This window comes from Molossus molossus, unplaced genomic scaffold (genome assembly GCF_014108415.1).
Source record: "Molossus molossus isolate mMolMol1 unplaced genomic scaffold, mMolMol1.p scaffold_m16_p_6, whole genome shotgun sequence".
Classification (NCBI taxonomy): Eukaryota; Metazoa; Chordata; class Mammalia; order Chiroptera; family Molossidae; genus Molossus; species Molossus molossus.
In genome coordinates, this window is record NW_023425399.1 from 48,239,019 (window position 1) to 48,311,107 (window position 72,089).

Consider the following 72,089-nt stretch of genomic DNA (forward strand, 5'->3'; position numbering starts at 1 on the left):
GGTCAGAGGAGGCCTCTCGGAGCAGGAGGCTCTGGAACTGAGACCTCAAAGCAGCTGCCATCATGGAATGATCCCAGGCAGCATGTTCCAGAAGAAAGAACAGCTGCATAGGCCTGTGAGGGACCTCCATCTGTGATGGGCAGGCAGGAAACCAGTGGGCTGACCTGCACATGGGGTTTTGCCCATGAAAATTCAGTGAGTGATAGCACCTAGTGGTCAGGAATGCCAACTCTTCATCTGAAGCTAAAGTGCTGTTTTACTCTAGACCAAAAGATAGCTGTTGTTTAATCCAAGTCCTTGTTGCTCCTGAAAATCTCATCAAATTTTTCACAGATTTGATAGATATACAAACCCAGAGGCAGATGCAAATGCACTGACAGGAAGATGCTGAAGAAATATTAGACTGAGTTATTACCTGAAATCAGTTACAGAGCTTTCCCTAGGGGCCTAGGTGGGCTGCCAGCAAGAAAATAATGCTCAGGAAGACTTAAGGTCAGTGCTCTGCTCTCCAAATCAGGTTTCACCTAACTTTGTTGTTCCCATCTTAGCTAACCATCTGAGTTCCTTAAGCCATGGTTTCTCTGTTGCTCTCTGCCAGGAATGGTTTGTGGTACATGTCTCCTGGGTCCCTCCAGGAGATGCCCATGTTACCTGGACTGCCAAGTAGCCAGTTCTGCATGTGCTTCTGTTACATTTTCCAATTCCAACAACCTGAAACACTTAGATTCCAGAGTTTATCCCAACCTGCAGGGCAGATCAGATTCCAGAAAATTGTTTGTGCATGGACACCTCACCTTTTTCTCCCTATGTGGGACAACTCTAAGACCCTCAGTGGGATGAAACCCCAGTTATCCCATCACCATACCTGAGGATGACAAACCTTCTGTTGGCCTCCTTCTCTTCCCTGTTTCACTTTCCCCTCCCCCTCTGGGTCTTCCTACTATCACTTCCCAAATAAACACCCTGTACTCATATTCGTGGCTCAGAGTCTGCTTTTAGCAAAACCAAATTCCAGGCACTCCTAAAGTTATACCTTCCTGGAATCTTTCCTTGATTTTCTAGGACCCACCTCTTCCCACAACATGTAGGTTTGAGTGAGGAATCTTTACTTTTTTTAATCCTCCGCTGAGGATACTTTTTTATTGATTTTTAGAGAGAGTAGAAGGGAAGAAGGGAGATAGGAAGGAGGAGAGAGAGAGAGAAACATTGATGTGAGAGACACGTCGTTTGATTGCTTCCCGAATGTGTCCCCTCTGGGGCTGGGGATCAAACCTGAAAGCCAGGTATATGCTCTTGACTGTTAATCAAACCCACAACCCTTTGGTATGTGGGGCGATGCTCTACTCACTGAAACACATTGGCAAGGGCAGGAATCTTTTCAATAGTTTCACTCAACACAAAGAAGATGCTCAATGCTGTTCTTTAACAAATTTAAATGATGCATCTCTAGATAAGCAACAAATATAAGGAATGAGACCTGGACCACCCCCAGGTCTCCTGGAGAAACTTCCCTCTAGCTCTAATCTGCCCTTGCCTCACATTTTGATTGGAATGATCCCTCAGCTAGAGGACATATTGATTAGTGCTCTCTGAGGACAGTCCTATTGACAATTTGGCTGTTATCAAAAAAGCACAGCAAAACAACCTTTAATATTTAGGCCAACCTCCATTGCTCAATGTTAGCTATTTTACCTGAAAATGTCTGTTGGGGTGGGGATGTTAAATACCAATAGGAATCATTTCCAAACAGCAGTAGACACGTGGACCCAAGCACACAATGAACAGTGAACTCCAACTATTAATAGTTAAGCCTTGTATTTCAGCATTTGGCCCTGTCCATTATGAATATATTTTCTTTTCCCCAGAGACTTCTACCGGCAAAGCATCCTCCCCAAGTTTAAAGTATCCAAGCAAACAGCGCTAAGTCATATCTATAATTCAAAGAACAAAAGTACTTAAAACGTAACAAAAAAAACTCACACCCGACACCAGAGGAAGCAAAGTGGTTCCTGTATTCACCCATGCTAACCCAGAGGAGGCAGTCTCCAAATTCTGTGCCCCAAGTTGCAGGGCGTGCCTAGCTTTCTAGTAGGCTGGGTGGGACATTATTTTGGTGCAAAAGCGGTAAGCAGCTTACAGAAACAGGAAGCAAAAGGGTCATGTTATCTTCCGGGTACTTGCTTTTTCTAAAATGGCAGCTTACTTCCTCTATCATTTCCCCCCTTTTGATGCTATTAGCCTCTATTGTTGCCAATTGCATCACTAAATAATTGGCTACAATCTGGATCCTGGGACCTCTGTTGGAGTTGATATCTGCACTGATACTGTTGGAGGGCTGACACTTTGGTTGTGGCTCACCTGGTCATGGTGGACTCTAAAGTCAAGGCTATTGTTCGCATTATATATGACCCGAGGCTTATTCCTAGGAGAATGATGGTGAATGGTCCAATTAGTAGGAGTAGCCACTAGAACCAGTCATGGGTGTATATTCCCCAATTCTGATTTTCTAATTCTTTGGCTCTGCATTTTATGTTTTCTCTGAGTTCTCTGACCTTTTATGTTATGGTTCCAAACTGGTTTACAAAATAGCAGCATTCTTCCCCTAAGAACATGCAAGTTCCTCCTTTCTCTGCTGTTAGCAGGTCTATGACCTTGCGGTTCTGTAGGGTTACTTCTGCTAGTGAATTAATCTGTTGTTGAATGGGGGCCAAGGAGTCTGTTACTATAATCATGTCTGCATTAAGTTGGGCAGACAACTTATAGTAGGTAGAGGCAGAGAACCCTTGGCCCCCTACTCCTGTCCCTATCCCAGCTGCAATGCCAATTCCAGCTGCAACTGCTAGGCCTACATCCCTTTTGATTTGGGTAGGTCCCTTTCGGCTCAGTTGGAGTAGGAGTATGGTCAATATTTTCTGGGGGGTTCAGATGCTAAGGCTAGGGGTAAGGAAGACCTCTAGACATCTCTCAGTCCAATTGGCAGGGAGGTACCTATAGGCTTCTTGTCCACACAGGAGGAATAATCTTGTCTTAGTACAGAAGCTGCTGTCATTGGGGACACTGAGGTTACAGGTACAAAGCTCTGGGTTAAGAGACCCTAATGGGTTTCCTTCGGGTGGGGGGGGACTTTTCAGTCTCTAGGCAGGTTACATTTGATTCTCTAGTGTCTAGCAATACATTGGTTGTTATTGGCCCTTGGATTAGGGTCTGATTTAGGCCAGGGGGTGTCCCAGTATGATTCCAGGTACATGGAATGGGAATTCCAAGCAGTCCTTTATTCTGGAATGGTAGGCAAACCCAACATTCCTGAGTGGAGTTGCTAGTATTCTGATAGGTTGAGTATGTTTTGTATTTGTTTTTGAACCTGTACTATGGGGTTGATTTTCTGTAGTGTCTCCCAGAAAATGGTAAGGTTGGCACCCTTATATATCTTTTCCTCCTGCTTCTTTAGCTATCTGGCTATTTCTTTTACAGCTTCTTTTTTTTTTTTTTTTTTTTTAAATTTTTATTTATTTATTTTTTTGTTACAGATATTTTACCTTTTTACCCCATTGGCACCCCCCACCCCACCCCCCCTCCACCCTGTCCCCGGCTTAGTTGTCCATGTCCATTGGTCATGCATACATGCATATAAGTTCTGTGGTTTATCCCTTCCCACCCCCCCACCCCCCATCCCCTCTTCTGAGGGATGTCAGTCTGTGCCCCACTTCCATGTGTCTGGGTCTACTGTATTCCTCAGACTGTTATGTTCATTATATTCCGTATATAAGTGAGATCATGTGGTATTTGTCCTTCTCTGCTTGGCTTCTTTCACTTAGGATAATACTTTCCAGGTCCCTCCATGTCGTCTCAAAGGATAAGAGATCTTTCTTTCTTACCGCTGCATAGTATTCCATTGTGTATATGTACCACAGCTTTTTGATCCATTCGTCTACTGGTGGACACTTGGGCTGTTTCCAGATCTTAGCTATTGTAAATAGTGCTGCTATGAACATGGGGGTACATATATTCTTCCTGATTGGTGTTTCAGGCTTCCTAGGGTATATTCCCAGCAGTGGGATCACTGGGTCAAATGGAAGTTCAATATTTAATTTTTTGAGGTAGCACCATATTGTTTTCCATAGCGGCTGCACCAGTCTGCATTCCCACCAGCAGTGTATTAGAGTCCCCTTTTCTCCACACCCTCGCCAACACTTGTTGTTTGATGATTTGTTGATGGCAGCCATTCTGACAGGTGTGAGGTGATACCTCATTGTTGTTTTAATTTGCATCTCTCTGATGATTAGTGATGTTGAGCATTTCTTCATATGTCTCTTGGCCATTTGTATGTCCTGTTTGGAGAGGTGTCTATTCAGCTCCTCTGCCCATTTTTTAATTGGGTTCTTTGTCTTCCTTTTGTGGAGTTGTATGAGCACTCTGTATATATTGGAAATTAACCCCTTATCTGATACATCATTGGCAATGATGTTCTCCCATACAGTGGGTTGCCTTTCCATTTTGATGATTGTTTCTTTTGCTGTGCAGAAGCTTTTTAGTTTGATGTAGTCCCATGTGTTCATTTTCTCCTTTATTTCTGTTGCCTTAGGTGATGTATCAGTGAAAATTCTGCTCCGTATGATGTCCGAAATTTTGTTGCCTACATTTTCTTCTAGAATTTTTATGGATTCACGGGTCACATTTAAGTCTTTTATCCATTTTGAGTTTATTTTTGTGTATGGTGTAAGTTGATGGTCTAGTTTCATTTTTTTGCATGTAGCTGTCCAGTTTTCCCAACACCATTTATTAAAGAGGCTGTCTTTACTCCACTGTATGCTCTTGCCACCTTTGTCAAATATTAATTGAGCGTATTGCCTTGGGTCCATTTCTGGGCTTTCAGTTCTGTTCCACTGGTCTATATGCCTGTTCTTGTGCCAGTACCAGGCTGTTTTGGTTACAGTCGCTTTGTAGTATAACCTGATATCTGGTATTGTGATCCCTCCAACTTTGTTCTTCTTTTTCAAGATTGCTGTGGCTATTCGGGGTCTTTTTTGGTTCCATATGAACTTTTGAAGTATTTGTTCTAGTTCTATGAAATATGTCGTTGGTATTTTGATGGGTATTGCATTGAATCTATAGATTGCTTTGGGTAGTATGGACATTTTAATTATGTTAATTCTTCCAATCCATGAACAGGGTATGTGCTTCCACTTTTTTATATCTTCCTCTATTTCTTTTTTCAATGACCTGTAGTTTTCTGCAAATAGGTCCTTTACTTCTTTGGTTAAGTTTATTCCTAGGTATCGTAATTTTTTTGGAGCGATTGTAAATGGGATTGTTTTTTCAGTTTCTCTTTCTGTGAGCTCATCATTGATGTACAAGAATGCCGTCGATTTCTTGACGTTAATTTTGTATCCTGCTACTTTGCCAAATTCATTTATTAAGTCTAATAGATTTTTGATGGATTCTTCAGGGTTTTCTATGTATAATATCATGTCATCTGCAAATAATGACAGTTTCACTTCCTCCTTTCCAATTTGGATCCCTTTTATTTTTTCTTCACATCTGATTGCTGTGGCTAAGACTTCCAGTACAATGTTAAATAAGAGTGGCGAAAGTGGACATCCCTGTCTTGTTCCTGTTCTTAATGGAAATGTTTTTAGTTTCTGTCCATTGAGTATGATGTTGGCTGTAGGTCTTTCATATATAGCCTTTATTATGTTGAGATATGATCCCTCTATTCCTACATTGCTGAGCGTTTTTATCAGAAATGGATGCTGGATTTTGTCGAATGCTTTTTCAGCATCTATTGATATGATCATGTGGTTTTTATTCTTCATTTTGTTTATGTGATGTATCACGTTTATTGATTTGCGAATATTGTACCAGCCTTGCATCCCTGGAATGAATCCCACTTGGTCGTGGTGAATAATTTTTTTGATGTATTTCTGGATCCGATTTGCTAGTATTTTGTTCAGGATTTTGGCATCTATGTTCATCAGGGATATTGGCCTGTAGTTTTCTTTCTTCGTAGTGTCTTTTTCTGGTTTTGGAATTAGAATTATGCTGGCCTCATAGAATGTGGTTGGAAGTCTTCCTTCTCCTTGAATTTTTTGAAATAGTTTGAGGAGAATGGGTGTTAGTTCTTTTTTGAATGTTCGGTAAAACTCCCCTGTGAAACCATCTGGGCCTGGGCTTTTGTTTGCTGGGAGAGTCTTGATTACTTCTTCAATTTCCTTAGTTGTTATTGGTCTGTTCAAGTTTTCTATCTCTTCCGGGAATAGTTTTGGGAGACTGTGTGTTTCTAGAAATTTGTCCATTTTGCTGAGATTGTTGAATTTGTTGCCATATAGTTGTTCATAGTAGTTGTTAACGATCTTTTGTATTTCCGTGGTGTTGGTTGTTACTTCTCCTCTTTCATTTCTGATTTTGTGTATTTGGGTTCTCTCCCTTTGTTTCTTGGTGAGTCTAGCTAAGGGTCCATCTATCTTGTTTATCTTTTCGAAAAACCAGCTCTTTGTTTCATTGATCCTTTGAATTGTTTTTTTGGTCTCTATGTCATTTATTTCTGCTCTGATCTTTACTATTTCCTTCCTTCTACTTGCTCTGGGGTTTTCTTTTTGTTTGCTTTCTAATTCTTTAAGTTGTGAGGTTAGACAGTCAATTAGAAATTTTTCTTGTTTTTTGAGGTAGGCCTGTAGTGCTATGAACTTCCCTCTCAGAACTGCTTTCGCTGCATCCCATAGATTTTGTGTTGTTGTGTGTTCATTTTCATTGGTTTCCAGGAAGTTTTTAATTTCTTCCTTGATCTCCTCGGTGACCCATTCATTGTTTAATAACATGCTATTTAGCCTCCATGTGTTGAAATGTCTTTGCATGTTCTTGTTGCAATTGATTTCTAGTTTCATGCCATTGTGATCTGAGAAGATGCTTGATATGATTTCAATCTTCTTGAACTTGTAGAGATTTAGTTTGTGTCCTATCATGTGGTCTATCTTTGAGAATGTTCCATGTGCACTTGAGAAGAATGTGTATTCTGTAGTTTTGGGGTGTAATTCTCTGTAGATATCTATTAAATCCATTTGGTCTAGTGCTTCATTTAGAGTCTCTGTTTCCTTGCTAATTTTTTGCCTAGAGGATCTATCCAGTGCTGTCAACGGGGTGTTGAAGTCCCCTGCTATGATTGTATTGTTGTCGATTTCTCCATGGAAGTCCTCCAGAAGATTTTTAATATATTTCGGTGCTCCTATATTGGGTGCATATATGTTTATCAAGGTTATATCTTCCTGTTGGATAGATCCTTTCAATATTATGTAGTGGCCGTCTTTGTCTCTAGTTATGGTCTTCATTTTGAAATCTATTTTATCAGATATGAGAATTGCTACCCCAGCTTTTTTTTGCTTTCCATTTGCTTGGAAAATTTTTTTCCATCCCTTCACTTTCAACCTATGTGAGTCTTTTGTTGAGAGGTGGGTCTCTTGTAAACAACATATAGATGAGTCATGCTTTCTTATCCAATCAGCTACTCTGTGTCTTTTTATGGGAGCATTCAATCCATTTACGTTTAAGGTGATTATTGATATGTACTTATTTATTGCCATTTTTGTTTAGTGTGGTTCTATTTTTCTTCCCATTTCTACTGCTAATTACAGCAGTCCTTTTAACATTTCTTGCAGTGCTGGTTTGGTGCTAATGTATTCCCTTAGCTTTTTTTTGTCTGGGAAGCTCTTTATTTGATCTTCTATTTTGAATGATAGCCTTGCTGGGTAGAGTAGTCTTGGATTCAGATTCTTGTTTTTCATGACTTGATTACTTCATGCCATTCTCTTCTGGCCTGTAGTGTTTCTTGTGAGAAGTCAGCTGAGAGCCTTATGGGGTTCCCTTTGTAGGTAACCTGTTGCTTATCTCTTGCTGCTTTTAGGATTCTCTCTTTGTCTTTAATTTGTGGCATTTTAATTACTATGTGTCTTGGTGTGGGCCTGTTTGGGTTCTTCTTACTTGGGACTCTCTGTGCTTCTTGAACTTGAATGCCTTCTTCCTTCACCAAATTAGGGAAGTTTTCTCTCACTATTTTTTTGAATATATTCTCTATCCCTTGCTCCTTTTCTTCTTCTTCGGGGACTCCTATGATGCGAATATTATTACGTTTCCAGGTGTCCCATAGTTCTCTTAAGCTGTCTTCCTGTTTTTTAATAGTTTTTTCCTTTTGTTTTTCTGATTGGTTGATTTTTTCTACCCTGTCTTCTAATTCACTGATCCGGTCCTCAGCTTCCCCTACTCTGCTTTTTAAACCTTCCAATGTGTTTTTCATTTCGGATATGTCATTTTTTATCTCTTCTTGTTGGTTTTTAATTTCCATTTGGCTTATTTTCAGTGTCTCTATGTCCTTACTCATGCTGTTCAGCTTCCTCAAGATCATGGCTCTGAATTCTAGCTCTGTTAACATGCCTAATTGCTCCACATTGATCTCATCTTCGGTGGAGGTGTCTTGCTCTTTCATTTGGCTTCTGTTTCTGTGTTTCACCATTTTAGCTATCACTGTGGGCTTTGGAGCCTGTCAAGTTCTCCCTGTGGGTGTTGGTGTTCTGCTGTTTGTGGCTCCCTCTCCTGTGTTTAGATGAGCGAGGGAGGACCCGCGTTGAACACCACTGTCAAGTCTTACTTTCCTGGTTAAAGTTGCCAGCCCAGGAAACGTACTGTTATCCTCTAGCTTTTTGCCTGGTGGCTAGCAGTCTAGGTTAATTGATCAGTTTTGGGTTGTCAGTTGATTGAAAAACTCCCTCTGGTGCTCAGCCAAGGGGCTTTCAGGAGGGTGGGGCAGATGCTGGTTGTTAGTGAGCCTCAATTAGCACTTCAATGGCCCACAGGGTGGGGTTGGATCTCCGAGGGAGGGGCTGCTGCCTCTCTCAGAGCCCTGGGAAGGAGCAATGTGGCCACAGTCCTGAGTGGCTGCACTCAGCCAAAGCTCTGAGCGCCCTCCAAACCCCAAGTGTCCCGACACAGTTCCAGTCCAGTCCGCCCTCCCTCCGCCGGAGCCCAAGGTGAGTGGCTGTGGCTGTTTCAGCCTCTGTCCCGGCTGCGCTGCGGGGCCGCCTGGGAGTGTAACCTGCGGGCGCCGCTTATAGCTAAGGCCGCTGCCGAGCTGCTGACTGTGCGCTCCCAGCCCCGTCTCGCGCCTTCGCAAGCCTACCGGGATGGAGTCAGTGTCCCTCGTTGTATGGTCCTCGCAAGCTGCTTTTCTGTTGGTTTTTCCCGTCGATTTGTCTGTGTTATAGTTGTAATTCCAGTTTGGTTCTGGGAGACGGTCTGTGTAGCTCCGTTCACTCCGCCGCCATTTTTCGGTCTCTACAGCTTCTTTTTTAACTACCTCAATTTCTCCTGGTTTAGGTTGCTCAACTGGCAGTGGGTATTCCAACAAGCCTGTCTGCTCGGGGGTCCATAACCCTGGCAATTTTGACCCTGGTATCCAATAGTCCCTGCTATTACCTCTGTCCAATAAAACTTGTTATTCCAGACACAGTAGGATGTCTGTGGCTGTGTACAGTCCTGGGGCATATCAGTGCTATATGTGAGGGGTGTCACAGGTATTTTATAGCTTACTATTCCTCCTGATATTGGTATCCTTTCTGCAGGCCTGCTAAATTTACATACAGGGACTTGAATTGGTGCAGGGTCTGCTAAGCAAAGCATACTAAATATCAAAGGCACAGACAATCCCAAGATATGTTCCCTCGAGAGCCAGTCACTTCCAGGTGTTCCATTCTGTTGGGGCTACAGTTATCAGTCTAATTCCTAAGATTATAGCAAAACTTCCCACTGCAGTCGGGTACCCTCCTGGACAACTGTCCATTCCTCTGAGCCTCTGTCAATGTCTGGTTTCCTTTTCAGCTTCAGGGTTGGCAATCGTGGTGGCTGGTCCTCTGCGTCTCTGTCTGTCCTCCTGGAATCCGCTGGGTCCATTGTTCTCTTGACTCTGCTGTGATGGATTCAAGGAGTGATTCCTGCAACTTTAAGTGCAGTAGGGGTTGTTGGTATGACAAGGTGGGGCCCGGTCAATGTGGGTTGGAGGGATTCCTTTTTTCAGTCCTTAATCTATATATAATCCCCTGGCTTAAGTGAGTGGGCTGGTCCCCCTTGTGGTAAGGGTTCTTGGACTAATCCGGCCCTATGTATCTGGCTAAGTGTTGCCCCTAGCTTCTGGAGGTACTTAGTCTGCCCTGCTTCCCCTATAATCTGAAGCTCTCCTCTAGGTAGGGGTAGTATGGCTGGCAGCCTCCCATAAACTAAAATGGTGTATACCCTCAAATGGTGGCATTAGGGGTGTTTCATACCCTGAATAATGCTAAGGGTAATAGGTCTGGCCAGGGCAGGTTGGTCTCCTGATGGAACTTTGCAAAGGTTTCTTTTGGAGTCTGGTTATGCGTTCTACCTTTCCTGAACTCTGAGGGAGATAGGTAGTGTGTAGTTTCCAAGTAATTTTTAATTGTGCTGCTAGTTCCTAGAGCACTTTTACAACAAACGCTGGTCTGTTGTTGCTGCCAGTGGTCATAAGCAACTCAAAGAAGGGGATAATTCCCTGAGGAGGGTCTTGACTACCTCTTTGTTCTTTTTTTGTCCTGGTGGGGAATGCTTCTACCCATCCAGAAAAGGTACAGACTAAGACAAGTAAGTATCTATATCTCCAGCTTGGCTTGATCTCAGTTAAATTAATCTGTAGGTCCTCAAAATGCTGTTGCCCCTGCGTTGAATACTGGGAAGCCCTCTCTGGTGACCTGCTGCATTGTTCCTAGCACAGGCCAGGCATTGAGCCACTGATGCTGCACATAGTCCAGACATGTTAGGGAAGTAGTAATACCTCCTGAGTGAGGCCTATAGACATGTGTTCCCTAGGTGTGTGAGGGGATGACATTGCCTAACAAGATTGCTGGCCTGGCCTTGTGGTATGTAGAGCCGTTCATCTGGCAGTTTCCATATGCAGATGGGCGTTCAGAGGCAGTTTTCTTGTATGGACTATTTCTGTTCCTCCGGGGTATAATCTGGCTGGTTGAGGTTCAGTTCTAATAGGGTAACTTCCATGGCTGGGGTATTTGTTGTGGCCCCCCTTTTTTTATAGCTGCTGCTTTTGCTGCCTGATCTGTCATTCTGTTCCCTTGGGCTACTGCTGTCTCCTTCTTGTGGCCCTTGTAATGCATTACTGGGCCCCAAACTGCTTTTAACAGTTAAAGTATTTCTGCCTTGTTTTTTAATTTTTTCCCTTCATTTGTTAAGAGTCCTCTCTCTCAGTAGATTGCCCCATGGATATGTATGGTGGTGAAGGCATACCAAGAATCTGTGTAAGTATTGACCCTTTTTCCTTCTGCTAATTTGAGTGCCCTGATTATTTATCCTCACCCGAGGACATTTTTTTCCATTTTTTGCACAGAGTGGGAGGGAGAGAGAGGAAGAGAGAGAGAGAGAGAAACATTGATGTGAAAGGGGCACATCGAGTGGCTGCCACCCGCACGACCAACCAGGGCCGGGGACAAACTGCAACCGAGGCACATGCCCTTAGCGGGAACCGAACCCGGGTCTCTCCGGACCACAGGTCGACGCTCTAACCGCTGAGCCAAACCGGCCAGGGCTGAGTGCCCTGATTAATGCCCAGAGTTCTGCGCTCTGCGCAGACCAACCAGCCAGCAGGGGCTTTGCTTCAACTATCTTCTCATTGTCCACAACAGCATATCCTGCTATTTGTTTCCCCTCAGTCATGTAACTGCTCCCATCAGTGTAGAGCATCAGGTCTGGCCTGTCTAGGGGCTGGTCCCACAGGCCTGGTCGGCTAGCATGCACCTCCTCAGTTGTCTCAAGGCATTCGTGATCTGGCTCTCCCAGTTCAGCAGAGAGGAACATAGCCAGGTTTATTCGCCTAGACAGTGCTGACTTTCACTTGAGGGTTCTCATGGAGAAATCCCTGGTACTGTGTCAGCTTTGGGTTGGAAAGCCATTTGTGTCCCTGTCCAGCCAGAAGGCTAGATACCACATGGGGAACAAATATGCTGATCTCTTGACCAAGTGTTAGTTTGTCTGCCTCCTGTAAGAGAGTGACAGCTACAGCTATGGCCCTCAGGGAGGGCAGCTAGCCTGCTGCTACATTGTCCAGTTGCTTAGACAGGTATGCAACTGGCCTTTGCCATGATTCCATTGGTTGTATAAGGGTCCCTAACGCTATTTTCTCTTTTTTGTGCATGTAGAGGTCAAAAGGCCGACTGGGGTCTAGCAGCCCTAGGCCCGGCATACGCCCAAGATGATCTTTTATGACCTGGAAGACTTTCCCCTATTCAGTTTCCCATAGAGGGGTGCTATGTCTGGGCCTTTTAGCACTTGGTAAAATGGTTTGACTAATGCTGCATAACCCAGTATCCAGATTCGGTAGAACCCAGCCGCCCCTAGGAACTCTCGAAGTTCCCTCCGTGTGGCTGGGTTTGGTAGGGCTATTATGACCTGCTTCCTTTCTTGGTCCAGGACCCATTTCCCTTGGGAAATGAGGAATCCCAGATAATTTACCTGGGCCTAGCATATCTGTGCTTTCTTCCATGAGGCTTGGTACCCTGCCTTTGTTAACAGTTCAAAAAGCTAGCACGTACCTTCCCAGCACCTGTCCAATGTGGGGGTGGCAAGTAGGAGATCATCTACATATTGTAGCAGCACTAGGTCCGTTTCTGTATCAGTAAATGATGTTAAGTCTCTATCCAGGGCCTCTCCAAAGAGAGTAGGCAAATTCTTAAATCCTTGTGGCAATCTAGTCCAGGTCAGTTGGGTCTTTGCCAAAATGTGGGGGTCTTCCCATTCAAAAGCAAAGAATGGTTGGCTTGCTTTCGCACATCGAAGGCAGAAAAAAGCATCCTTTAAGTCCAAACAGGTAAACCAGGCTGCCTCTGGTGGGAGCTGGCTAAGAAGTGTGTATGGGTTTGGTATCACGGGGTGCTGTGTGATTGTTGCCTCGTTCACTGCTCGCAGGTCCTGTACCAGCCTGTATCTGCTCCCATCTGGCTTCTTCACTGGCAGCAAGGGAGTGTTCCATAGGGACTGGCATGGGACAAGTATACCTTCTCTCAGATGCTTCTGGATTACCTCAGTGATGACTAGCTGGGCCTTCCTGGGGATGGGGTACTGGCAGATCTGTTTCAATCTGGCTCCCGGCTTCAGTTCTACAACTATAGGTGGAAGGTTCCCTACCAATCCTAGTGGATTGTCTTCTGCCCAGACCTTTGTGTATCTCTTTTGAAGGTCAATCCCCCTTCCCTCTGTGGGCTCCCATTGGCCTTCCTCCGCTTCCTTATATAGTCAATATTCTTCTTCCCGAGGAACTAAGACTGCCATGAGGTGTGGGGTGCCAACTTGTAGGTGAGCCTCTCCTGATAGGCAAAAAGAGATCTGGGCTCCTAGCTTAGAAAGCAGGTCGTGTCCCAGGAGCAGAACCGGGCACTCTGGCATGTACAGAAATTCGTGTTTTACCTAGTGGCCCCCGAATTCTACAGTTTGGGTTTGAAAAACTGTTTGGGGCCACTAGGCTGTCCGGTGGCACCAATGTTAGAGATCTTGTGCAACTGCTGTCATTACTACTGAATGTTCTGCCTGAGTATCTGTCATAAAGGGGAGGATTTGGCCCTCTAGTGTTATTTGGACCATGGGCTAATGGGGGCCAAGTTGTAGTGAGCCCAGTCTCCCCTAGTCTGAGTCTAGGCCTGCCAGACTGAGGATGGTGGGTTCCTGGGTCTCAAGTCCCAGTTGCTTACTGGCCTACCTTTTCTTATTTTGGTTGGGACATTCCCTCTTCCAGTGTCCCCTTTCTTTGCAGTATGCTCATTGGTCTGATTCACACTCCGGTGCATAGGCTGTTTTTTCCCTTCTGGCCACTGGACTTTCTTGGATTGCAGGGGCTTCCCTAGTACGGCTCCTAGGAGGGCTGCCTTTTTCTCCATCCTTTTTTGAGCCTCCCACTCAGCCGCTTCTTCTCTGTTATTGTATACCCTTTTGGCAATCTCTATTGCCAACATAAGTTGGCTTATGTTCATTCCAGCAAAGCCCTAGAGATTCTGGAGCTTTTTCCTGATGTCCAAGGCTGATTGGGAGACGAACACCATGTTGCCCATTCTCTGGTTCTCTGACTCTTTAGGGTCAAATGGGGTTTATTTCTGATAGGCCTCACACAGACATTCATAAAAATCTCCAGGGAATTCATCGGGCTGCTGAGTCACATTAGCTACCTTTGACATGTTAGTAGGCCATCGGGCTCCTGCTTGGATTCTGCAGAAAAGGGCATCACTGTATCTCTGTTTTTTGCTTTTTAATCTTCACCCGAGGACATTTTTCCATTTTTTGTTCAGACAGAATGGGAGGGAGAGAGAAGAAGAGAGATAGAGAGTGAAACATTGACGTGAAAGGGACACATCGAGTGGTTGCATCCCGCACGACCCAACCAGGGCCGGGGACAAACTGCAACCGAGATACACGCCCTTAGCGGGAACCACACCCGGGTCTCTCTGGACCGCAGGCTGATGCTCTAACCGCTGAGCCAAACCAGCCAGGGCTATTCCTGTATCTCTGAAGTGCGGCACTTCCTTCTTCTGAGTGGTGGTTCCAGTCAGGTTGGGCCTCAGGTGCTGCTGCACTTGCCCATTGGATTGGGCCTAAAGTGCCCATGGGTGCCGTGGTTTCTAGACAGTGGTGGGCTTCCTGGAGAATTCACTCCTCAGTGTAGAACAGCATGAGGAGTAGCTGTCAGCAGTCATACCAGGTGGGATGGTGTGTCTACGTGATGGACTCCATACGGTCAATCAGGGCCTGGGATTTCTTCGAGTAGGATGGAGTATGGTGCTTCCAGTTTAGGAGGTCAGTGGTGGTAAAGGGCTGGTAATAAATATAAATGATGGTCCATCCTGGCTGCTCTGTACAATCTGGCCCAATTTGTGGTGGAGGCTGGGTCTCCCTGAGGGCATCTGGAGTGGCTGCCATTGCTGGCACCTTGTTGAGACCAGGGAGGCCAGGGGCACTTCTGGAGCAAGTGCTGGTGAGACAAATGGTGGTGGAGTTTTGATTTTGGGAGCCCAGGGGACCATCACAGGTGCATATGGGGGGAGTAAGTTGATGGGCAGTTCTTCCTCTGGTCATCTTTGAGAATGGGGGGTCAGTGTACTTCCTTAAATTGAGCCACGAGGACGTGGGCAGGGACTGCCTGCATTTGGCAATAGCAGCATGAGCATGAGGTCTTCCTCTTTGTTCCAGTTACCCCAGTCAACTTCAACTTCAGACCTGCACAACATTGCAGCCACCTCGGCATGTCCTCATGCCAGCTCTCTATGTAGGTGTACTGGTCTGGTTGTCCTGGCCTTCCTGTCATTATCAGGTGTACTGCCTGTATAGTTCCTAAATTGAGGGTTTCCTCATGGGGTCAGCCTACCTCAAAACCAGGCCATTCAGCTGAACAGATAGTTTCCAATTGGCTCAGGGTCATGTTCAAATTCTGGCCCCAGAACCAATCAAAGTTCTGCCACATGCACTCAAGTACTGTCGATGGGCAGCCTCCCATGGTTTTTCCTCCCATTATGGCACAGAAGACAAGGGGTGGGGATTTTTGTTTCACCCACCTGGCCACTCCTCTCACAGGGATTTAGGTGCTTCTTAGCTTTGGCAGGTCAGTATAAACCCCTGACTTGGATCAGGTTCTCAGGGAGGGACTGTGTCCCCCAGAACCTGATACTGCACTGAGCTGTATGAGGTCACCATAGAACCACAGTTTGGGGCCCACTCAGACTCCATAGGTTGGTACCGCTGGAGTAACAGACATTCACACTCACTCTTGCATCAACAGACAAATAAGTTTAAACATTCCCTCCCATTAGGGATTGCCCTACCTGGAAGCCGGAAGGCCTGAGAGGTGATCAGTCTCTCCTTCCACCTCAAGGGTGGACCTGTGCTCAGGCTCCTGGTCCCAGGGGCACTCACCAGTCCTGAAGCTGCGCATTCCCTTGAACTGGACCCGTTTGTTTCTCCTGGCAGCCCGGGTGGGGCGTGAACCTCACCAGCAGCTGGCCACAGAGCTTGGAACAGGCAGGGACCTGAAATGACCAGGGCACGTGCTTCCCTCCATCACAGGGCTCCACAGAGCATCTATGGGGCCACCTCACCAGTGGCAATGTCCTGCTCATGTGAGTCGTTTCCCGGTCAGGGAGCCAAAATGTAATGAAAAAGACTCAGACCAAACACCAGAGGAAGCAAAGTGGTTCCTTTATTCATGCATACAGACCCAGAGAAGGCAGTCTCCAAATTCTGGGCCCTGAGTTGCAGGGCACACCTAGCTTTATAGCGAGCTGGGTGGGACATTCTTTTGGTGTGAAAGTAGTAAGCAGCTTACAGAAGCAGGAAACAAAAGGGTGATGTTATCTTCTGGGTGCTTGCTTTTTCTAAAATGGCGGCTTACTTCCTCTATCAAAAACACATCTACATTTGTCTGAACTTGAAGTTATTTTACCTGCAAACAAAATCAATTAATTTCTTGGCCTGAACCCAAAGTAAATGGACTTGTCTTCATCACATTTTAAGGTAAATGTGTCTCTTTAAATTTGCACTAGTTCAGTGGTAGTAAAGAGCTGATAAGGCATTCAGAGATTCACTGGTTATTTTTAGATAACATCTCTAACAAGGAGGTCCATCTACTGAGTAGCGCAAGCATGTTCCTTGGAAGCTAGAACCGTACAAACACAGATCTATTTCCTGGAAACAAACCAGAACTAGAAAAAAAGATTCTGAAATAAAATTTTTAGGCATAACTTCTGGGATCTTTGGAAAAAGTAAGATGTTTTGATTGCCATATTTCTCAATATCATTAGGAAAGTACCATTAGGGCTCTGCTAAATGTTGAAGAAAATTCATGCACTTTAGGTGGGTAAAATAACTGGAAAAGTAATTTGCCAAATCCTCCCAATGAGTAGTGTGACTCTACACTGAACTTCCCATTTAGATGAAAAGGTGAGATCAAGACAACAGTGCCCAGGTTTGCTTGTTTTCTTTGGCACATGAGTGCATGAAATGAGACACCAGAGGTCTGAGGCAGAAATGGATAGGCTATTAATACATTTCTTTTTCTTTAACTTCTTGCTGCTACTTCAGATAAATCTCAACAGTGCAGTTGGTAATTGAACATGCAGCCCTGGTGAGCACACTACACAGTCATGGAGTTTGGGAAGCCATAGTCCAAAGACAGTAGGCAGAGAAACTGTAAAATAAGAGAGTGGAAATATAGTAATAGTCCCCATTGTGTGGCACAGGGTCCAAGCAAAAACTGAGACTGTGGTAAATGAGAATCCCAGGCAGGTGCTCAGAGAATAGCTGTTTTGCACACAAAGAAACCTCATATTAAAGCCACTGTGTTTGCTGAACAATTGTATTTACCTTTAATGTCTTCTGGGCATTATTCACATGCTCCATTATTATCCAGTGAACATTTTATTTTACAAAATGAGGGGTTGATTCTTCATTCTGTTCCTACTGATCATCAATACTCTTTCAGAATTACGGAAACTGGCACAGTTTCTAAGTCCAATTCTGAAAGACTTTGCCCTAACAGTTTATAAACTATTGGATAAATGAGGTGAGAAGGCTAACAAAGCTTGGGCTCTTTCCCATATGATTCCATGTGGCACTTTAGTCATGAAAACACTGCACTGAATTTGAGTTTGGTATGGCAGAGGGGGAGACTGAGCAGAGCAGTTGTCAAGGGGCTCTTCTTGTTACATAGCACCAGACTGACTAGCCCTGTTCCTCGGTAAGAGTTGCCAGGGAATCAACCCCCCTTTATGTAATATAAAAATTTTATAAGCATAAAAACATTACAAGTTTTCTCTGGCCAGGGGTTTCTGTTGGTTGGAGTGACATCACAAAAGTTGTGGGTTCAATTCCCGGTTGGGGTTCATACAAGAGGTAACTGATTAATGTTTCTTGCATCTCTTTCTTCCTCTCTCTCTCTCCCTCCCTTCGTCTCTCTCTAAAAAGAATCAATAAGGCATATCCTCAGGTGAGAAATAAAAATATATGATAAGCTTTCTGGAGGTCACATGGAAACTAACCCCCCCCCAAAATAAAAAAAAAAAACTACCACTTACTGGGCTTTAGTGTGGCATTTTTAAAAATATATTCACAATTATGTTAAAAGGTTATTAAAATAACTTTTATTTTCCCAGCAACAACCCAGTAATATAATTTCAACCCAATAGTTCAGCCCAAATAGTATAACACAACATATTGAATGCAGAAGCAGTTATGAGAATCCAGTTATCTTTATTAAGCCGGATATTATGAAGATCTGCAAAATGGGGGGAAATGCCACTCTTCCCCCTAAATGTTTTTGTTTAGAAAAATATAGTTATTTTTTTAATGTTATCAATGTTAAAATTTAGTGGACTTATTGTTATTTCAAGATGAATTAATAAATAAATGTGTAGGTATTTGTTTTTTTCTCAGTTTCAAGTTCTAAATATCACCATCAATAGATGTAGCCCACATAAATAAAAACTTTTTGGGTACTTCAATAATTTTAAGAATGTAAAGAGGCTCAAAGGTCAAACAGTGTGAGAACCACTAATATCTAAGTTCTTACCCAATTTAGCTTTATAGTAAAAGTAAAACTTTGGTCTACCAAGAACTATTTGTCAGTTCTAATCACAGAAAAGTCAAGATCTTAAAAAAACTTTTTAAGAGTTTCCACACCAGTCATTCAGCCAAGCTCCATCATTAAACCTTTGACTGAAAGCTCTTCCATGGGTTCAGGCAAGTCCATAGTGTGAAGTAAAAACTTAGCCTTACTGACCCTTTTCCTAAGTGACTCCTCTCTTTCTATAGAAGGAACTTCTATAATTAGATGACTGTATCAGGTAGGGGCAAGCATTGACAAGTACCAAGAACATGCTTCCTGTATGTCTGTCTTCTCACTCAGAGTTTCTCTCACACCTCATACAGATAAGGTCTGCCCAAAGGAACAGACTAAGCAAGTCAGTTCCAATCTACTCTGCAGTAACTAATGAACAAAAGAAACCATGGCAGAATTTACCTGTTAGACACTATTTGCATATCTTTTTATTCCTTGAGGTGGGTGAGTTGGAGCTGGAGGATACGCTAGCAGGATGCACGAAACACCCTACTCTCATGCCCTACATGAAGGAACACTTCATCTGTTTGCTCATCTACAAACACTAGAGTGGTCCCACAACTTATTTTACCACTGATTCTCAAATTATTAAAAGATCAGCACTTTCAATTCTTCTATCATCCCCCCAAAGTGCTACTGCTATTTCCTAGAGCAAGCAAAAGTTTCCTATACATATTTCTTATATTTAATGTGGACAAAGTAGAAGTTCTTGACAGGTCCCCAACTGCAGAAGAGATGCTCAAACTTAGAAATTCCAGAACAGTTAATAATTATAAGCTGAAAATGCAGCTTTGTCAACAGTAGAGTTGACAGCTTGGCTTAGTTGAAGTTGATCAACTTTGCCAAGACCAAGTATTCCATTTCTAACTCTTAGTAATGCGAAAAACCTACTTCCCTTAGCAAGTCTTACTTCAAAACACCCACCTGAGAAATGGCTAAAAAGGACTATGCTGAGTAGAAGATGATACCTTCTTTTATGATTCTGTGGAATACCCAGTAGTCTCTTTTGCATCAGGTGATAACATCTTTAGAACACTTTACTGCTTTGATTCTAAACCAATGTCTGCATACTACTATCTACATATTCTCTTTTTTAAATTTAATTTTATTGTTGATAGTATTATAGATGTCCCCCATTTTCTCCAATTTTTCCCCCTTCATCCATCCATCTCCCACCCCAACCAGGCCTTCACATGTCTATTGTCTGTGTCCATGGGCTATGCATATAAGGTTTTTTAAATTAATCTCTTCCCATCTCTTTTTCATCTTCGCTCTGAGATTTGTCAGTCTGTCCCATGCTTCCATGTCTGTGGATCTATTTTGTTCATCAGTTTATTATGTTCCTTAGAGTCTACATATAAGTGAGATCATGGGATGTTTGTCTTTCTCTGACTGGGTTATGTCACTTAACATAGTAATCTCTAGGTCCATCCATGCTGTCTCAAAAAGTAAGAGATACTTTTTTACAGCTGCATACTGTTCCATTGCATAAATGTCCACAGCTTTTTTATCCATTTGTATATTGATGGGCATCTGAGTTGTTTGCAGATCTTAGCTGTTGTGAAAAGCACTGCTATGAACATAGAGGTGCATATATTCTTTCTGATTGGTGTTTTAAGATTCTTAGGATATAGTCACAGAAGTGAGAATGCTGGGTCAAATGGCAGTTCCATTTTTAATACTTTGAGGAAGCTCCATACTCTTTTCCATAGTGGCTGCACCAGTCTTCATTCCCAACAGCAATGTACTGGAATTCCCTTTTCTCCACATCCTTGCCAATGTGTATTATTTGTTGATTTGTTCATGGTAGCCATTCTTACAGGTGTGAGGATAAGCCTCATTGTGGTTTTAATTTGCATCTCTCTGATGATTAGTGACATTGAGCATATTTTCATATGTCTGTTAGCCATCTGTATGTCCTTTTTGGAGAAGTATCTATTCAGGTCTTTTGTCTATTATTTAATTGGATTGTTCATCTTCCTCTTATTAGGTTGTATGGGTTCCTTGTACATTTTAGAAATTAACCCTTTATCAGATGTATCATTGGCAAATATATTCTCCCATACTCTGGGTTCCCTTAGAATTTTGAGGATGGTTTCTTTTGCTGTGCATAACTTCCAGTTTTATGTAGTCTCATTTGTTTATTTTTTTTCTTTTTTCTTGCCCTAGGAGATATATCAGTAAAAATTTTGTATGTGAGATGTCTGTGACTTTAAGGCCTGTTTTCTTCCAGCAATTTTATGGTTTTGCAACTTACATTTAAGTATTTTATGCATTTTGAGTTTATTCTTGTATATGGTATAAATTTGTGGTCTAATTTATTTATTTATTTATTTTGCATGTACCTGTCCAATTTTCCCAACACCATATATTGAAGAGACTGTTTTTTCTCCATTGTATACTCTTTCCTCCTTTGTCAAAGATTAATTGACCATAACGGTGTGGGTCAATTTCTTGGGTCTCTGTTCTGTTCCATTGATCTATATGCCTGTTCTTGTGCCAGTACCAGGCTGTTTTGATTACAGTGGCTTTGTAGTATAGTCTGATATTTGGTATTGTGATCCCTCCAACTTTGTTGTTCTATCTCAAGATTGCTGTGGCTATTCTGGGTCTTTTCTGGTTCCACATAAATTTTTGTAATATTTGTTCTAGTTCTGTGAAAAATTTTGTTGGTATTTTAAAAGAAATTTCATTAAATTTATCAATTTCTTTGGGGAATATAGACATTTTAATTATGTTTATTCTTCAATCTATGGACATAGTATATGCTTCCACTTCTTTGTATCTTCTCCTTTTTTTTTTTTTCCAGTGTCCTCTAGTTTTCTGAATACAGGTATTTACCTCCTTGGTTAAGTTTATTCCCAGGTATTTTTAAAATGTATTTATTCATTCATTCATTCATTCATTTTTGTTGCAATGGTAAATGGTATTTTTGTTGTTGTTTTAGTTTCTCTAGAGTTTATTATTGGTGTATAAAAATGTTGTTGGTTTTGGATGTTAATTTTGTATTCTACTATGCCGAATTTATTTATTAAATCTAGTAGTGTTTTGGTGAAGTCTTTAGGGTTTTCTATATATAATATCATGTCATCTGAAAATAATGACAGGTTTTTTTTCCTTCTTTCTGATTTGGATTACTTTTTTTTTTTAATTCTTGTCTTATTACTGTGGCTAATACTTCTAGTACTATGTTGAATAAGTGAGGCAAAAGCGGACATCCCTGACTTACTCCTGTTTTTAAGGGAAACACTTTTAATTTTTTCCTGTTGAGTATAATGTTGGCTGTAGATTTGTCATATATGGCCTTTATTATGTTGAGTTATGGTCTTTTATTTCCACTTTGCTGAGTGTTTTTATCAAAAATTGGTGCTGGATTTTGTCAAATGCTTTTTCAGCAACTGCTGATATAGTCATATAATTTTTATCTTTCATTTTGTTTATGTGGTGTATCACATTTATTGATTTATGAGTATTGTACCAGTCTTGCATCCCTGGAATAAATCTAATTTGGTTGTGTTATGTAATTTTTAAAAATATATTGCTGGATTCAATTTACTAAGATTTTGTTGAGGATTTTGGCATCTGTGTTCATTAGGAATATTGACCTGTAATCAATCTTTCTTTCTTTCTTTCTTTCTTTCTTTCTTTCTTTCTTTCTTTCTTTCTTTCTTTCTTTCGTGTCTTTATTTGGTTTTGTGATTAGGATTATGCTGGCCTCATAAAAAAGAGCTTAGAAGTCTTCCTTTATCTTAAATTTTTTGGAATAGTTTGAAGAGAACAGGTGTTAGTCCTTCTTTGAATTTTTGGTAAAACTCTCCTGTGAAGCTGTCTGAACCAGGGCTTTTGTTTGCTGGAAGTTTCTTGATTACATCTTTAATTTTCTTAGTTGTTATTGGTCAGTTCAGGTTTTCTGACTTTTCCCAGTATGATTCTAGGATTTTGACATTTTGACTAGGTTGTCCAATTTGTTGGCATATAATTGTTCATAATATTTTCTTACAATCCTTTGTATTTCTGTGGTGTCAGTTGTTACTTTATCTCTTTTATTTCTGAGTTTACTTATTTGGGTCCTTTCTTTGTTTTTTGGTGAGACTGGCTAAAGTTTTATTCGTCTTGTTTATCTTTTCAAAAAAATAGCTATTGGTTTCTTTGATCTTTTATATTGCTTTTTTAGCCTCTATGTCATTTATTTCCACTCTTGTTTTTATTATTTCCTTCATTCTACTTTGACCTTTCTTTGCTGTTCTCTTTCTAGCTCTTTAGTTGTAATGTTAGGTTGTTTATTATAACTTTCTTTTATTTCTTGAGGTATGACTATAATGCTATGAGCTTTCCGCTCAGGAATGCTTTCACTGTGTCCCATGGATTTGGGGTTGTTTTGTACTCATTTTCATTTGTTTCCAGGAAGCCTTTGATTTCTTACTTAATCTCATTGGTAACCCATTTATTGTTTAATAACGTGCTATTTATCCTCCATGTGTTTCAATGTTTTTGAGGTTTTTTTACTGGTTGATTTTTAGTTTTATGCCATTGTGATCCAAGAAGTTGCTTGATATAATTTAAATCTTTTTGAACTTGTAGAGTCTTGCTTTGTGTCCTGACATATGGTTTATCTTTGAGAATGTTCTTTGTACATCTGAGTAGAATGTATATTCTGCTGCTTTGGAATAAAATATTCTTTAAATGTCAATTAAATCTATTACATCTATTGTGTCATTTAAGGTCTCTGTTTTCTTGTTAAATTTTTTTTTTGTCTGGATAATCTACCAAATGATGACAGTGTGGTGTTCAAGTCCATTAGTATAACTGTATTGCTGTCTCTCTTACTCTTAAAGTCCATCAAAAATGTGTTTGTATGTTTAGGTGCTCCTATATTGGGTGCATATATAAAGGTTATGTCCTTTTGTTGGCTAGATCCCTTTATTATTATGTAGTGACCTCTTTGTCTTTTGTTACAGTCTTTGTTTAATGTCTATTTTATCAGAAACAAAATTGTTATCCCTGATTTTTGTTCATTTTTCTTTACGTGGAATTTTTTTTTTTTATCCCTTCACTTTCAGCCAGTGAGATTCTTTTGCTCTGAAGTGGGTCTTTAGTAGACAGCATATATATGGTGATGCTTTCTTATCCATTCAGCATTTAATGTTATTATTGATATGTGCTAATTTAATGTTATTTTTTTTTCTTTATGCCTATATTTCTTTTTTTCTACATTTCTTCTTCTTCTTAAAGCAGTCCCTTTAGCATTTCTGCAATTCTGCTTTTGTGGTACTGAACTCCTTTGACCTTTTTTTTTTTTTATCTGAGAATCTCTTTTATTTTGTCTTTAATTATAAATGATAGATAGCCTTGTTGGATAGATCAGTCTTGGTTGAAGTTTCTTGCTTTTTGTTACTTTGACCACTTCAAATCAATCCTTCTGACCTGAAGTGTTTCCGTTGATAAATCCACTGACAGCCTTATGGGGGTTTCCTATAATATTACACACACACACACACACACACACACACACACGCACACACATTATATATAACTAACTGCTACATAATCATTTCTTATATTTCAGGTTTGAAAGTTTATAAAACAGTTTGATTATATGTAAAATGACACAGATGATTTGCTGATTTTAGGAGAAAATAGAAAGGAAGGTGAGAGCATGAGAGAGTGAGTGTGTGAGAGAGTGTGAATGGAAAGGAATGTAGACGACCAAACTTGTGCAATGCAGAAATGTGGAGCAGAAGGTTCCTGTGCTGTGGATGGGGAGCAGCAGCTACTGTGGTAAGCAGCAATTTAGGGTGTTTCTCCCTACATTGTGGGGAGGCCCTGCCATTGTGGAAGATCCTGGGTCTTCCCTGGGAGGAGGCAGTGGGAGCGGCTAGGACCCAGCAACCTGAGCCCACCAGTGCAACTGGCACCATCAAACCAGTTGGCCCCCTGTGTCAACACAGACAAGTGCAGTGTAGCAGAGCTGTCAAGGTGCCTGCTGCAGAAGCAGTAAATGGCTGGGAGCCCAGTACCATCTCCCACAGTAGCAGCCCAAAGAGAATCAAAATATACCCTCAGCAACAGAGGCTGGGGAGCAGATATCCATGCCCAAGCAACAGAAAGACAGATCAGCAGCTGAGACCCATCCTCAAAAACTTCAGCAAAGGCTGAGCAGAAACTGAGCCCCACAAGGCAGCAGTGCTCTCTGGGGCTCTACTGGGGCTTGTGATACCCAGTTGCCCACAAGAGAGGTTAGGAGCTGAAGTTACAGAAGGATGTGTGTAACCAAGCTGCCCACAAGACCGGTGGGGAGTGGGGTTCCAGGGGAACCTGTGCAACCCAGCTGCCCACAGAACTGGCGGGGAGCTGGGGTTCCAGAAGAACCTGTGTTACCCAGCTTCCAATAATATTGGTAGGGAGCCAGGGCTCCAAAGGGACCTATGTGACCCAGCTGCCCAAAGAGCTGGCAGGGTGTGCAACTCCAGCAGGGCCTGGGGAATACAGCTGCAGGTACCACCAGAGACCAGCTGGAAACACAGCTTCAGAGGAGCCCACACAATCCAGCAGCAACACCTACCAAGACACACCAATACCAGCCCCCAACAGTAAATCCTCCAGGACCCACAGCAAGCAAAAGGTGACCTGCAACAGAACAGTCTGGGAGGGACAGCAGCTTTATTTGATATACAGTGAGCTGCATACACATCACAATATTACTCACTGGGTCTAGACCTAGCAGATAGCTAAAATGGGGAGACAAAGAAACAACACCCAAAGGAAAGAAAAAGAGGAATCACTGGAAAAGAAACTACAGGAACTAGAAGAAAGCAACTTGTCAGATAAAGAATTCAAAACAATGATTTTAAGGGTGCTCAAACAATTTGATGAGAACTACAAGCAACTTAATAAGAATTATAAAGAGTTTACTGGGAACTACTTCAGCTTTGTAAAAAAAGGTAGAAGCTATGCATAAAAATCAAGAAGAAATAAACAATGGAATAGCTGTTATGAAAAATACCTTGGAAGGGTTCAATAGCAGATTAGAAGGAGCTGAAGACTGAATCAGTGACGTAGAAGACAAGGTAGAGAAAAACACCCAAATAAAGCAGCAAATGAGAAAAAAATCAAAGAGCAGAAAGAAAGTTTAAGGAAGCTGTTGGAAAATACAAAACATAACAATATTCACATTATACAGGTACCAAAAGGAGAAGAATCAGAGAAAGGAGTAGAGAACCTGTTTGAAGAAATAATGACAAAAAAACTTCCCTAACTGGTGAAAGGAATAGTCACACAATCCAGGAAACACAGAGAGTCCCAAGCAAGATGAACCCCAGAAGACCCACACCTAGATACATCATAATAAAAATGGCAAACATTAAAGACAAAGAAAGAATCTTAAAGGAAGCAAGAGAGAAAGAGAAAGTTAAATACAAGGGAGCTCCCATTAGACTGTCAGCTGATTTCTCAGTAGAAATGCTGCAGGCAAGAAGGGAGTGACATAAAGTGTACAAAGTAATGCAAGGCAAGAGATTGAATCCATGACTACTCCATCCAGCAAGGCTATCATTTAAAATTAAAGGACAAATAAAGAGCTTCACAGATTAACAAAAAGCTAAAGGAATCTACCACCACCAAGTCAGCACTGCAAGAAATGCTGAAGAAAATGTTGGAAGAAGAAGAAGAAACAGAGAGAGAGAGAGAGAGAGAGAGGCATAAAATTAAAATGGCAACTAATAACTATCTATCAATAATAACCTTAAAGTAAAAGGCTTAAATGCTCCAATCAAAAGACATAAGGTAGCTGATTGGATAAGAAAATATGACCCATATATATACTATCTACAAGAGACCCACCTCACAACAAAAGACTCACACAGGAAGAAAGTGAAGGGATGGAAAAAACTTACCAAGCAAATGGAAATTTACAAAAAGCTGGTGCAGCAATACTCATATCTGACAATATAGACTTTAAAACAAGGGCCACAATAAGAGACAAAAGAGGTCACTACACAATATTTAAAAAATCAATCCAACCAGAGAATATAACCCTGATAAACATATATGCACCAAATACAGGAGAACCAAAACATATTTTAAAAGTTTGGAGGATTTCAAGGGAGAGATCAATAGCAATACTATCATAGTGGGTGACTTTAATTAACATTCTACTGACACCACTGGATGGATCTTCTAGACAAAAAATTAACAAGGACATTGAGTACCAAATAGATGAACTAGATCAGTGGGACTTAATTGATATTTATAGAACATTTCATCCCAAAGTTTCAGAATATACATTCTTCTCAGGTGCACATGAGACATTCTCAAAGACAGACCACATGTTAGGACACAAAGTAAATCTCTACAATTCAAGAAATTGAAATCATAACAAGCATCTTCTCGGATTACAATGGCATGAAACTAGAACACAATTACAAAAACAAAACAAAACAACAACAAAAACATAAAAACACTTAAACCTAGAAGCTAAATAGCATGTTATTAAACACTGAACACGTTACCAATGAGACCAAGGAAGAAATTAAAAACTTCCTGGAAACCAATAAAAACAAACACACAACAATACTAAATCTATGGGATGCAGCAAAGCAGTCTTAAGAGGAAAGTTTATAGCATTACAGGCCTACCTCAAGAAACAAGAAAAATTCTGAATTGATATTCTAACCATACAACTTAAAGAACTAGAAAGTAAATAAAAAGAAAAACCCAGAGTAAGTAAAAAGAAAGAAATAGTAAAGGTCAAAGCAGAAATAAATGACATAAAAAAGTAAAAAAATATATATTCAAAAGATCAATTAAACTAAAAGCTGGTTTGTTGAAAAGATAAACAAGACTGATGGACCTTTAGCAAGACACACCAAGAAACAAACAAACAAACAAAAAATGACCAAAATAAACAAAATCAGAAACAAAAGAGAAGTAACAACTGAAACTACCGAAATATAAAGGATCATTGAAAACATACTATGAACAATTATATGCCAACAAATTGAACAATCTAGGCAAAATGAGTGAATTTCTAGAAACACAGTGCCCTGAAACTGAAGCAGAAAAAAAGATAAAAACCTTGGACAGACCAATAACAACAGAGAAAATTGAAGATGTAATTAGAACTTCCAGCAAACAAAAGCCCAGGCTCAGACAGCTTCTTGGGGGAGTTTTACTGAATATTCAAAAAAAGAACTAATACTCATTCTCTAAAACCTATTCTAAAAAATCCAACAAAGCAAAAAACTTTCAAAGTCATTTTATGAGGCCAGCATAATTTTAATTCCAAAACAAGATAAAGACATCGCAAAGAAAGAAAACTACAGGCCAATATTCCTGAAAACTCAGATGCCAAAATTCTTTACAAAATATTAACATAACATAGCCAGCAATACATCAAGAACCCTTATTTATCATGACCAAGTGGAATTCATCCCAGGGATGCAAAGATGATACAATATTTACAAATCAATAAATGTGGTACACCACATATACAAAATAAAAGATAAAAACCATATGATTATATCAATAGATGCAGAAAAAACATTTGAAAAATCCCAGCACCTATTTCTGATAAAAACACTCAGCAATGCAGGAATAGAGGGACCATATCTCAACATAATAAAGGCCATATATGAAAAACCTATAGCCAACATCATACTCAATCAGCATAAACTAAAAGCATTTTCCTTAAAAATGAGAATAAGAAAGGGATGCACTTTTTTGTCCACTCTTATGTAACATAGTACTGGAAATTTTAGCCAGAGCAATTAGACATGAAGAAAAAATAAAATGGATCTAAATTGAAAAGAAGAAAGTGAAACTGTCATTATTTGCAGATGACATGATATTATACATAGAAAACCTTAAAGACTCCATCAGAAATCTACTAGACTTAATAAATGAATTTGGCAGAGTAACAGGATACAAAATTAATGTCAAGAAATTGATGGCATTCTTATACACTAATGATAAACTCACAGAAAGAAAAACTAAAAAAAAAAATCTCATTTACCATCACAGCTAAAAAATTAAGATACCTACAAATAAATTTAACCAAAAAAGTAAAAAACCTCTACACAGAAAACTACAGGTCATTGGGAAAAAAAAAAAAAAATAGAGGAGGATATAAGAAGTGGAATCATATACCATGTTCATGGATTTGAAGAATTATTATAATTAAAATGGCCATACTAATCAATGCAATCCATAGATTCAATCCAATCCCCATCAAAATATCAACAACATATTTCACAGAACTAGAATAAAATCTCCAAAAGTTTATATGAAACCAAAATAGACCCCAAATAGCCATAGCAATCTTGAAAAAGAAGAACAAAGTAGGAGGAATAAAATCACTAGATATCAAGTTATACTACAATGCCACTGTAATCAAAACAGCCTAGTACTGGCACAAGAACAGGCACATAGATCAATGGAATGAAACAGAAAATGCACAAATTGACCCAAGACAATATGCTCAATTAATATTGGACAAAGGTGGCAAGAGCATACAATAGAATCAAAACAGCCTCTTCAATGAATGGTGTAGGAAAACTTGGACAGCTACATGCAAAAAAATGAAGGTAGACACCAACTTACAGCACACCCAAGAATAAACTCAAAATACATAAAAGACTTAAATATGACTCATGAATTTATAAAAATCCTAGAAGAAAATGTAAGGCAGAAAATTTCAGACATCATATGCAGTGGAATTTTACTGATACAACACTTAAGGCAAGAGAAACAAAGAAAAAAATAAACACATGGGACTACATCAAACTAAAATGCTTCTGCACAGCAAAAGAAACAACCATCAAAATGGAAAGTGAACCCACTATGTGGGAGACCATAATTGCCAATGATACATCAGAGAAGGGGTTAATTTTCAAAATATAGAGTACTCACACAACTCAACAAAAGAAAGACGAGGAACCCAATTAAAAAATGGGCAGAGAACCTAAGGAGACACCTCTCCAAACAGGCCAAGAGATATGAAAAAATGCTCAACATCATTATTCATCAATAAGGTGCAAATTATAACAACAATGATGTATACCCTCACACCTGTCAGAATGGCCGCCATCAACAAATCATCAAACAAGTGCTGTCTAGGGTGTGGAGAAAAGGAAACTCTGATACACTGATGGTGGAAATCCAGACTGGTGCAGCCACCATGCAAAATACTATATGGTAACCTCAAAAAATTAAAAGTTGGAATTCCAAAATGGTGGACGAGTGAATGGAAGCTACACAGACCATGTCCCAGGACCAAACTAGAATAAAGACAAATCATCAGAAAAAAACAAAACAAAACAGAAAAGCAGCTTGAGAAGACCATATGAACAGGGACACTGACTCAATCCTGGTAAGATTGTGGAGAAGCGAGAAGGGGGCTTGGAGCCCCTAGACGGCAGTGGCCTTAGCTGTGAGCAGGGCCTTTGGGGTTAAAGTCCCAAGTGGCTCCACAGCACACAGAGCCAGGACAGATGCTAAAATAGCCAGAGCCACTCACCTTGGTTTCTGGCAGAGAGAGGGTGACTGGACTGAAATTGTGTGGGACACTCAGGATTTGGAGGGCCCTCAGAGCTTTTGCTGAGTTGCAACCACACAGGAAGTGGCCACCTTACTCCTTCCCAGGGCTCTAGGGAGAGATGGTGGCCTCTCCCTGGAAGATTCAACCCTACCTGGTGACCACTGAAATGCAAATTGAGGCACATTAACGACCAGCATCTGCCCCACCCTCCGGAAATTACCTTATGCTGAGCACCTGAGGGAGTTTTTCATTCAACTGAGAACCCAAGGCTCTTCATGTAACCTCTACTAATAGCCTCCAGGCAAAAAAAACTAAAGGATAACTGAACCATTCCTGGGCTTGCACCTCTACCCAGGAAAGTAAGACTTGACAGTGGTGTTTAACATGGGTCTTCCCACCCTCATCCAAACTCAGGAGAGAGAGCCACAAATAGCCAAATTTCAACCCCACAGGGAAATATTGGCATGCTCCAAAGCCCACAGTGAGAGACAAAATGGGGAAACAAAGAAACAAATGCCAAATGAAAGAAGAAAAGACCTCTACGGAACAATAGATCTCTACCAAACATGAGATAAATGAGGAGCAGTTAAGAAAGTTAACAGAGCTAGAATTCAGAGCCACGGTCTTGAGAAAACACAACAGCATGAGTAAGGACATCAACACCATAGAAATGTTGAAAATCAACAAATTGGACATTAAAAACCACCAAAAAAAAAAAAAAATGACATAGCAGAAATAAAGAGCACATTGGAAGGTCCAAATAGCAGAGTGGAAGAAGCTGAGGACTGGATCCGTGAATTAGAAGACAGGGTAAAAAAAATCAACCGATCTGAAAACCGAAAGGAAAAAACAATTAAAAAACAGGAAGACAGCTTAAGAGAACTGTGGGACAACTGGAAACGTAGTAACATTTGCATCATAGGAGTCCCCGAAGAGGAAGAAAATGGGCAAGGGTTATAGAATATATTTAAAGAAATAGTGACAGAAAACTTTTCTAACTTGGAGAAGAAAGAAGGCATTCAAGTTCAAGAAGTACAGAGAGCTTCTTTGACATTAATTTTGTATCCTGCTACTCTGCCAAATTTATTTATTAAGTCTAGTAGAGTGCTCATACAACTCAACAAAAGGAAGACAAAGACCCCATTAAAAAACAGGCAGAGGACCTAAATAGACACCTCTCCTAACAGTACACACAAATGGCTAAGAGACATTTAAGAAATACTCAATGTCACTAATCATCAGAGAGATGCAAATTAAAACAACAATGAGATATCACCTCACACCCGTCAGAATGGCCACCACCAACAAATCATCAAACAAGTGTTGGCAAGGGTGTGGATAAAAGGGGATTCTATTACACTGCTGGTGGGAATGCAGTCTGGTGCAGCCACTATGGAAAACAAAATGCTGTTACCTCAAAAAGTTAAAAAATTGAACTTCCATTTGACCCAGTGATCCCACTTCTAGGAATATACCTAAGAAGCCTGAAACACCAATTAGAAAGAATATGTGCACCCCCATGTTCATAGCAGCACTATTTACAATAGCTAAAATCTGGAAACAGCCCAAGTGCCTATCAGTAGATGAATGGATAAAAAAGCTGTCATACATATACACAATGGATTTCTATGCAGCTTTAAGAAAGAAAGCTCTCTTACCCTTTGAGACAACATGGAGGGACCTGGAAAGTATTATCTTAAGCGAAACAAGCAAAGCAGAAAAAGACAAATACCACATTATCTCACTTATTTGTGGAATATAATGAACATAACAGTCTGAGGAACAGAGTAGTCCCAGAGATGTGGAAGTGGGGAACAGACTGACAATCCCCAGAAAAGGAGGTGGTGGGGGAGAGATAAACCACAGATCTTATATGCATATACGCATAACCAATGGACATGGACAACAAAGCTCGGGAGGGGGTGTGGGGGATGGGGAGGACAGTGTAAATGGGGTAAAAAAAAATAAATAAAAATAAATAAAATAAAATCTCTTAACTCCCCCCCCAATTAAAAGTTGAACTGCCATTTGACCCAGTAACCCCACTTCTAGGAATATACCCTAAGAAGCCTGAAACACTAATCAGAAAGAATATATGTACCCCTATGTTCATAGCAGCACAATTACAGTAGCCAAGGTCTGGAAACAGCCCAATTGTTTATTAGTAGATGAGTGGATAAAGAAAAGCTCTGGTATATATATATATATATATATATATATATATATATATATATACACACACACACACACACACACACACACACATATATACACAATGGAATACTATGCAGCTGTAAGAAAGAAAAATCTCTTATTGTTTGAGATGACATGGACGGACTTAGAGAATATAATGCTAATTGAAAGAAGCCAATCAGAGAAAGACAAATATTATATGATCTCACTTATTTGTGGATTGTAATGAAGCACACAAACTGATGAACAAAATAGACCTAGAGACATAGAAATAGGGTACAGACTGTCAAACCTCAGAAGAGGGGTTGGTGGGGGAGGGGAGAGATAAACCACAGAACTTATATGCATGTATGCATAACCAATGAATATAGAAAATGAATCTGGGTATGGGGCGGGGTGGGGAAGGGGAGGAGGGTGTCAATGGGGGAATAATAATTTAACAAAAATAAATTAATAGAGATAATTTTTTAAAAAGAGAAAATAATAAAACTAAAAATAGCCCTTTCTATTCCTCATACCAGAATGCTTCATCAATCACACTTTTCCCTTTAAATTTGGACATGCACTTATTTATTTATATAACAAAATTTAAAGCATCATCCAAATAATGGGATCAAAAGTTTTGCCAGTTTGGTTCAGCCATTGGAGCCTTGGCCTGCAGACCAGAGAGCCCCAGGCTCAGTTCTCGCTAGGGGCATATACCAAAAAAAAAAAAATTTTTTTGAAAAAATATTTCAAATGCAAGTCATGGGAAATGTGACCAAAAAAAGTCACAATCACTTAATAAATATAAAATGATGTTATATGACGTAGTTATTATTTAATGCATCTACCTTTTAAGGGGATTTATTTAAAAAAAAAATTCAGTAACTTGTACAATGTCACACTTAATTTTTCCAAGAATGAAATATAATGCAAATATTTCTCCCTGACTCCTGATCCCCAACTAGATAATTAGTTTCTTTCCCTTTTCTCTGAATTTAGATCCTGGTCATTACCCTCCAAATTTTATTTTGTTCTTTGCTTAATTACCACATAGAATTTAGTATTTATTATGAAATAGACCTGCTGACTCAGTCAGAGAGGAAAAATATGATGAACACTTTAGACTCTGAGAGAATGCACCAGACAAATAACTCCCAGCTTCTGGGGACTATGCTTAAAGAGATACACCTACCTAAGGTTGTCAAGGAGATATCTATTTCTCTACAGGGAACCACCATAAGTCAGAAAGAGATAAAAGCATTTAAAGACAAAGCAGGCAACATTTTTTGAGTAATTGAGCCTAGTTTTAGAAAACAGAAATGTCTCTGTCATTCCTTGTCTTTCAAACATTATTCTGTTTGATTAAGCTATACAAACACCAGGACTCTGATGTAAGAAAGTATTTTTTCTTTTCTTTTTTTTTTTTGTACACTGTACATAAATGTCTTTAATCTTCCGAGTTAGGAATGTATTGGTTGAGTATTCATGGCTAAATTCAGCAAAGCTCTAAAATGTTTTTCTCTCCAAAAAGAAATAGAGGAGGAGGCAGAGAAGGGTCAGTGAGGCGCAAACCAGTATCACCGCCCCTTATCCCAAAAAAGTGTTTTCCTGGCATAAGAGAGTAGGTGAGGGTCAAGCTGACCTTCAGCCAGTTGACTTCTGGGGCCCAGATGAACATGCTTTGGGTCAGGCAAGGACAAAAGGATTGCAGTTGAGCTGACCAGTTGCAAATAAAGGTTCTTTCTGGGGATTTCAACAGCATCAACCAACCAACCAAACCCGATACATCCCAGGAAAGCCTCACCACTGTGTTATGGCCACTTACTCTGGTTCTCTTTTCTTTTTGCCCTATCAATAATGCCTTGGTCAAGGCCAGGTCATAGCCTGGTAGTTCTTCCAAGGTTGGCCCATAAACTGGGAGCCAGTTTTCCTCTTAATCATGAAATGCAGAGAACAAGGAAGAAGTCCTTCATGAGGTAATTAAGAAACAATGTATAGAAGAACCAGTGACTGCTGCTTCTGGTTTCAGTTCATTTCCTCTCTACCTTCCCTGCTCCCAGCCCTTATGCCTACATTTGTATTTCCAGCTCTGTGAAAACATTTCACACACATCTCTCTCTCACACACACACAATACACCCAACACACACATCACATACAACATACACATACCATCTACTGTACACTTATCACATCATACATACCACCATTACCATCACTATAACATCCCATGCACACATACATATGCCAACCCACACATACAAACATTCCACACTCCCCCACACACATACAATACATACATCTATGGACATATACCACCCTATGCACATATATCTTGTACCCCTACACACATACCACACACACATATAATACATACACTACATACACAATATAGAAACCTCATCTATCACACACATATCACATGCCACAGGTACTACCACCACATTACTATCACAGCCTGTGCACACACACACCACCCACCGCACACACACACATGCCACACAAACCACACACACTGAGACACACACACATATACACACCTCATGCACCACAGTGCACCCCCACCTGAGACACTACTACACAACATACACAACACTGACCACACACACGTATAAATACACACATGCTTACCACCCTTACACACTCACACTTCCAGGTCCTTTCTATATGTTTTGAGTGTTTTAGTGATAGTTTTATTGATGGTCACCACATGTGGCTTTGTGTGCAGTTATTTCTATTTTCTCCCAATGTTTTCTTATTTGGTACAGGTTCTATGTCTGGTTAATTTTTGTGTCCCACAAACAAATCACTGTCACATGTACAACGGCCTCAGTGAACATTGGATGAACTAAACTGAAAACAATAAACTATAGTTAATTTAACGGGCTGAGGATGTAAAATAAATAAATGCACAACAGTGGGGACTTCACAGGCCGTTAGGGAAGAAGAACTGTGCATTTTCTTAACTCTATGTCAAAGACTTGCTATCTGACTGACTACATACAGACTGTGATATACATCGCAACTTGTAGGAAACAAATATCCATGATGGGTCCATCGACTCAAAAGTCCACTCTCATAGCAGCATTAAGGGAGCTGGAGGCTGTTGCTGCTGAGGTCTGAACAAGCCAGGGCAAGAACTTGAATTTCAATTGAAAATCACAGGGAGCCACTACAGGTCTTGGAGCTAAGGTGCAATATAATTGAGGCTGCACATTAATAATGAACCGTTAGGTATATTTATGTGGAAAAATCTTCACAATTTGCAAAATAAGTCAGGTATGTATTGTCTGCCTCATCAGGAATTCCACACACAGTTTGATGTGCTCACAAATTCGCAATTCAGAATTAATTGGTTTTTAGACCATGCATTTAGGTCATATCATCCAGACACTCCATTTCATGTGGTAAAAAGAAATCAAGTCAATTTTCCTTCACCAGACCCCCAGCTTTCTTACAGGCCAGGCTAACCATCCCCCTGCATGTGTGAGAGGAAGACAACCTTTAAAGGCATTCTCATTATTTCTCAGGGAGATGTCATTAAGTACTGTAAACATGTCGTGAATGAGTCCATGTCACAAAGACTGCAATGTGTTTATAGAATAAAAACCTGTAAGCACCAAAGTGAGATAAAACAGGGGAGGGAAAAAAGAAATAGGAAAAGAGAGAGAGATTTTCTTTTAATAAAAAATGAAAAAGAAGCCTGGCTGCTGTGGCTCAGTGGTTGAGCATCAACAAATGCACCAAGAGGTTAGCAGTTTGATTCCCAGTCAGGGCATGTGCCCAGCTTGTGGGCCAAATCCTCAGTGTGGGGAATGCAGAAGAAGGCAACTGATGTTCTCTCTCATCAATGTTTATTTCTTCCTCTCTCTTCTTGTCTCTCTAAAATCAATAAAGAAAAAAAGTTTTTAAAAAAATGAAAAAGAAAATGTCTTTGTGATAAAAAAAAAAAACGTTGAACTAAAAGTGTGGACTAAGGTCAAGTTGCCACCCCTTGCCCCCACTTCCCACCACCCCAGGAGATTTGACCATAGAAGAAAGCAGGAATGGAACCCTGCTGGTCCAAGGGTCCACCCTCCATGTTCCCAGCCTCCTGGCAGACATCACTAATCCACCACACATATTTTACTGTCTGAATTTAAAACTGGCAGACATTGCTAATAAATCACACTGATCTTGCCCTCTGATTAACATCTGGTAGACATTGCTAATCCATCACAGTGACCTTGCCCTATGATTAACATCTGGCAGATATTACTAATCAATCACACCCATCTTGCCCTCTGAATTCATACCTGACCTCAGAATTCTTGGCAACAAAAAAGTCCAGTTAAGCAATTTAAATGGCAGTTTAAATTTACTGATGTTTCTCCCAGCCAGTGTGGTGCAGTGGATTGAGCATTGTCCCATGGACTGAGAGGTCCCATTTTGATTTCCAGTCAGGTCACGAGGCTGGGTTGTGAACACAATCCCTAGTATCGGGTGTGCAGTAGGCAGCCAATCGATGGTTCCCTCTCACATCAATGTTTCTATCTCTCTTTCCCTTTCTCTCTCTCTCTAAAGAAAAAAAATATATAATAAAAATATATTTTAACTAAATTTACAATATTTTTGTTTGTAAGGGGCTCAAGTATCCTTATTAAAATCATGATACTGCACTATTTCAAGGAGTGTGATTGGCCAAGATGAGATGAGTACTGTCTTAGTTGAATATTGCCTTATTTGTTATTTTACTGTGTATTGGTGTTTACAGTCAAGTTAAGAAGACAAGGTACTCAGAGGTCTGCATTGATTTAAATTCCCAAGAGTTGACACTGTGTATACACACAGGACCCAGGGCAATGTTTGGAATATAAGATGCATGGAACTGAAGAGGATCAGTGTGTTTATTTCCAAGGAAGAAAAACATCATCAAGGCTCTCCTTTAAGGTTCTGCCTTAAGCTACCAGAAACCTTTTGCTCAACTCATGCATACAACAGAGGGTCCTGGGAATGTACAGCCCCCCAGTGCAGACCTTAGTTGTGGATTGGCAGTTTTAAATCACAACCGACTTTTCTTGGAATGGGAGAATTCTGAGGTGAACATTAGGCTCCAGAGTCCTTGCAGGGTCAGACCAAAGGTACCTTCTGCACAACTTTGAGATCACACACTTGCTTGGTTTTCCTCATTCTTGCCCTGCTTCTCCTAATTCCTCAGGGTCACTTGCACATGAATTTTCATCTTGAGCACAGACAGAACTGTAGATAATAAACTCTTACAGGCATAGAGCAAACTTCACCTGTGGCTCTTTATAAGTGTACCAGATCTGCTCCTGGGACTCTACTTCACCTCTTTTCCCAGGATATGCCTGACCAAGTCTATAGCCTAGAGAACAAGGGGCTAAAATAGCTGGGACAGATCTGATGGGTTGTATAAGTGTCCTCCCTTGGTGAGGACACACATCATTTACCTTACCATCAATGAGCTACATACAGATTTTACAATGAACCCTAGGAAAAATGTTGCCACATCAGCTAACACAAAACAACTAAGGACTATCCAAAATCTTCCCAGGAGGAAACATGAGTAGAAACTATAAGACTCCACCTATCTCTGGTGGAAATTTTTTTTAAAAGTTTAAGTATGTAAAAATATTTTCTGAGGAAACTATAAGATTAAAACAAAATTAACTTTAAAAATTACAGTAGAGAAAAATGGTGGTGGAGTGAATGGAAGCTACACAGACCATCTCCCAGGACCAAACTGAAATTACAACAAAAATAAAGACAAATCACCAGGAAAAAGCAGCTTGGAGGACCACATAACCAGGGACACTGACTTAATCCAGGTAGGCTTGCAGAGATGTGAGGAGGGGGGCTAGCAGTACACGGTGGGCAGCAACCTTAGCTGTGAGCAGTGCCCTCGGGTTAAACTCCCAAGCGTCTCCACAGCACAGAGCCCGGACAGAGGCAAAATAGCCACAGCCACTCACCTTGGGCTATGGCAGAGGAAGGGCAGACTGGACTGGAACCATGTGGGGACACTCGGGATTTGGAGGGCACTCAGAACTCTTGCTATGTTGCGGCCACTAGGATTGTGGTTTTCTTACTCCTTCCCAGGGCTCTGGGGAGAGGCAGTGTCCCCTCCCCCAGAAATTCAACCCAACCCAGTGACCATTGAAAGACAAATTGAAGCCCACTAACAACCAGCCTCTGTCCCACCCTTGGGAAATCCCCTTACACTGAGCACCTGAGGAAGTTTTTATTCAACTGAGAAGCCAAGGCTTTTCAGGTAAACTCTAATGATAGCCTCCAGGCAAAACGCTAGAGGATAACTGTACCATCTCTGGGCTAACAACTCTAACCAGGAAAGTAAGACTTGACAGTGATGTTTAACCTGGGTCCTCTCTGGCTCATCCAAACCCAGGAGAGGGAGCCACAAACAGCAGAACACCAACACCCACAGAGAAAATTTGGCAGGCTCCAAAGCCCACGGTGAGAGCCAAAATAGTAAAACACAGAAACAAAAGCTAAATGAAAGAACAAGAGATGTCTACGGTAGATGAGATAAATAAGGTGCAATTAAGCAAGTTAACAAAACTAGAATTCAGAGCCATGATCCCGAGGAAGCTCAACAGCATGTGTTAGGACATGAGCACCATGAGTAAAGACATAGAAATGTTGAAAAACAACGAGTTGGAAATAAAAAACCATCAAGAAGAAATGAAGAATGACATATCAGAAATAAATAACAAATTGGAAAATCTAAATAGCCAAGTAGAGGAAGCTCAGGACCGGATCAGGGAATTAGAAGATAGGGTAGAAAAAAATCAACCAATCAGAATACCAAAAAAAAAAAAAAAAAATTAAAAAACAGGAAGAGAGCTTAAGAGAATTGTGGGACAACTGGAAATGTAATAACATTCGCATCGTAGGAGTCCCCGAAGAAATTTTAAAAGGACTGCTATAATCAGCAGGAGAACTAATACCCATTCTCCTCAAACTATTTCAAAAAATTCAAGAAGAAGGAAGACTTCCAAACTTATTTTATAAGGCCAGCATAATTCTAATTCCCAAATCAGAAAAAGACACTACAAAGAAAGAAAACTACAGGCCAAATTCTCTGATAAACATAGACGCCAAAATCCTGAACAAAATACTAGCAAATCAGATCCAGCAACACATCAAAATAATTATTCACCATGACCAAATGGGATTCATCCCAGGGATGCAAGGCTGGTACAATATTCGCAAATCCAGAAATGTGATACACCACATAAACAAAATGAAGAATAAAAACCACATGATCATATCAACAGATGCCGAAAAACCCTTCAACAAAATCCAGCACCCATTTCTGATAAAAACACTCAGCAATGTGGGAATAGAGGGATGATATTTTGGCATAATAAAGGCCATATATGAAAGACCTACAGCCAACATCATACTCAATGGGCAGAAACTAAAAGCATTTCCATTAAGAACAGGAACAAAACAAGGATGCCCACTTTTGCCACTCTTATTTAACATAGTAATGGAAGTCTTAGCCACAGCGATCGGACAAGAAGAAAAAATAAAAGGGATCCAAATTAGAAAGGAGGAAGTAAAACTGACATTATTTGCAGATGACATGATACTATACATAAAAAACCCCAAAGACTCCATCAAAAATTTAGTAGACTTAATAAATGAATTTGGGAAAGTAGCAGGATACAAAAGTAATGTCAAGAAATTCAAGGCATTCTTATACACCAATGATGAACTCACAGAAAGAGAAACTGAGAAAACAATCCCATTTAACATTGTAGCAAAAAAATTAAGACACTTACAAATAAACTTAACCAAATAAATAAAGGGCCTATTCACAGAAAACTACAGGTCATTGAAAAGAGAAATAGAGGAAGATATAAAAAAGTGGAAGCACATACCTTGTTCATGGATTTGAAGATTTAACATCATTAAAATGTTCATACTACCCAAAGCAATCTATAGATTCAATGCAATACCTATCAAAATACCAATGACATACTTCACAGAACTAGAACAAATAGTTCAAAAGTTCATATAGAACCAAAGAAGACCTCACATAGCCACAGCAATCTTGAAAAAGAAGGACAAAGTAGGTGGGATTACAATACCAGATATCAGGTTATACTACAAAGCCACTGTAATCAAAACAGCTTGGTACTGGCACAAGAACAAGCATATAGACCAGTGGAACAGAATAGAGAACCCAGAAATGGACCCAAGGCAGTATGCTAAATTAATATTTGACAAAGGTGGCAAGAGCATACAGTGGAGTAAAGACAACCTCTTTAATTAATGGTGTTGGGAAAATTGGACAGCTACATGCAAAAAAAATGAAAATAGACCATCAACTTACACCATACAGAAGAAATGGATAAAAGACTCGAAATGGATCAAAGACTTAAATGTGACTCATGAATCCATAACAATCCTAGACCAAAATTTCAGACAACAAAATTTCAGACATTATACGCAGCAGAATTTTCTCTGATACAACCCCTAAGGCAATAGAAACAAAGGAGAAAATGAACTCATGGGACTACATCAAACTCAAAAGTTTCTGCACAGCAAAAGATACAATCATCAAAATGGAAAGGCTACCCACTGTATGGGAGAGCATATGCCAATGATATATCAGATAAGGGGTTAATTTCCAATATATATAAAGTGCTCATACAACTCAACAAAAGGAAGACAAAGAACCCAATTAAAAAATGGGCAGAGGACTTAAATAGACACCTCTCCAAACAGGACACACAATGGCTAAGAGACAGATGAAGAAATGCTCTACATTACTAATCATAAGAGAGATGCAAATTAAAACAACAATGAGGTATCACCTCACACCTGTCAGAATGGCCGCCATCAACAAATCATCAAACAACAAGTGTTGGCGAGGGTGTGGACAAAAGGGGACTCTAGTACACTGCTGGTGGGAATGCAGACTGGTGCAGCCACTATGGAAAATAATATGGTGTTACTTCAGAAAATTAAAAATTGAACTTTCATTTGACCCAGTGATCCCACTTCTAGGAATATACCCTAAGAAGCCTGAAATACCAATCAGAAAGAATATATGTACCCCCATGTTTGTAACAGCATTATTTACAATAGCTAAGATCTGAAAACAGCCCAAATGTCCATCAGTAGATAAATAGGTAAAATAGCTGTGGTACATATACACAATGGAGTACTATGAAGCTCTAAGAAAGATAGATCTCTTATCTTTTAAGATGACCTGGAGGTACCTGGAAAGTATCATCCTAAGTGAAACAAGCCAAACAGAGAAAGACAAGTATTATATGATCTCACTTATTTGTGGAATATAATGAACATAACAGTCTGAGGAATGGGGTAGTCCCACAGACGTGGAAGTGGGGTACTGACTGACATTCCCCAGAAAAGGGGGTGGTGGGGGAAAGATAAACCACAGAACTTATATGCATGTATGCATGAACAATGGATATGGACAACAAGACTGTGGACAGGGTGGGGAGGGAGAGGAGGGGGGATTCAGTAGGGGAAAAAGGAGAAACATCTGTTTCAACAAAATAAAGTAATTAATTTAAAAAGGAAAATAACTGTAATAAAAAATTACAGTAGACCTTTTGTAATCTGCTTTTATTTATTCATGAATGCTAATCACAGAATTAGCATTTGTGAAGCTACTAAGTAATTTACAAAGTAGTTTTATTTATTTTATTTATTGCATTTCACAAATACAATGATGTGTTCTAGTTCTAAGTAAAGGAAGAACTTTTGCACTAAGATGGGTATTTGTTCCTTCAAATCAGTAACCTGAGTGCACTATGCTCTATTCAAAATGGGTCAATTATAAAATTTACCCTGAAGCTTACGATACTTTTTTCAAAAGACCCCAAATTATGGGGCTCTTCATTTGTTTAGGACAGTTTTAAGTCAATCAGAAAAGTCAGATGAGAGAAATAGGTTAAAGCATCTTCAGTCAAAATTACAATGTGATGAAGAGGTAACAGGATATAGGGAGAAAATCTGTTTCCTGGAAGGACCTCTCACAGGGTAAGTGAGCATTCAACACACACCTGCATTGAAAGGGTATCATCTACTTGAATTTATACTTACATTTTGTTGCATTCATATTATATATATATATAAACAGTGGCCTCATTCACATGAATTAAATTTTCATTTATTTTCTACTCTGGGCCTCCACTTCAACTGTAATCTATGCCTGCAATACTCCGTGAACCTGATGAAGACTTCTCATACCCCTCTACCTGAATCGATCTACCACTTGCACACTCTGGACAGAATGCAATGCCCCTGCTAGTCTAGTTGCTATTGGAGTTTCAGATCATGAAAAACCCTACCCTTTCCATCTTTGTTAGCCCCACAGCACCCAGTGCAGTGTTGTTTTCAGAGCTGAAGCTTGAAATTCTAAATTGAAAAGACCTGCCCCTTTATTTTCACATGAGAGAGACTGGAGCTTATACCACTGGCCCTTCCCCATTCTGATGCTGGACCATGGCACCTCAACACATGTCATGGCATGACATCCGCTGCAGACTCTTGCTTTTTAAAACTGCAGTGCATTTGGGGCCAGCACTGTTTAGTCTTTAAAGTCGCCTGTGTCTTGTTTTCCATTTGGAACATTGCTCTCCACGTCAGAGCTAAAATTCTTCACATGGAGTCTATCATCTGGGAAATCCTAAAATTGAATGCATTTTTTTTTTTTTTTTCATTTTCAAGTATGTGTAACTTTCAGCAGATTCTGAAAGGGGTCTCTACTTGTTTTCTAATGCTACTGTAACAAATTTCTTTTCTGGTATTTCTGTAAGTTAGAGGTGCAGTCTTGGTCTCACAGGGCTAACATCAAGATGTGGCTGATTTGTTCAGTCTGGATGCTCTGAGGGGCCATCTTCTTAGTATATTTTTATTTTTTTCCCATTCCAGCTTCCAGAGGCAACCTATATTCCTTGGTTCATGGCACTGTTTATCTATCTTTAAAGCCACCAAGGGAGGGGTGGGAGGTGAGTCCTTCCTCTGTGCCCATCTTCTGTAGTTACATATTTCTCTGAACTCTTTTTCTGCCTCCCTCTTCAAGTTTTAAGGACCCTTGTAATTTCATGGGGCTTCCAGAACACATTCCTCCCAAAATAAAGAAGTCCAAAATGTCATGTGTATTTATACCCATTCATCAAGTATTTATTGAGCATCTACCTTATAGCAGTGTGCTTAGATGGTATAGGGTTACATCCATCCTGATTTGTCCAAAACAAGGGTTTCCTGAGGCACAGGATTTTCAGTGTGCTAAGTCTGGGACAGTCTAGGTTTAAGCTAGGACCACTGGTGTGTTCTCTGCCATGAGGACTTTACAATCCAGTGAGGAACATGAACAAAATGCAGTCAAACAAACATCACAAGTTGCCATATGTGCTTTAAAGGGAAGAGAAAGGGATCTAAGATAGACATGAACAGAACAAGTGGTGTACCTTCCTCTGCCAGCCCCTTTGGGATAATACTGATTGAGTTCTAAATGCATGCCAGACGCCGGCTAAGTGCTACACACATGATCTTGTTTAAATCTCAGAACAGCACATTAAAAAAGACAGTTATTACTTGCAGTTTGCAGAAGAGGAAACAGAGAAAGAAAAATAACTTGCCTAACATCACGGAACTACTGTCTTAGGTCAGATCTCCAGAAACAGACTCTGACATAAGGAATTATGAGCAAGTAATTTATTAAAAAAATGCTCCCAGAAGAAAATTGTAAGGGAGTTTGGGGAACAGGATAATACAGAGAAAAGAATACAGCAAGAATTATATTTCAGGAGAAGTCCCAGACAGGCCATCTTCCATCTAATCTGGCAGGGGAACACAGGGGTCTAAGTCAACCCACAGTTTCCTTTGACAGAAAGTAGAGTTCATTCTCCCATATATTTAGTTGGCTGGCTATGGGCCACTGAGGGTATGTGTATAAAACTCCCAGGCATTTCTGGCTCTCTGTGTTGTATGGATAAAGTGGTTCCTGCAAAAAAAAATAAAATAAAAATTAAAAAATATTAAAAACTGGCTGCTAAAGAAGCATTACAGTTGTGGGCTATAAAAACCACCGCTTGAAGAAAGAAGGTAACCAAGGAGGAGGTCTGCATGGAATATAGGGCAGTGTTCACTTCAGCTAGTAAGAATGAAGGTAGAATGTGAACTCAATTTATCAAGTTCCAAAGCAAGGTAGTTAAACTTCTTTTCTATTCTGTCTACTTTTACATTTTATTAAAACCTGAAGTTTATGGAAGTTTTTTCAGAAAAAATTTTTAATCCTCATTCGAGAAGATGTTTATTGATTTTAGTTGTTTGTTTGTTTAGAGAAAAGAGAGAAAGAGAAACATTGATGTAAGAGAGAAACATCAATCGGTTGCTATCTGTGCACACACCAACCAGGGATCAAACCTACAACTTAGGTATGTGCCCTGACTGGGAATCTTTTTGGTGGATGAGATGATGCTCCAACCAACCGAGCCACCCAGCCAGGCATTCATAATTTTTTTTCAGAATACTTTCTGTTCACTAGATTGTTGACACAAATATTAAAGCTCAAAGTTTGTTGCTATTAGGAGTTGACAATCAGCATAGCATAGTGACTTGTAAGCATGTTATTCTTATTTCCTTCTAGCACTTGGCTTGCTAATAACAGAGGACTAATTAGTATGTCACTGATAAGATTATAGAGATTAAATACAACTATCTGGATCTCAGTGATTTTTTCAAATGACTTTTAGACATTGCAACTCATCTTAGAATTTTCATATACACAGAGATTGTAGTTATGGCAATGCCTTTGTGTAACTGGGAGAACAGGAGGCAGTATTGTGTCTTTTCAGAATTATTACAGGAGAGGTAACTCCTAATTTCAAACATCAGAAGGCTCCCTTATTCACTGCAAATGTGATGTTTTAGTGTGACTTTGCTCCTCACTATCTGAGAGAACAGATTCTTTATGGGCTCCAGATGGAAAGTGCAAAGTTAATAACCCCTTGTAGACTACCATCTGTATGTTTTCCTCAAACTGCAGGATGTACTTTGCTGATAGTGTCATTTCTAAATGAGATTAACATATAAATGGTGATAGACTGCTGTTTCCAAATTTTGTTCTAGACATAGCAAAAAAAAAAAAAAAAGTATTTAACATAGTCACTCAAAAGCCTGAAAGAAGGCCCAGCCGCTGTGGCTCAGTAGATTGAGCATTGTCCCAGTTGGAGTCCCAGTCAGGGCGCATTCCCAGCTTGTGGGCTCATTCCCCACAAGGTGGCATGCAGGAGGCAGCCAATCAATGTTTCTCTCTCACATCAATGTTTCTATCTCTTTGGCCTTTCCTCTTTCTCTCTCTCTTTAAAGAAAAAATTAATAAAAGCATATTTTAAAAAAATATTTTTAAGTTTCAAAGAATAAGTGGATCCTTCAAATGATGATTAAGAATCACCAGTCAGTGTTTTTCAAAATGGTGGCAGAACAGGTGGATCTTTCTGACACCTCCTCCCAGAACCAAACTGGAAATATTACAAAACTGGGGCTTATTCACCCTGATTTGCAGACTGAAGACTAGCTGAGGAGGAGACTTTTAAACAAGGAAAGGCAGAAACCACCTCCAGAATGGTAGAAAGGGTGGTATGGCAGAAGGGGCTGGACCTACTACTATGAGAAGACCAAGGGTGCAGAGAGATAGCTCAGCTGCAGGTGGAAGAGAGGGAGGTTGGGGAAATGGAGAGGTGTCCCTGAGAGGAGTGAGGCCTGGACCCCAGGCTGGGTTCCCCAATCCAGAGTATCAGAGGGGGAAAGAGCTGTTCATGTGTTATCTATTGGTGAAAGGCAGCAGGGCTTCTGTCCACCAGGGAGAGATGGAGACTGCCAGAGACAAAGCCACTTTTTTTTTTTTAAGGGTTTGAGGATAGGATTTTTATTTGTGGTCACTCACCTTGGGCTTCGGCAGAGGGAAGGCAATACAGACTGGAGTCATCTGAGGAGAGTCTAGGGTGGGAGGCATTGTGAAGAGAGGAGGGAGAACAGCTGACAGGATACTTGCACTTGATCATCTGCCCCAACACCAACTATCACAGCAGCCATTCTTCCTGTGAGGCACAAGTCCCTTCTAGCAGCAGCAGCCTAGGTAAAGGCAATTACTTCACTATTTGGGATACAGCTAGCCTCACCCTCAGGAATCCCATTCACCCCACCCTGCATCTCAACCCTTGCTGAAAAGTCAGCAGCAGCCCTAGCTCAGTGGTTAGAGCATCGACCCATGCACTGAAGGGTTATGAGTTCAATTCCTGGTCAAGGGCACATACCTGGGTTGCAGGTTCAATCCCTAGCCCAGGTCTGGGCACATGAGGGAGACAACTGATCAATGTGTCTCTCTCACATCAATGTCTCTCTCTCCCCCCTACTCCTCTTCCACTCTTTCTGGAAAAACAAAAAACAAACAAACAAAAAAACAATGGATAAAATACTCTCTGGTGAAGATTAACCAAAAGAGAGAGAGAGAGAGAGAGAGAGAGAGAGAGAGAGAGAGAGAGAGAGAGAAAGAAAGAAAGAAAGAAAGAAAGAAAGAAAGAAAGAAAGAAAGAAAGAAAGAAAAGGCATTAAACAGAGACCAAACCTACATATCACAGCAGTCTCAGGAATGTCAGTGATTGACTTTGGTCAGGACATTTTCCTCACATTTCTGGGAAGCTGATTGGTATTTCCCCCTCCCAGGAGAGCTGATAGAAACTTCTGGCTTCTGGGAGACCCCATCGGATTGTCTACAAGAGGCTCTGCCCTGCCAAAGTCAGGGAAGTACTCTGGGACAGACTACCCTGGGTGGTTCTGGACCAGAGCAACACACCTACCATCTTTCCTGAAATCTGAATGGCACCTCCCCATCATGGGATATCCAGAGGTCCCATCCTCCCAATTTAGCCAAAAACCCTTTCAGAAACAGCCTTTTCAGTGACTCAGTCTGACAGCTGATCAGCAGGCAGAGGAAGGCAAAGGGAGTTTCTGAGGTGCCTTGGAACATCTGCTGATCCACCTCTGAGCTCTGGCTGCAAAAAAAGCCAATGTTAGAGTGAAGCCTGGCCAATCCTGTGTGCAGCCAAACCCAGAAGATGCAGCCACAAACTGTGGCTCACTTGAAAATTTGAACAGGTTGCCGAGAGCCAAATGTGGACAGCTTCTGACATAAGCTAGCACAAAAATACCTCCCGGGAGGTCTGGAACCAGAATAAAAAACAATCAGTCTCAGTCAACATAAAAGCAGAATCCAAAGGAAGATCTCAACAGACACTAACTTGTGTCAAGATGATCTCCACTATTTTTTATTATTTTCTTTGTTATTTATTTTCTCTTTTTTATATCTCTTTTCTCTTTCCTTTTCTTACTTTATTTTTTCTTTCTCTAGCTTTCTCTTCCTTTTTCCTTTTCTTAATTTTTTTCTCTTATTTCTTTCTTTTCATAATAATACTTTGAGCACATACCTTGGTTGCAATTCATCCCCAGCCCTGGCTGGGGTTGTGCAGGAAGCAGCTACTCAATGTGTCCCTTTCACATCAATGTTTCTCTCTCTCTCTTCCTCTTTCTCCCTCCCACTCCATCTGAACAAAAATGGGAAAATGCCCTTGGGTGAGGATAAGAAAAAAATATACACTAGAGAGAATTGAAAGTAGACTGGATGAAGCGTAGGGTTGAATCAGAAATTTGGAAGACAAAATAGAACAATCAGAACAAAAAAGAAAACAGAATTTTAAAAAAAATAATAAAGATAGTTGAAGGGAAACATTGAGACAATATGAAACATACAATATCTGCATCATAGGTGTACCAGAAGGTGTACCAGAAGTGAGCAAAGGATTGAAAACCTATTTGAAGAAATAATGACAGAAACTACCCTATCCAGATGAAGTAAAAAGTTACACAAATTCAGAAAGCACAGAGAGTCCCAGTCAATATTAACCCAAAGATACCCACACATGACATATAATAATTAAAAATGCAAAGGTTAAAGATAAAGAAAGAATTTTAAAGGCAGCAGACAGAAGCAGTTAGTTACCTTCAAGGGAGTTCCTATAAAGCTGTCAACTGATTTTTCAACAGAAACACTTTAGGCCAAAGGGATTGGCATAAAGTATTCAAAGTAATGCAGTGCAAGGACCTGAAATTAAGACAACTCTATACAGCAAGGCTATCATTTAAAATTAAAGCTGAGGAACATGGCAGTGGGCAATACCAGAATGCGGATGAGTATGTGAGAGTGTGAGCAAGTGTGAGAGAGAGTGTGAGTGCATATGAGTGCAGGAGAGCAACCTCACAGCAGTGCAGAAACTTAGGGCAGAGGATGCCAGTGCTTTGGATGGGGAACAGCTGGCTACTGCTGAGTGCTGCTTGGTGGGGCACTTCTCCCTGCTCAGGGCTAGAAGATCCCATCATTTTTGAAGATCTTCTGGGTCCTCTCTGGGAGGAGTAAGTGGGTAGTGGCTAGGGCCCAGTGATCTGAAGCCATTAGTGTACCTTCAACCATTGGACCAGTATCCCCCCTGTGCCAATGCAAGCCAGTGCATAGTAACTGTGCTGTCAAGACACCTGCTCCCAACAGCAGCAGTGAGGCTCAGAAGCCGAGCACCCCCTACAGCAGCAGCAGCAGCAGCAGCAGCCAGCTCAGTAGCCAAGCACCATCTCTGATAGCAGTAGTAGCCAGCTGGCTTAGTACCAAAGCCCCATCCATAGCAGCAGCAAAGGTTTGGGAGCTGAGACCCACCCCAGCAGTAGCGGTATCAGTAGATGATTGGGAGAGGAGCCCCATCCCCAAAAGCAGCAAGGCTTAGGAGCCAATTCCCATAATTATCAACAGCAGCAGCAGATCAGGAGTGGACTCTCACCCCTAGCAGCAGCAGAGACTCAGGAGCTGAGACCCTCCCCAGCAGCAGCAGAAGCCACAGTAGCACATAGATCAGGAGCTGAAACCCACACCCAGTAGCATCAGTAGTACTGATCAGGAGCAGAATGCCAGCCCCAGTAGCAGAGAAATTCAGGGACCCGAGACCTGCCCATGACAACAGCAGCAGCAGATCAGGAGCAGAGTCCCATCTCAACACCAGAAGAGGCAACACAGATCAGTACTGAGCCCCACCAAGCAGCAGTGATATCTGACAATTTGCACACCACAATAATACACCAGATGGACCCACACAGCATAGCAGCACCCACGATAACAGACAAACACGAGCTACCAGCCATCAGTACTCCCAGACCCGAAGCATATGAAAGGTGCCAATTGAAAATAGCTGATTGGAAATATGGTGGAGAAGGAAGAGGAGAAAATGCAAAATAGGTTAGTAGACTCACACAATTGTGTACCACAGCTGGGAAGATGGAAGGAGGGTGTAAAGGCACAGCCTCCTGCTCCCTAAGAGCAGGAGACTCAGCCCCACACAGAGATCCTAAAAAAAGATCAACAGGAAAGGACGAGGAAGCCCATATAGCATCAGCTGGTGGGAATCAGAGATGATTAATCAGAGGACTCAGCTCTATCCCAGGCCAAAAGCAAGTGTGTGGTTGTGCTACCAGCCTGGAAAGCTCCCTGACTGTGGGAGCTGGAGAGCCCAGAGTGAAAAGGTATACCTGAAGAAGGGTCTGGGTGAATCACATAGAATCAAATATGAAGGACTGGATATCTGCTGAAAAAATTTTGATGGAAACTAGCCAGAGTGCAAGGGGAAAGTTGTTCATTTCTTTCCTATAAAGCAAAGAAGAGGTACCTTTTCCCCCACACATGGGAACAGCTCTGGACTGGAAATTGGCACCCCAGCAGCAGGGCCCACCAGCACTGGGGATTCAGACTTCTGGCCAGGTGGGAGCCTGGACAGAAGTCCCACCGTGTGGAACAGCTCTTGGCTGGAAATCAACACCCACCACCCCGCACCCCAGCAGCAGGGCCTGGCCATGCTAGAGATTCGAATTTCTGGCCCAGAGGGAACCTGGGCAGAAGCCCCTTCTAGTGAGAGTTGGCCATGCTGAAAGATTAAAGAGCCAAGCAAGGCATTGTTTTCTTCTTTTCTGTCCCTTTTTTTTTCCCTTTCCCTATTCTCCTCTGCTTTAGGTATTGCCCAGGGGATGCAAGAAATCCAGGCACAGCTGAGGCATTGAAAGGAGAGGAAGAGACTGCCTTCCCCTCCTATAAGCTATAGGCACCACCCACACACAAATCTGTTTAAATCACCCTGACTGAACCTGACACCCCACAGAGCCCAGAGATGTAGGGAAAGGAAAAGCAGTTCAGAACAAATACATACAGGTGAGCAGCCCCGAAGATGACCCAGCCTCTGGGCTAGGGACTGTCTGGATCCCACCCTGCTGGGTTTCAGCCAGGAGGCCCAGGGCAGGTAAAAACAGCAATTCACATTGACTTGCACCAGAGAACTGCCCACAAGAACAGGGACATACTCCCAAAGGTCCAGATCCAACAATATCAGAGCAAAATCCAGTGAATTCCATAAATAGGAGAGCCAAATATTTTGTTGTGGTGACAGTTGTTTAGGGGTGTGTGTGTGTGTGTGTGTGTGTTTATTCAATTTTTTCTACTTTTCTTAAACCATTTTTTTACTTTCTTAGTCTATATTCTATTCAATTTAGCATTATTACTTTCTAAAATTATTATTGTAACTTTAGACATTATTTTCTACCTTTTAATTTTTATACTTACCTTATTTCTGGTCTCTGCCTTCTTTGCTTTTATATTCTTTTTTTCCCCTCCTTAACCCTTTTTGTCTCATGGCTTCTAGTATTCTTTTTGTGAGTCTGTGTGTGTGTTTTTTCTGTTTGTTTGTTTATATTTTAAGCTTCTTGTTGAGGGTGGTGTTTTTGTCAGTGTTGATGCTGATGTTTTTTTAAGGCCCTTTGTGTTTGGTTCAAATTGGTATTGTTTGCCTTCTTTACTTTCATATAATTTTTTTTCCTCAATCTTCTAATTTGTTTGGTCTCAGCCTTCTAGTATACTTCTGTGTGTGTGTGGGGGGGGGGGATGTTTTCCATTTTTTTTTCTCTTTTAACCTGTCAGTTGAGCCTGGGGCTTTTATCATTGTTGATGCTAATAAGTTTGTTCAGGTCCTTTTTGATTTGGTCTGGTTGTGCCTTTCCTTCTTTACTTTCCTCTATTTTTCTTCCCCACTTTTAATTATTTTTTTCTTGCACCTCCTTGTACTCTGTGTGTGTGTTTTGTTTGTTTGCGTGTCCTTTAATCTTTTTGTTGAGGCAGTTGCTTTTATTATTGTTGATGGTGGTATTTTGGGGGATTCTTCTTGTTTGGTCTGGTTTTGCTTTGTTTTGTTCTGTCAACACCTATATGATGGTTGGCATGACAGGATAGACAGAGTCAGGATTGAGCCTTATAGTTAGCAACCCTAAGAAATGAGTCGATCCAAAAATAACAATAGCAATTAAGATACAAATTCAACAAGAGAGTTCGCATACCTTACACAAGGGTCATTTCTAGAGCACCCAGCTGAGAAGATCGAATAGACTACTATACTGAGTACCACAAAAAGGCCACCACACCAAGACTAGAAGGCATAGCAGTCTTATCTGATATACATTGACCTACCTATGTGAACTAGTATACCTCACCTGCCTGAAACTCCCGGATGCTAAAATGGTGAGAAAAGAAACAATGCCCAAATGAAAGAAAAGGAGGAATTGCCAGAAAAGGAACTATATAAAATGGAGGCAAACAGTTTGTCAGGTAAATAATTCAAAGCAATGGTTTTAAAGGTACTTGAACAACTAGTAAGAACTACCAGCAAGTTAAAAAGAACTACATCAGCGCAAAAAAAAAAAAAAAAAAAAAAAAAAAAAGAACAGAGGTAGAAGCTATGACTAAAAATAAAGTGGAAATGAACAGTGACATAGCTGATATAAACAAACAAACAAACAAACAACAAGAACAAAAAAACAGACTTTGGAGTGATTCAATAAAAGATTAGAAGAGGCTGAAGACCAAATCAGTGAGTTAGAAGACAAGGTAGAAAAAAATAACCAATTTAATCAGAGAAAAATATTAAAAAACAGGAGGAAAGTTTAAGGAAGCCTTGCGACAACATGCAATGTAACAACATTAACATCATAGGGGTACCAGAAAGAGAAAAATTGGAGAAAGCAATAGAGAAACTGTTTAAGAAATAATGACTAAAAACATTCCTAATTTGGGGAAGGACAAAGTCACACAAGTCCAAGAAATACAGGGAGTCCCAATCAAGATGAACTCCCCAAAAAACCATACCTAAACATATCATAATTAAAATGGCAAACATTAAAGACAAATAAAGAATCATAAAGGCAGCAATACTTAGAAACTTACCTACAAGGGAGCTCCCATTAGACTGTCAACTGATTTCTCAATAGAAATGCCACAGGCCAGAAGGAAGTGTCATAAAATGTACAAAGTAATAAAAGGCAAGGTTCTGAATCCAAGACTACTCTGTCCAGCAAGTCTATTATTTAAAATTAAAGGTGAAATAAAGAGTTTCTCAGATAAAAAAAAGACTAAAAAATTTACTGCCACCAAATCAGAACTATCAGAAATGCTAAAGGAACTGGAAGAAGAAGAAGAAGAAGAAGAAGAAGAAGGAGGAGGAGGAGGAGGAGGAGGAGGAGGAGGACGAGGACGAGGAGGAGGAGGAGGAGGAAAAGAGGAACATGAGCATAAAGAATAAAAATGGCAACAATGCCCTGGCCAGTTTGGCTTAGCAGTTAGAGTGTCAGCCTGTAGATCAAAGAGTCCCGAGTTTTATTCCAGTCAAGGTCATATACCTTGGTTACGGTTCATCCCCAGCCCCGGTTGGGGTTGTGTGGGTGGCAACCAATTGATATGTCTCTCTCACATCGATGTTTCTCTCTCTCTCTCTCTCTCTCTCTCTCTCGCCCTTCCTCCCTCCCACTCTGAAGATAAATGTAAAAATATCCTCAGGTGAGGATTAAAAATTAAAAAGGGCAACAAATAAGTACTTATCAATAACAACCTTAAATGTAAATGGCTTAAATGTTCCAATCAAAAGACATAGGGTGGGTCCTAGCTGGTTTGGCTCAGCAGTTAGAGCATCGGCCTGTGGTCTAGAGAGACACAGGTTTGGTTCCCGCTAAGGGCATGTACCTCGGTTGCAGTTTGTCCCCAGCCTGGGTTGGGTCATGCAGGTGGCAACCACTTGATGTGTACCTTTTATGTCTATGTCTCTTTCTCTCTCTTTCCCTCCCTTCCTTCCTCCCTTTCTCTCTCTCTCCCTTCCCCTCTCTCTCCCTCCCACTCTATCTGAACAAAAAATGAAAAAAGTGTCCTTGGGTGAGGATAAAAAAAAAAAAAAAAAGACATAAGGTGGCTAATTGGAAAAACAAAACAAAACATGATCCATAAATGTGCTATCTATAAGACACTTACCTCAGAACAAAAGACTCACACAAAATGGAAATAAAAGGATGGAAAAATTTTTCCTGAAAATGAAAATAAAGCTGGTGTAGCATTACTCATATTTGACAAGATAGACATCAAAATGAAGATCATAAAACAACAATGAGGTATCACCTCACACCTGTCAGAATGGCCGCCATCAACAAATCATCAATCAACAAGTGTTGGCGAGGGTGTGGACAAAAGGGGACTCTAGTACACTACTGGTGGGAATGCAGACTGGTGCAGCCACTATGGAAAACAATATGGTGTTACCTCAAAAAATTAAAAATTGAACTGCCATTGACCCAGTGATCCCGCTTCTAGGAATATACCCTAAGAAACCTGAAACACCAAACAGAAAGAATATATGTACCCCCGTGTTTGTAGCAGCACTATTTACAATAGCTAAGATCTGGAAACAGCCCAAGTGTCCATCACTAGATGAATGGATAAAAAAGCTGTGGTACATATACACAATGGAGTACTATGCAGCTGTAAGAAAGAAAGATCTCTTGTCTTCTGAGACTACATGGAGAGACCTGGAGAATATCATCCTGAGTGAGGCAAGCCAAACAGAGAAGGACAAGTATCATATGATCTCACTTATTTGTGGAATATAATGAACATAACAGTCTGAGGAATGGGGTAGTCCCAGAGACGTGGAAGTGGGGTACAGACTGACAATCCCCAGAAGAGGGAATGGTGGGGGAGAGATAAACCACAGAACTTATATGCATGTATGCATGAACAGTGGACATGGACAACAAACTGGGGACAGGGCAGGGAGGGAGGTGTAGGGGGGAATCAGTGGGGGGAAAAGGAGAACCATCTGTAATAAAAATTAATTAATAAAAAAGAAAAAAAAATGAAGATCAGAGTAAGAGCTAACGAAGGTCACTGCATAATAGTAAAGGGATCAATCCCACAAGAGAATCCTGATAAATATATGCATCAATTTTAGAAGCACCAAAATATACTAAGAAACTGCTATAGGACCTCAAGGGAGAGATTGACAGAAACACAATCATATTAGGGGATTTCAAGACCCCACTGACATCAGTGGCTAAATCTTCTAGACAAAAAACTTAACAAGGAAACAGAGACCTTAAACAACACATTAGATCATCTGGATTTATTTGATATACAGAACATTTCACACCAATGTTGCAGAATATACATTCTTCTAAAGTGCAAATGGGACATTCTCAAAGATGGAACACAGGTTAAGACACAAATTAAGTCTCTACAAGTTCAAGAAGATTAAAATCATGCAACCATCTTCTCCAAACAAAATGGTCTGAAACTAGAAATCAATTACAACAAAAACACTCAAAAATGTTCAAACATATGGAGGCTAAGGAGCATATTATTAAACAATAAGTGAGTTAACAATGAAATCAAAAAAGAAAGAAAAAACTTACTGGAAACTAATAAAAATGAATGCACAACAACACAATATCTATGGGACAAGAAAAACCAGTCCTGAGAGAAAAGTTCATAGCAATACAACACTACCTCAAGAAACAGAAAAAATTTCTAAGAAACTATAAAGCCCTACAAATTAAAGATTTAGAAGAACTAAAAGGAAAAAAAAAATAGAGTTAGTAGAAGGAAGAAAAAAATAAAGAGAAGAGAAGAAATAAATGACACAGAGACTAAAAACAAAACAAAAGACACCAAGAGTTGGTTCTTTGAATAGATAAACAGGATTGATCAACTGTTAGCTAGACTCACCAGGAAACAAAAAGAGAGAATCCAAATAAATAAAATCAGAAATGAAAGAGATAAAGTAACACCTGACATCACAGAAATACAAAGGATTACAAGAAAATACTATGAATAATTATATGCCAACAAATTAGACAACATAGATGAATTATAAAAATTATTAGAATCATACAGTCTTACAAAACTCAACTGGGAAGAGTCAGAAAAGTTGAAGAGACAAATAACAGCTAAGGAAAAACAAGCAATAATCAATAAACTCCCAACAAACTAAAGCCCTGGTCCATATGAATTTATAGGAAAATATTACCAAACATTCAAAAAAGAACTAACACATATTACCATAAAACTATTCCAAAAAAAAAGAGGGAGGAAGACTTCCAAGATCTTTTTATGAGGCCATCATGATCCTACTCCCAAAACCAGATAAGGACACTACAAAAAAAGAAAATTAGAGGCCAATATTCGTGATGAACATAGATGCCAAAATCCTCTACACAATTTTAGCAAATCAGATCTAGCAACACATTTTTTAAAATATACATTATGTCCAAGTGGGATTTATCCCAGGAATTCAAGGCTGGTACAATACTTGCAAATCAATAAATGTGATATACCACAAAAAACAAATGAAAGATAAAAATCATATGATCATATCAATAGATGCTAAAAAGATTTTGACAAAATGCAGCACCTATTTTTTATATAAACTCTCAGCAAAGTGCAAATAAAATAATTATACCTCAAAATAATAAAGGCCATATATGACAAACCTACAGCCAGCATTATAATCAATGGGCAAGAAATAAATTAATTCCCTTAAGAACTGGAACAAGACAAATATGTCCACTTTTACCACTCTTATTCAATATAGTACTGGAAGTCTTAACTATAGCAATCAGACAAGGAGAAAAAAATAAAAGGCATCCAAATTGGACAGGGGTAACTGAAACTGTCATTATTTGCAGATGGCATGATATTATACATAGAATCTCTAAAACATCCACCAAAAAAACTACTAGATTTAATAAATAAATTCAGCAAAGTAGCAAGATACAAAATCAATATAAAAAAATCACTGGAATTTTTATACACCAAAAAAAGAACAAATGGAAAGAGAAAGTAAAACATGATTTTATTTAATATTGCAACAAAAAGAATAAAATACATAGAAATAAATTCAACCAAGGAAGTAAAACCTGTTCTCAGAAAACTAGAGAACATTAAAAAAAAAAAAAAAAAAACCTGTGGGAGATATAAACAAGTGCAAGCATATACCATGTTCATTGATCAGAATTAACATCATTAACATGTCCATACTACCCAAAGCTATCTATAGATTAAATGCAATCCTCATTAAAACAGTAGTGGCATATTTCACAGATCTAGAACAAATCCTCCAAAAGTTTATATGGAACCAAAAAAGACTCCAAATAGAAACAGCAATCTTGAAAAAGAAGAACAAAATTGAAGAATTCGCAATTCTGGATATCAGGTTATACTACAAAGCCATTATAATTAAAACTTACTGGTAATGGCACAAGAACAGGCATATAGATCAATGGAACAGAAATCAACCCAAGACATTATGCTTAATCAATGTTTGACAAAATAGGCAAGAGGATATGATGGAGTAAAGACAGTTTTGTCAATAAATAGTGTTAGAAAAATTGGAAAGCTACATGTAAAAAAATGAAACTAGACCACCAAATTACACCATACACAAGAATAAATGCAACATGGATAAAAGACATAAATGTCACTCATTAAACCATAAAAATCCTAGAAGAAAATGTAGGCCACAGAGGAATCAGAGATGGTGGTAGAGTGAATGGAAGCTACACAGACCATCTCACAGGACCAAACTGGAATTACAACTGAAATAACGACAGAACATCAGGAAACTCTAACTGAGGAGCAGGTGAAGGAGAACCAGTGCAATCAGGGACAGGGAGGAGGCCAAATTGAGCCTGGTAGAAACTACAGAGGCATATGGGTGTGGGCTAGGAAGCCATGGACAGCAATGATGGCTGTATTAGTGGTATGCACTTTCCACTAAGAAAGCAGAGGTATTAAAAAGCACCAAATCAGTTGCAGCCACTCACCTTGGGCACCAGCAAAGGGAGGGCAAACTGGATTAGAACTGTGTGGAGAGAGTCCAGGGCTCCAGGCTCAGGAGAGAGCTGAGAGCTGGACTGGAGGGCACCTTGGACTCTTGTACTGAATCACTCCCTCACAGGAACATAGCCGTATTACTCAAAAAGCCCCTTCTCAGAGCTCCTAAAAAAGCAAAGGCCCCTCCTGCAGAAACCCAACATCACCAGATCAGGCCAAAGAAATGCAAACTGAAGCTCATTAACATCTAAAGTCTGATAGCTGACAAGCACCTCACCCCTTGGAAATCCTCTTATACCTAAGAAATGTTTTATTCAGCTATGGAGCTACTGCTACAGGTTCATCAAGTAACTGAGACTAGTAGCCCCCAAGCAAAATGCTAGAGCATTACTGAACTTTTTCTTGGCTTGGAAATGTACCCAAGAAAAAGTAAGACTCACAGTGGTGTTTAAATTGGGTTTTCCCACACTCATCCAAACCCAGTAGAGGGAGCCACAACCAATGGAATAACAATACCCACAGGGAAAATTAGGCAGGCTCCAAAACCTACTGAGACAGCCAAAATGGTGAAACAAAGAAACAAATCCCAAATGAAAGAACAAGATAACTCTGCAGGAGAATAAATAAATGACATATAATTAAGCAAGATATCACAGAGAAAGTTCAGAGTAAAAATCATGAGGAAGCTCAACAGCATGAGTAAAGAGCTCAACAGCATGAGTAAAGATATAGAAACATTGAAAAGCAACCAATTGAAAATGAAGAATGACATAGCAGAAATAAGGAACACATTAGAAGGAATAACCAGCAGAATAGAAAAAGCTGAGGACCAGATCAGTGACTAGAAGACAGGATAGAAAAAAATATCACCCAATCAGCACCAAAAAGAAGAAACAATTAAAAAACAGGAGGATAGCCTAAGAGAACTGTGCGACAACATGAAACATAACAACAACTGCATCATAGGTGTGTCAGAAGAAGAAGAAAATGAGCAAGGGTTGGAGAATATATTTGAATAAATAGACAAAAAACTTTCTAGCTTGGTGAAGGAAAAAGGAATACAAGTCCAAGAAGCACAGAGAGCCCCAAAGAGAAGAAACCAAAGAGGCGCACACCAAGAAACATCATCACTGAAATGCCAAAAAAGTAAAGACAAAGAGATAATCCTAAAAGTATCAAGAAATAAGCAACATACTACCTACAAAGGAACCCCCATAAGGCTATCAGCTTACTTCTCAACAGAAACACCACAGGCCAGAAGCGAATGGTATAAAGTAATCAAATTAATAAAAACCAAGGCTCTGAACCCAAGACTACTCTATCCAGCAAGGTTATAATTAAAAACAGAAGGTGAAATAAAGAGCTTCCCAGATGAAAAAGGGCTAAGGAATATATTAGCATGAAATCAGCACTGCAAGATATGCGAAAGGACTGCTGTAATAAGCAGAAAAAATAGGAAGAGAAACATAAACATAATAAAAATGGCAATAAATAAGTACATATCAATAATAACCTTAAACATAAATGGGTTAAATGCTTGGATCGTAGACACAGAGTAGCTGAATAAATAAGAATGCATGACACTCTCTCTTTCTCTCTCTTTCTCTCTACACACACACACACACACACACAAACACACAGGAGACCCACCTCACAACAAAAGACTCACATAGGTTGAAAGTGAAGGGATGGAAAAAAATTTTCCAAGCAAATGAAAAGAAAAAAAAAAAAAAGCTGGGGTACCAATACTCATATCCAATAAAATAGATTTCAAAATAAAGACCATAACTAGAAACAAAGACAGCCACTACATAATATTAAAAGGATCCATCCAACAGAAGAATATAACCTTAGTAAACATATATGCATCTAACATAGGAGCAACAAAATACATTTAAAAACTTCAGGAGAACTTCAAAGGAGAAATCAACAGCAACAGAATCATAGCAGGGGACTTCAACACCCCACTGACATTACTGGATAGATCCTCTAGATAAAAAATTAACAAGGAAACAGATACTCTAAATGATGCACTAGATCAAAAGGATTTAATAAATATCTACAGAGAATTACACCCCAAAACTGCAGAATTCACATTCTTCTCAAGTGCACATGTGACTTTCTCAGAGATAGACCACATGTTAGGACACATACTAAGTCTCTACAAGTTCAAGAAGAATAGAATCATATCAAGCATCTTTTCAGAGCACAATGGCATGAAACTAAGAAACCAACTACAGTAAAAATATTCAAACACCTGGAGGCTAAATAACATGTTATTGAACAATGAATGGGTTACCAAGAAGATCAAGGAAGAAATTAAAATTTTCTGGAAACCAATGAAAATGAACACAAAACAACACAGAATTTATGGGAGGCAGCAGTCCTGAAAGGAATGTTCATAGCACTACAGGCCTACTTCAAGAAATAAGAGAATTTTCTAGTTGACTTTCTAATCCTACAACTTAAAGATTTAGAAAGTAAACAAAAAGACAAACCCAGAGCAAGTAGAAGGAAAGAAATAGTAAAGGTCAGAGCATAAATAAATGACATAGAAACTAAATAGGCCATTCAAAAGATCAATGAAACAAAGAGCTGGTTCTCTGAAAAGATAAACAAGATTGATGAACCCTTAGCCAAAAACAAAGAGAGAGGACCCAAATAAACAAAAATCAGAAATGAAAGAGGAGAAGTAACAACTGACACCACAGAAATACAAAAGATTGTAAGAAAATACTATGAAAAACTATATGTCAACCAAATGGACAACCTGGGTGAAATGCACAAATCCTGGAAACATACACCCCCCCAAACTCAATCAATAAATATGAGAAAATCTGAATAGAATGATAACAACTAGTGAAATCAAAGCAGTAATCAAAAACTCCAAACAAAAAATATCCTGTACCTGATGACTTCACAGATAAATTTTACCAAAAGTTCAAAGAATTAACATCTGTCATTCTCAAACTATTCCAAAATATCCAAGTGGATAAAAGACTTCCAAACATTTTTTTTTTTTATGAGGCCAGCATTATAATTCCAAAATCAGATAAATATACAACAAAGAAAGAAAATTACAGACCAATATCCCTGATGAATATAGGCACTAAAATCCTCAACAAAATATTAGTAAATTGGATGCAGCAATGCATTAAAAAGATCATACATCATGACAAAGTGGGATTTAGCAAATCAATAAATGTGATACATCACATAAACCAAATGAAAGATAAAAAACACATGATCATATCAATAAATGCAAGAAAAAACATTGGATAAAATTCATTACCTATTTAAGATAAAAGCTCACACTAATGTGGAAACAGAGGGATCATACCTCAACATAATAAAGACCATATATGAAAAACCTACAGCCAATATTATACTCAATGGGCAAAAACTAAAAGCATTTCCCTTATAAACAAGACAGGATGTCCACTTTCATTCCTCTTATTCAACATAGTACTAGAAGTCCTAGCCACAGTGATCAAACAAGAATAATAAATAAAAGGCATCCAAATTGAAAAGGAGAAAGTAAACTCATTATTCACAGATGACATGATATTGTATTTAGAAAACCCTAAAGACTCCACCAAAAAACGACTCGATCTAATAACTGAATTTGGCAAAGTAGTAGAATACAAAGTTAGTATCCAGAGATTGGTGGCATTTTTATACACCAATAACAAATTCTCAGAAAGAGAAAATAAGAAAACAATCCTATTTACTATTTCAACAACAACAAAAACTAAGGTTCCAAGGAATAAATTTAACCGAGAAATTAAAAACCTGTACTCAGAGAACTAGAGGACATTGAAGAAAGAAAGAAATGAAGATACAAACAAATGCAAGCATATACCATGTTCATGGACTGGAAGAATTAACATCATTAAAATGTCTATACTACACAAAGCAATCTATAGATTCAATTCAATTCCTATTAAAATACCAATGGCACCTGGCTGGTGTGGCTCAGTGGTTGAGCATTGATGCATGCACCAAAAGGTTGCCAGTTTGATTCCCGGTCAGGGCACATGCCCAGGTTGTGGGCCTATCCCTAGTGCCGGACATGCAGGAGGTGGCCAACCAATGTTCTCTCTCATTGATGTTTATATATCGGCCACCTTCTTTTCTCTCTAAAATCAATAAAAGATTTAAAAAAATTTTTTTAAACCAATAACATATTTCACAGATCTAAAAAAATATATTTTATAAAATTTATGGAACAAAAAAAGACCATGAATAGTTTCTGAAATCTTGATAAAGAAGAACAAATTTGGAGAGATCATATCAAACTATACCACAAAGCCACGGTAATTAAAACATCCTGGTACTGGCAAAAGAACAGGCATATAGATCAATGTAACAGAACAGAGAACCTAGAAATCAACCCATGCCTTTATGGTCAATTAGTATTTGACAAAAGAGTCAAGAGCATATAATGGTGTAAATACAGTCTATTAAAAACGGTGCTGGAAAAACTGGACCATTATTTTATGCACAAAAATAAAATACAACTAGACCACCAAATTACACCAAACACTATAATAAATTCAAAATGCATAAAAGACTTAAATGTAAGTTGTGAAACCACAAAAATCCTAGATGAAAATGTAAGCAGTAAAATTTCAGACATCTCTTTGAGGAATATGTTTGTCAATATGTCTCCAATGATAAGGAAAACACATGGAAAAATAAACAAATAGGACTAACAATAAATCAATAAGCAACAAGTACTGGCAAAGATGTGGAGAAAGGGAAATCCTAGTACACTGTTGGTGGAAATGCAGACTGGTGCAGCCACTGTGTAAAATGGTATGGAGTTTCCTCAAAAAATTAAAAATGGAACTGCCTTTTGTCCCAGCAATCTCACTTCTGGGTATATAGCCTAAGTATCCCAAAACATCTTTCAGAAAAAAAAAAAACAAAAAAAAAACATTTATATACTTTAACAGCCATATTTACAAAATTTAAGATCTGGAAATAGTCCAAGTGCCCTGCAGTTAATGAGTGGATAAAAACTGTGGTATTTACACAATGGAATATTATGTGACTGTGAAAAACAAGGAACTATTACCCTTTGCAACAGCATGAATAGACCTGGATTATTATCTTAAGTGAAATAAGCCAGTGAGAGAAATACAAATACCATATGATCTCACTAATATGTGGAATATAATGAACAAAATAGTGACTAACAAAATAGAACCAGAGGCATGAATGCATGGAACAGACTGATAAATGTCAGAAGGGAGGAGGTCAGGGGGCTGGATAAAGGAAGGTGGATTATCTAAAGAACATATATGCATAGCCTGTGGATACAGATAATAGTGTGGTGAGTGCTAAGGAAGGGGTGGCATAGTCTGGGTGGAGGTGGGCCAAGGGAGGCGTGAAATGGGGGACATCTGCTGTAGTGTCAACAATGAAAAAATTAAATTAAAAAAAAAGAATCACCAACTTCTCTTATAATTATGTGCATGTTTGTGTGGTGGTGGTGGGGGGGATGGGTGTCTATGTGTCCTATGTATGATAGGAATAAGCCATTCTCAAGCCCAAAGGTTATTATTCAAACTTGTCAAACATTCGCGTATTTGTATTACTTAGGACTAAGTTTGACTGCAAAAAGCAGAGCACCACAATAGGTGACTGAAACAATAAAGTTTATCCCCGGCCATGTCGCTCATTTGGTTGTAGTGTTGTCCCATGCGCCAAAAGTTTGCAGGTTTGATTTCTAGTCAGGGCACATACCTAGGCTGCAGATTCAATCCCCAGTCAGGACCATATGGGAGGCAACTGACTGATGTCTCTCTCTCTCTCTCTCTCTCTCTCTCTCTCTCTCTCTCAAGTCCATATTCCTCTCTCTCTCCCTCCTTCCCCTCAACTCTATCTAAAAAATAAATGGAAAAATATCTTCAAGTGAGAATTAAAAAAAAAAAAAAAAAAGAAGTTTATTTCTCTCAGACATAAAAATTCAGATTCTGGCTCAGAGGTTAGAGCATCAGCCCGTGGACCAGTGAGTCGTGGATTTGATTCCAGTCAAAGGCACATACCTCGGTTGTGGTTTGTCCCCAGTCCTGGTCCGGGTCCTGTGGGAGGCAACCAGTCAATGTGTCCCTCACGTTTATGTCTCTCTCTCTTTTCCTCTCTTTCTCTCCTTCCCTCCCTCCCTCTTTATCTAAATATAAATGGGAAAATGTACTCAGGTGAGGATTAAAAAAAAATCCAGATTCTGTTCCATCAATTTTTAACAGCTCACCAGTCAACTCATTCAAATCTATGGCACTGGTCTTCATGATACAAGATGGCAAGCCACATTCTCTTTTCAGGCAGGAGACTGGATCAACTATTTTTTAAGAAAGAGCCTCAAAGCAAGCAGTTATGCAATACTGCTGCTTGTATCTTATTGCCCGGACCTTGGTTGCATGGCCATACCCAGCTCAAGAGGGGTTGGGGAAATGTAGTCTTCTACATAGGTAGCCAATGAGCCTCATAAAAACTGAGGATATATTACTGTGGACACAGAATGAAGGTATCTCAAAGAATACAAACAACCTCTGCCACAAGTGTTTATGGTAATTTTGAAATGTCAATATTGCTAACTTCAGTAAGGACTATTTTTGTTTCTTTGGGCTCTCATCTTACTTATTCCAGGGTGAGAATTAAATCTGAGGTCAACTTTAATTGCAATGTTGAACAAAGTTATTTTGGAACATGTGAAATCAATCAGTGGCTCTTTAAAAAATAATTGTATTGCTTCAAGGGCAGAAAGCCTCCTCACATCCATTGATTTATCCATGTGGAAGTATAAAAGCTCTGTTTTCTCCCACAACCCTTGGTCAATGCTGAAGGGTTGCCCAACCTACAAAACTCTCAGCAGTTGCCTGAGGCTTTCTTGGATCTATGTCACATCTAGGCTTCTCCCTCTGCCCACCCTGCTTTGTTTCCAAGCCTACCCCTTCAAAATCATTTCACAATAAACCTGTGTAACTAGTCTCCATCTCAGAGGCTGCTTCTCAGGAGAAAATCAAACAACCAGCTGAAATCTATATTAGATCACTCTCCAGTCATATTTTTTGCACTTGTCAACTGTCTTTATAGTGCAGTTCTCAGCCCACCAAGCCAGTCAGTAAAGATCTCTCTGCTTCTGATAGAGATTGTCTCTGTCCAGCTCTCCTATCCCATCCTGGAATCCTTCTGGATACTCCAGCAACCCTCTTTGTGAGAGCAGATGCTCACTGGGTCATACATAATCTTTAGAAAGAATGTGCAAGAAGAGTGGGAATCTGGGTAGCTGAGTTCCATTTATGTTCTGCCATATCTAGGCAGTGTGATGCTGGCTGAGTCAATTTCTTCCTCTCTAACATGAGGATAACAACATGTGCTTCATAGGTCTATTGAAGTAAATAAGCTAATTTGGTTTAAACCACCAGCTTTTCAATGCCTTCTGGCATATTCTTATATATCCTAAGGTGAGGTAGAATTTAGTTGCCCAAATGGTCAAGGATATGATTTGACTATTGAACCTGAAAAATTTAGAAAATTTTTAAAAGAAATATTCAAAACAGCCCCACTACATTGAGGCCTTTTATTTTTCTGGTGGTTGCCAGTATTTCCCTTTAGTTCATGGTCTCCCTTTCACAGTGTGTATTTGTCATAGCTCAGTTTTTGCCTTGTGTGGCTACTCCAGTTGCTGCCAAATGCTGGATTATTCTCCTACTGTTTGTTGCCTCCAGTTTTAGAAATTCTTCTTGGCTCAGGCAAACATGGAGATTTAATGAGAATATCAACCAAACCACTGATATAAAATATGTTCAATGAGAAAACATGAGCAGAACACTAAAGCAGTGGGTTCTCAAAGTAGGGTCTCTCCACCAGGAGCATCAGCATCAGCATCAGCTGGAAACTTGTTAGAAATGTAAATTCTGTGGCCCCAACCCAGATTTACTGAATCAAATACTCTGGGAGCCAAACTCAACAATCTATGTTTTAACCAGCCCTCAAGAGGAATCCTGTAAGTTTGAGAGTCACTGCTAGAGGGGGTGTTCCCAAAGGATATAAGCAAGTGGGCTTTCCTTGAGAGTCTTGTACTAATATTAAATCCCAGACCCCATATACAAGTGGCTGTTGGGGGGCTTATCCTTACACAAACATGTTTTCTAATATTTATCCTATGCCTTTGAAAAAAAGAAAACTACATATTTGTAAAAAGTTTAGAGTAAATAAATACCAGACTTAGCAAATCTTTTTCGACTGTCATCAGCATTCCAGAAATAAAGAAAAATAGTTGTTAAACTTTTAAGCCACATGACCTGGAAATGACTCCAGCTGCTGACAACAGATCTGACCACACTGCAGGCAATAAAGGGCTAGCTAACATGCTTTTATTTGCTTTCTGCTCAAGATAAACATTTATCACCAGGTATATTGATTAACACCATATCACTTCACTCCTTACACTTTCACAAAGAGAACAGGCTCCCCTGGGTACTCAAACCTTTGTGGGGCTCAAGAGACACCAAGTGCTCCTACAAATATGAAGCACTGTGAGCTACAAGAAGGTATGGAATCCCCTCTGCCAAGGAGAGGCCAGTCACTATATTCCAGAGCTGGTTTGAGTATTAGTGATGCTTTTCCCATGCGAGCCAATCAGAGAGCAAAATGGTTGTGACAGAGTGAGATGTGGAGTATATGGTAGGATGCATAGGGCTTTAGAAAGTGGCATTGCTCAAGCGTAAAATCCCTACTAAAAATGTCAACATTATTCATGACCTGGCAAATAAGGTGCAAATAAATCTTGCATTTCTTGAAGTTTTGCTTTGTTTGTTTGGGTTTTTTTGGTTGTTTTTTGCCAATGATGGGAAAACAGAGATAGAGAGAAATCAGAAATATTGACTTGATTTACAGTTTATAAAAGACATTAATGACAACTATGATCTGTGGATGTTTTAATATTTGAGGCTGCCTCATTTCCTATCTAGAAATGGGTGAAGTACAAATTACAAATAAATGGATTAATTCACCATCAACTCTTTCTGTGATATTTTGTTTTTATTAAAAACCATTCTTGTCCCTGTTTCAATGATCTATTATTGTGTAACAAACTGCCCCACAATGTGGTGACATGAAACAACAATTTATGATTGCCTCTGACATTCTGTGGATAGAGTGGGCTCGGGTGGCTCTTGCTTGGGGTGGCTCATGCAGTTACAGTCAGGTGCTTTCTGGGACTGGAGTCTTCTGAAGGTTTAGCTGGGCTGGACATCAAGATGTTGCATACTTGGGGCTAGAGGTTGAGGCTGGCTGTCATTTGGGAGGTCAGCTTTTGACCTACTATATGTGAACTCTCCATGTGACTTGGGCTGTGAAATTTGAATTTTAATTGTTCAGTTTAATGAAGAATTTTTATTTGAAGTATATCCCAAATATCGCACAGGATATATTTATACCTGAGAAAGTTTACTGTTTATCTGAAATTCAAATTGGCAACATACTCATACTAAAAAATATTAATCATTGATCTGAACAACAACAACAAAAAATTCCTGTAGCTAATAATGTGGATTTTGAATCTATACAACTGGTGAATTAAATAATCTATATTTTAAAATCATAATTATGCATCCTGAGAAGGGTGTTTTTGTTAATTAAACATTGTATAAAGCGTTAACTTATCATTAATTATGTACTGTGACTAACCTACCTTAACCTATTGTTTTTAAATCAAATGATTCTGAGAGTAAATTGTTTCCTAGTTTCTGCAGAGACCCTTAGAATCTGTCTATCCTTTAAGGGAGCTAATGTGAAAAAGAGGCATTGGGTCTACACCTATGAGTCCATGTAGAGCCAGTGTGTGACATTAGGATTACTGGCTTCAATAGTTTCTTTGAGTTTTTCTGCAAATAAAACTTAATATTTTAAAAAGAATTTTATTTTAGATCTCAAAATGAAGACCAAAACTAGAGACAAAGAAGGCCACTACATAATATTGAATTGATCTACCCAACAGGAAAATATAACCTTGATAAACATATATGCATCCCATATAGGAGCACCAAAATATATTAAAAATCTTCTGGAAGACTTCAAAGAAGAAATCGATAACAATACAATCATAGCAGGAGACTTCAAAACCCCGCTGACAACACTGAATAGATCCTCTAGACAAAAATTTAGCAAGGAAATAGAGACTCTAAATGAAGCAATAGACCAAATGGATTTAATAAATATCTACAGAAAATTACACCCCAAAACTACAGAATTCACATTCTTCTCAAGTGCACATGGGACATTCTCAAAGACAGACCACATGTTAGGATGCAAACAAAATCTCTACAAGTTCAAGAAGATTGAAATCATATCAAGCATCTTTTCAGATCACAATGGCATGAAACTAGAAATAAATTGCTACAAGATCATGCAAAGACACTTGAGCACATGGAAGCGAAATAGCATGTTATTAAATAACAAATGGGTCAATGAAGAGATCAAGGAAGAAATCAAAAACTTCCTGGAATCCAATGAAAATGAACATACAACACAAAACCTATGGGATACAGCAAAAGCAGTTCTGAGAGGGAAGTTCAAAGCACTACAGGCCTAACTCAAAAAACAAGGAAAATCCCTAATACACTACCTAACGTCACAACTTAAAGAACTAGAAAGAAAAGAAAAAGAAAAAGAAAACCCTAGAGCAAGTAGAAGGAAGGAAACAGTAAAAATCAGAGAAGAAATAAATGACAAGGACTCCAAAAAAACAATTCAAAGGATCAATGAAACAAAGACCTGGTTTTTGGAAAAGATAAACAAGATTGATGGACCCTTAGCTAGACTCACCAAGAAACAAAGAGAGAGAACACAAATACACAAAATCAGAAATGAAAGAGGAGAAGTAACTGAAACCACAGAAATACAAAAGATTGACAACAACTACTATGATCAATTATATGGCAACAAATTCGACAACGTAAGCGAAATAGACACATTTCGAGAAACACATAGTCTCCAAAACTGAACCGGGAAGAGATAAAAAACTTGAACGGACCAGCAGAACATAAGAAATTGAAGATGAAAGAGAAAAAATGGCGGCGGAGTGAACGGAAGCTACACAGACCGTCTCCAAGAACCAAACTGGAATTACAACTATAACACAGACAAATTGACAGGAAAAAGCAACAGAAAATCAGCTTGCGAGGACCATACAACGAGGGACACTGACTCCATCCTGGTAGGCTTGCGAAGGCGCGAGATTGGGGCTGGGAGCCCACGGTCCGCAGCTCGGCAGCGGCCTTAGCTGGGAGCAGCGCCCGCAGTTTACAATCCCAAGGGGCTCCACAGTGCAGAGCCGGGACAGAGGCTAAAACAGCCACAGCCACTCACCTTGGGCTCCGGCAGAGGGAGGGCAGACTGGACTGGAACTGTGTCGGGACACTCGGGATTTGGAGGGCACTCAGAGCTTTTGCTGAGTGCAGCTACGCAGGACTGTGTGCATATTGCTCCTTCCCAGGGCTCTGAGGAGAGGCAGCAGCCCCTCCCTCAGAGATCCAACCCCACCCTGTGGGCCATTGAAGTGCTAATTGAAGCTCATCTGCCCCACCCTCGGGAAATCCCCTTGTGCCGAGCACCTCAGGTAGCTTTTCAATCAACTGACAACCTAAAACTCATTGAGTAACCTGGACTGCTAGCCTCCAGGCAAAAAGGTAGACGATAACAGGAACTTTCCAGGGCTGGCAAGTTTAACCAGGAAAGTAAGACTTGACAGTGGTGTTTAAGGTGGGTCCTCCCTCGCTAATCTAAACACAGGAGAGAGAGCCACAAAGAGCAGAACACCAACACCCACAGGGAAAACTGGACAGGCTCCAAAACCCACAGTGATAGCCAAAATGGTGAAACACAGAAACAGAAGCCAAATGAAAGAGCAAGAGACCTCCACTGAAGATGAGATCAATGTGGAGCAGTTAGGCATGTTAACAGAGCTAGAATTCAGAGCCATGATCTTTTTTTTTTTTTTTTTAAACAATTTTTTAATATGTTTTTTATTGATTTTTTTTTTCTTTTTAATCCTCACCCGAGGATATTTTTCCATTTTTTTGTACAGATAGAATAGGAGGGAGAGAGAGAGAGAAACATCGACATGAAGGGACACATCGAGTGGCTGCCACCCGCATGACCAACCACGGCCGGGGACAAACTGCAACCGAAGTACATGCCCTTAACGGGAACCGAACCCGGGTCTCTCTGGACCGCAGGCCAACGCTCTAACCGCTGAGCCAAACCGGCCAGGGCCAGAGCCATGATCTTGAGGAAGCTGAACAGCATGAGTAAGGACATAGAGACACTGAAAATAAGCCAATTGGAAATTAAAAACCATCAAGAAGAGATAAAAAAAAGACATATCAGAAATGAAAAACACAGTGGAAGGGTTAAAAAGCAGAGTAGAAGAAGCTGAGGACCGAATCAGTGAATTAGAAGACAGGGTAGAAAAAATCAACCAATCAGAAAAACAAAAGGAAAACACTATTAAAAAACAGGAAGACAGCTTAAGAGAACTATGAGACAACTGGAAACATAACAATATTTGCATCATAGGAGTCCCCGAAGAAGAAGAAAAGGAGCAAGGGATAGAGAATATATTAAAAAAAAAACAGTGACAGAAAACTTCCCTAATTTGGTGAAGGAAGAAGGCATTCAAGTTCAAGAAGCACAGAGAGTCCCAAGTAAGAACCCAAACAGGCCCACACCAAGACACATAGTAATTAAAATGCCACAAATTAAAGACAAAGAGAGAATCCTAAAAGCAGCAAGAGATAAGCAACAGGTTACCTACAAAGGAAACCCCATAAGACTCTTAGCTGACTTCTCACAAGAAACACTATAGGCCAGAAGGGAATGGCATGAAGTAATCAAAGTCATGAAAAACAAGAATCTGAATCCAAGACTACTCTACCCAGCAAGGCTATCATTCAAAATAGAAAGATCAAATAAAGAGCTTCCCAGACAAAAATAGGCTAAGGGAATACATTAGCACCAAACAAGCACTGCAAGAACTGTTAAAAGGACTGCTGTAATTAGTAGGATAAATGGGAAGAAAACTAGAACCACACTAAACAAAAATGGCAATAAATAAGTACATATCCATAAACACCTTAAATGTAAATGGACTGAATGATCCCATAAAAAGACACAGAGTAGCTGATTGGACAAGAAATCATGACTCATCTATATGTTGTTTACAAGAGACCCACCTCACAACAAAAGACTCACATAGGTTTAAAGTGAAGGGATGGAAAAAAATTTCCCAAGCAAATGGAAAGCAAAAAAACCTGGGATAGCAATTCTCATATCTGATAAAATAGATTTCAAAATGAAGACCATAACTAGAGACAAAGAAGGCCACTACATAATATTGAAAGGATCTATCCAACAGGAAGATATAACCTTGATAAACATATATGCACACAATATAGGAGCACCAAAATATATTAAAAATCTTCTGGAGGACTTCCAAGGAGAAACTGACAACAATACAATACAATGATAGCAGGGGACTTCAACACCCCGTTGACAGCACTGGATAGATCCTCTAGGCAAAAAATTAGGAAGGAAACACAGACTCTAAATGAAGCACTAGATCAAATGGATTTAATAGATATCTACAGAGAATTACACCCCAAAACTACAGAATGCACATTCTTCTCAAGTGCACATGGGACATTCTCAAAGATAGACCACATGATAGGACACAAACTAAATCTCTACAAGTTCAAGAAGATTGAAATCATATCAAGCATCTTCTCAGATCACAATGGCATGAAACTAGAAATCAATTGCAACAAGAACATGCAAAGACATTTCAACACATGGAGGCTAAATAGCATGTTATTAAACAATGAATGGGTCACCGAGGAGATCAAGGAAGAAATCAAAAACTTCCGGGAAACCAATGAAAATGAACACACAACAACACAAAATCTATGGGATGCAGCGAAAGCAGTTCTGAGAGGGAGGTTCATAGCACTACAGGCCTACCTCAAAAAACAAGAAAAAATTCTGATTGTCTAACCTCACAACTTAAAGAATTAGAAAGCAAACAAAAAGAAAACCCCAGAGCAAACAGAAAGTAGGAAATAGTAAACATCAGAGCAGAAATAAATGACATAGAGACCAAAAAAACCAATTCAAAGGATCAATGAAACAAAGAGCTGGTTTTTCGAAAAGATAAACAAGATTGATGGACCCCAAGCTAGACTCACCAAGAAACAAAGAGCGAGAACCCAAATACACAAAATCAGAAATGAAAGAGGACAAGGAACAACCAACACCACGGAAATACAAAAGATCGTTAACAACTACTATGAAAAACTATATAGCAACAAATTCGACAATCTAAGCGAAATGGACAAATTTCTAGAAACACACAGTCACCCAAAA